At 43.9% G+C, this 72,089-nt stretch overlaps 2 protein-coding genes across 2 annotated transcripts; both read left to right on the top strand.

The window, feature by feature from the left end:
* Window positions 1-48,491: 48,491 nt before the first annotated feature.
* Window positions 48,492-54,473, top strand: LOC124701782 (peroxisomal nicotinamide adenine dinucleotide carrier-like). The gene is made up of 12 exons (XM_047233878.1): window positions 48,492-48,537; window positions 48,624-48,712; window positions 48,793-48,876; window positions 48,965-49,039; window positions 49,197-49,327; window positions 50,078-50,132; window positions 50,652-50,807; window positions 52,209-52,277; window positions 52,363-52,467; window positions 53,121-53,189; window positions 53,935-53,989; window positions 54,149-54,473. Exons 2-12 carry the CDS (start codon window positions 48,632-48,634, stop codon window positions 54,343-54,345), a joined length of 1,077 nt encoding a protein of 358 aa, XP_047089834.1. The 5' UTR covers window positions 48,492-48,537; window positions 48,624-48,631; the 3' UTR covers window positions 54,346-54,473.
* Window positions 54,474-69,342: 14,869 nt separating this feature from the next.
* Window positions 69,343-71,082, top strand: LOC124696772 (allene oxide synthase 2-like). The gene has a single exon (XM_047229449.1). The coding sequence runs from the start codon at window positions 69,443-69,445 to the stop codon at window positions 70,892-70,894; it is 1,452 nt and encodes a 483-aa protein (XP_047085405.1). The 5' UTR covers window positions 69,343-69,442; the 3' UTR covers window positions 70,895-71,082.
* Window positions 71,083-72,089: the final 1,007 nt, after the last annotated feature.

The raw sequence follows: 72,089 nt of genomic DNA on the forward strand, positions 1-72,089 counted from the left end.
GTCATCATTTTGCGGCACATGATGAGGACGTTATATGCTCCCTCCCGCTGTCCCGCAGATTCCACCAGAAAGTACAGTCCAACTAAATATTCGAGGAGATGCGAAAGGAAGTACTCCCTCCGACCCGAATTAGTGGACGTGATGTCCTTTTTATAAAACACACCTTCCAATTTTCCCGACAAACAACCGAGGTCGTCTCTATCCTAACACTCGTCTGGTCGCCCCCCTTTCCTGCCTGGGGGCGGCAGCGACGAGGATACTCCGGCGACGTTGGAAGCGCTGCGGTTCTCCGGAGGCTCGTCCTTCACCGGCGCGGCCGTCGCGTCCTTGCGGCCTTGCTACCCCGTTCCGGCGCCCTCCACCGGCGAGCTGCTCAAGGCCTTGCTCCAGCCTTCCGTCCGCTGGGAGAGTGGGATCTCTCCGCGCAGGGAAAGGGGAAGCGTCCTGGGCAGGGAAAGGGGAAGCGTCCGGCCGCGGGAAAGGGCGGAGCCACGACCAGCAGCGGCGCGGACTCCCTCTCGCCGGGGAGCAGCAGCGCGCGCGGTCACCGGGAGGACGAGCCGCCGGAGATGGGCGGACGCGAGGAACACGATGGGAGGACCTGATTGCAAAAGTTTTTAAAATTCTAAGGGGTTTTCTGTAAAATTGAATTAAAATGCCCGCCCGCCCAGTTTTTTGGGTCGGAGGGAGTAGATCAATCTAGCTGATTTTCCCATCCTGTTTCGAAATGTAGGGTGAGCACAAGGAGTAAGGGGAGGAAAAAGAACCCGAGGTAGGGAGGGGGCGATTGTTTCTTGTGGACTACGGAGGCTGAGCTCTACACTTGGCTATCCAAAAAAAACCTACACTCCACTGGACGGGAAAACGTTGTGCTGCTCTGTTCAGCAGCCAATGGTTCTGTTTTGGGAATTGGGTAGTCTCCAAGACTGCAACTTCCAGGCCGACACATCACGAGCTCAGAATATCAACTGCACCTCTCGTGAACGTGATTTACTACATATCTGGTCAAACGAAAATTGAAAAAGTCGTAGGCAAAAAACACTGCGGGAAACACAAAAGGAGTTACCCAGGAACACAAAAAATGGAGCAAGATCAAGGTGTACCGCAACCGGATTATTCGTGTCAATCCAGGGATCCACACATCTAATGACATGTACAATGGTGATATCTTAGCAGTCATAACGTAGGATAAATGCTGAGGTGGAAGAAAGAGAAAGATGAAAAAAATAATTTGCCTTCTCTTGGTTAAGAGATGATCTATTAGCACAATCTCTCTCACCATATATTTAGAATACCTCATTACTAAAGATAAGACTACAAAATAATCTATTGTACATTGAATTTTATTGTTCTATCTAGATTATGTAGCAGGATTAAGATAAGATGGTCTTATCAACTGTTGCACATGCCCTAAACTTGGCCGGTAAATCTGTGCAAATGTTTGTCCTGTCACCATCTTTCGTCTTGCGATTCAGAGTCACTTTTGCAAGTCTTTTGAGGACTTGACCGTGGGAAACAGATTGATCCGCGTGGTGTAATTTTCAGGTGCGATAAAGGTCCAACCAGCTACCAGTAGTTCTTGACTTGTTCCCGTAGAACGCTACCGTGGCATCGTCTAGAGACGGGAGTGGTGACGCCTTCCATGATTACACCTCTGATTAATTTAACCTCAGATTATTTATTTAGCGTAGATTGGCATCGATCCTGTGGGACCCATTCGAGTATCTGACGGGTTGTAAAGCGGGACACCCCGAGCATGTCGCGCGCCGTGAGAAGACACGGCCGCAGCGAGCGGCGCAATTCAATCAATCGGTGTTTCCGGGGTTACGTGTCCCCGACCCCGATCATATCATGGCCGGAGCAACTTTTATGTTCAGGGCTTTTTTGCGTTCAGGAGGAATCTGAACCTGTGAACCCACCCGTTACCTGTTAGCATAAAACTAGCCCTTTTCTAACTAATTCACCGAATGATATCAATTTAGTTTTTTGGGACAGAAAACTATCATATTTTTCTAAAGTTTTTAGCTAAAGACGCTCGAATTGAACATGATTTGCCAGCGATTATGTCCAGGGACCCACTTGCCAAGGCCAATTGGTTCTTATTTCAGGGTCCAATTTGTAAGCCCCTATTTAATAATTCAAATTCTCCAAAAGGATAAAAAAATTGAGATCAACAAAAGGCAGAAGCATTCACTAGTGGCAGAAAATCATAATATTTGACTGGATCTCAACATATGACTAAAAACAAGACGTAATAAAAAGGGGATCAACATGGAATGTTTCAATTGGAATAGGATCTAAACAAGCCGGCATAATATTTTAGAAAAAGGGAGCAAAAAATGGTTATTTCAAAGGGAGAATTAAAAAAGCAACGTTTTTTGCTAGAAGCTGTAAAGAAATTTCAATTTCTCTAATAAGAACCTCTTAACTGGGTGAGTGGGGAGGGGGGGGGTGCGAAAAAGTCAAGGGCCTGAAGCTCCGTTTTTTTTCCATTTAGATTGAGAGATGTGTTTTTGCATGCCTAATTTTAGCGTCGGTTCATGACAACTATGAGGAGTGTTCGGTCTTAAAGGGAAGCAACCATGAAAGCGGGTGTCGACGGAGCGGGTTCCTGCCGGCACAACTCTCAGCCGAGCTCGCTGGAGTTGACGCTTCTCCATGTGTCGCTCACGGCCATTCATTCGCATCCACACCTATCGCCGTGAATCCCTACCCCACGCAGCGACTGCATCGGGACTGGATCCGACGCTTGACCGTGCTACACATGACACACTTCACACATGCACACACTTTAACCTCACACATACACACACACTCCTACGTCCCCGCGTGACATAACCGCTCAAGGGAGTCGTTGTGCTAGCGAGGTTCGCGGGTACTTTGATGGCCGGGCTTGAATTTCTGCTTGCCTGCAAGCAGGGTGCTGCGGCGAATATGGAGATGTTGGGCGCCGTGGCCTCACCATGGTGGCGGCCTGCGCCGAAGGGTCGGGTGAGGTTGATCGGCCGGCGGAGGCGTGCATTGGAGGGATGGCGGTTGTGGCCTTCCTCGCCGGAGTACGTCGGGAGTGAGTTTTGGCCGGGGGGGGGGGGGGGGGTAAAGATGGGGGACAATCCTCTCAGTTTCTATTTTTAAAATTTTACTTTTTTTCCTTCAAATATTATATTTTTCTTAATTTGCCTAATAAGTGAGATCCTGTACACATCAGCAAATTGGCTCTCACAAATGTATCTTACCTGTTAGTTTTCGTGTTATTGTAAGATCAATTTACGATTAGTATTATTATTTTCGAAAACTTCAGGAAATGTTGTATTTTCTGCCTCAAAAAGCTAAAGAAATATTCCATTTGGTAAATTTAGCTAGAAAAATGGTGTTCACGTTGAGTAAGACTGGTTGCTCGAGCAATTGTTTACCCACGCCGCTAACGTCGTTGTCTGCGAGATCAAAAACCAAAATCTATCCCTCGGAGGTGCTTATAGGGGTAGGATGTGCGTGCGTGCGTTCATGTGAGTGCTTGTACGTGCGTGTTTGTGAGCGTCTGCGTTGTACTGTGTTCTAAAAAAAAAATTAATCCGTGGTAAAAAAACAAAACAAAAAAACAAATGCAACTCCCTGTTTATGGCATGAAGGTCCTTTTGCCCTTCGCGATTCATCTTCAGCTACCCAAAAAAAAAGCCTGCAATGGTTTTGTATGCTGTCACTTGTTCGAAGCTGGCGTTGATCCCACGCAGCTCCGATGCTCTCTCTGTTTAGCTAGCTAGCTTAACCCTGAAGTTTGAGATATCCAGCACGACACTTGACCTCTGGAGTACTGCACTACCGCTTGGTTGGCTCACCTTTACAGCTCGAACCTTCCTAGGAGCATATATGATCACTGACGAGGCGGCCCGGCCGGTATTAAGTAGCGAAGGTTGTTTAATTAAGAAATGTTGGACGGCCGGGTGGCAGATTAACTTCCCTCGCTATAGTCCACCTTGTAATTAGCAACACAACACATAATTAGCTCGACCTTGTACGATTAGTCTGTTATTGACACGTTGCGCTGAGGTGGTGGAGTGCTGTGTGATCTTTCTTGCAGAAGCAGGCGACTCACGGTGAAGTGAAAGTGGCACAACTTTCCTGTAGTAGTGTAAGGGTGGCGGTTAACACGGACAGAAACGTTCGTAACGAAAACGTGTATAGGTTCGTTGGATGCCTACACCTAACCAATGGAAACTTGTCTTAATCAGGCCACATCAAATTCATGACCGACAGGGAGAGAAAACGAAAACTAGCTATAAATACAACTCACAAGTGTACAACTAGCGTATAGAAAACACTACACTAGTAGTCACTACCAGTGCAGTGAGTCAGTGATCTTCTCGATGACTCGATCTCTATCGCTAGCAATTACAGTAGCAGCTTAACGCATGCAGATCATCAGACAAGAAAACACATTGTGTACAAGAAAAAAAAAGGCAAGAAAACACAGAAACGTCAAATAAGCCGGCTGTGGGCCAGTCCACTCCACACGTAGCGACCCTGCAGGTGGGGCCTGGGCAGCCCCCTAAAGTCTTGCAATAAACATACACATAGCCATAGCCACACATGAAACCCTGCACGCTACCATTCATGCACGGTGTGGTGTAGCCGTGTCGGGGTCGCTTTTGATGGCGAGATAAAAAGCTATGGGAGTAGTCTTCTCGAAGTCTTCTCGAAAACAAAGCAGGTGCCAGGGTACAGGGAGGGCCAGTAGTGGTGTTCTCCGAAGAAAAGCTAGTGACAGTGGCCTGAGCCGTAGGGACTCCTGCGATTCTTCATAAACTGGTCTGCTGCGCCGAGAAACAATTCGCCGAGCGTGCTAGCTGCCCATGAACGCTCTCCTCCACTGCTGTGCTCTGACGCTGACCCTTGTCGACCCTGCCTCCATCCGAGCCGGCTGAAACGGCGGGTGCTGATGATCGGATAAGTTTGAATCCTTTTTTCCTTATCCGCGCCCTTGGTGCAGGAATCGTCCCGGATGCCGTCGCCGATGGATTTTGGGCGATGCACGACTCTACGCGGCTCTACATGGGGTCTCCTTTTTTAATCGACGAGGTCGATCGCACTCGCTCCAGCTACCTGTTGCTCAGCCGATCAATCACACAGGAAAAGAATACAGTATACGTTCTGGAATACGGCATGCAGGCTATTAGAACGTTAGGGTTTTGGGAATTACCTCGCTACCAAACGTGGTGCGGCTGTTATCATGTATGTATATAAATATATGGACATACTATACAAACACAAATACATGTAGAAGCATGTATAGCAGCAACTATACATATGCCCTTAAGCACTAAGCAGGTAAAGATTGTGCAGACAGCCGTCAAACTAAGGAAGTGGCAACGACTAGGCGAAGATGTTAGCAAGTTGATTCTTAGAAGAGATAAACTTGATTTGAACTAGCTTCCATGCAACATTATTTTTCACAAAATGATATAAATTTGTTGTGTTTCGCTCGAATATGAAATACTGGATTAGACGAGAGAGATATGTAGCACCGATATTATCATACCAAAAAATAGACGCATAATGAAAGATCTCCAACTCCCAAAAAAAACTGCACCTATATATGAGCTTACTTGCGGCTTTGGCAACTACTCCTCCGTTCACTAATAATATGTTTTAGCTTTTTATAGATTCATCTATTTTAGCATATATATACATATTTTTAATATGTAAATTCACTTTTTATAGTGTGTATCTAAATTGATTTAAAATAGTAAAACATCACATTTGTGAACAGCTGAGGAAGTACCTGTACGGTGGAAAGACTGCAACCTGACGGGAAAAGCATTGTGATGCTCTGCTCTGTAGCCAATGCTTCTATTTTTGGAATTGGGTAGTCCTCCAAGATTGCAAGTTCCATGCCGGCACAGCACAAGCTCGGAATAACTGCACCTCCTCTCCGTGAACGTGCCCGGTCAAACGAAAACCGAAAATGTAGGAGGCAAAAAAGCACTGCGGGAAACACGAAAAGAGTTACCCGGGAACCCAAATTCGAGCAAGATCGTGCTCACAAGTTACTGCAACCGATTATTCGTGTCAGTCCACACGCACACACACCTAACTTGGCCACCATGCCTGTACATATGTCCTGACAGCATCTTTCGTGCTGTGTTTCTTCAGAGTTTACTTTTGCAATTGTATGAATGACTTGACTTTGTAGAACAGACTAATCTTCCTGCCGTAATTTCCAGGTGCGACCAGCTAGTAGTATACTTGACTTGCTACCGTGACAACATTACACCTTGATTAATTAATTAATTAATCCTAGTTTGTTTAGCGATAGTACTACTAGATTGGCATCGATCATGTGGGCCTCATCGGAGTATCAGACGGAGTGTAAAGCGGGACACTCCCAGCATGCATGTCGCGCACCGTGAGCCTGTGAGCAAGACACGGAGCGAGCGGCGCATTTTGGTCCATCGGAGTAAACGTGTGCCCGATCATATCATGGTCATGGAGCAACAACTTTTTCCCTTTTTTCTCCTTTGCCTTTGTCCAGGGGATTTCGCGTTCCGGAAGAACCTAATCAACCTCGACAGGGAGCAAGACAGACGGGTTCACGGTTCATCTTCAGCTACCAAATTGATTTTTTCGGCTTCTCGCAAAGGTTTTCTATGCTTCGAGAGGACTATTTGGCTTCTCTCACTCATTTCTTTTTTTTTATAGGGAAGCCACCACAGCGACTTTGGCTGGATTGACCGGTTTAAGCTAGTTCAATTTTTTGCACTACTTCCAAAAATGAGATTGAAAATGTGAAAGAAATTGAACTAAGGGCTAACCGCCGGTTTCCACGGTTTGAGCCGCTTTCACTTTTTGCAAACCCTTAGCTATCTTATGGATTTCAGATAACAATTACATCACCCAAAACATTACACAAAATTTGTAACAATAGATAACAACTATGCCTCCAAACTTGGTGCCTATTTTCTTCTATAAATTTGTATGTAACAATGGCTAACAATTATTCCTCGAAACTGTTGACTCTCTACCTATGCATACATACATGCTACATGTCTCAATGAGTTACTAATCTTCCGACCACGCCCAAAACACTGAGACATATTGTAGAACATTACTCGGCCAAAGGTATACTTAAATGATTTTATCAGGTTTAATTTTTTATTTAAAACCACCTCGTTAATCGTAAAAGATTGAATAAGTGAACTTGAACATTATTTATGATGGAATATGTCTTGGCACATAAGTTTTGTATCCAAGCATCTCTAAAAACTATACAAATATACAATAATGCATTTATCTAACCCATTAAGGCCACAAACCCTCTCTGATCTTTGTAGCTTAGTAAATATGTGCTTACTTGAATTTTCTTTCATTTTAATCCGCAGTGTGATGAAAGATTCTAGGAATAAACGGGAACTTATCTCTTGAGACTTGGTAAATCTATTGCATATGAGGGATTCTACGGATCTCAAGGATGGAGACAGAAACCAACCAACAATTTTACTTGCACGAATATATGCACACTGAGTCACCATGCCACAAAAATATGCTTCACCAATTACTATGTTACGTCCTTTATAGATTATATTTTAAAATATCATTTTCAGATGTACATATCTTGTATTCATTGGATCATGTTCTGTGTAAAGTTACATAGTTGATTTAATAAATGAGGTGTTTCTGTTTACTATATTTTCTGATGTGCACTATCTGCATTGAACAAACGATCATTGCTGGAAATATATAAACTACCATTAATTTTTCAATCTATCTAATACTCCATCCGTCCTAGTTTGTAAGTCACAATTTTTGAATATCTTGGCCCAAGGTACTAGCTGATTGGGTCTCATTTTCTCTCTCTCATTGGTGCATGCAGCCCCTTTCTCTCCCTCATTGGTGCATGCAACCCATTTCTCTCCCTCACTAAATAAAATTATGCCTTAGAGGTGGGGGTTAGAGCATCTCCAACAGAGGCTCTAAAAAAGCGCTGCGCTAAAATAACCGTCAATATACAGCGTCAGATGCATTTTTCGTCCTCCAGGAGACGCTGTAAAATCGGCCGCCCTGCGAGCTCCACCGGCCGCCGTGCTGCGAGCTCCGTCGGCCGCCGTGCTGCGAGATTCGTCGGCCGCCGCCCTGCGAGCTCCGTCGATCGCCGTGCTGCGAGCTCCGTCGGCCCCCCTGCGAGCTCCGCCGGCCACCGCTACGAGCTCTGTTGGCCGCCGCGCTGCGAGCTCCGCCGGCCGCGCACGCAGGCACGGGCTCGATTTCGATTGTTGTGGCTAGCTAGACTCGATTCGGCCGCGCGCGGACTCGATTGTTGTGGCCGCGCACGCACGCACGAACTGATTTCGGCCGGCCGCACATGGGATTCGATTGCTAGGTTGCTAGCTAGATCAATTTTTAGCTACATGGATAATGCACAGTAATTTAGTTGATTTTTTCAGATTTATTTGTGGATGTTTGATCTTGTTTGTTGTATGTATGTTAAAAAAATTTGTTTGTGGAGCTCTATTTTGGTGAAGGATTATTTTTAGCTTCTTGATTGCGCTGTAAAATAGAGCCTCTGATAAAGCTTGCGTCGGTACTGCGCGCTGTATCCAGCTCAAGCGCGCTGCAAACAACTTTTATAGCGCCAAATTTTAGAGCCTCTGTTGGAGATGCTCTTATGAGAAATAGTTTTTGGGAATATGCCTTACACTCTAGGACGGAGGAAGTAGTTCTTTAAGCTTTTGCAATTATCATAACACATTTATAACCACCAAGGCATCAGCGCATATAAATTGCTGTTAGGCTCTAACCATTGCTATCTTACCGACGCATGTATATGTATTGTTATAGACCCGTGCAACGCCACCTACGGCAGCACATACTAAATCCGTTGGTGTATTCATTACCGACGCATATTTGAACATTCGACAACGCATTGATGTACTGCTGAAGGGAGTTTCCTGTTGTAGTGATGTTTCATGGGACCGTGGGAGTAGTTTCCTTTGCGAACTTGAAATGTTTAAAATATATGAGTGTGTCGCAGTGTTGTAAGGAACAATGCATATTTTGGTTTCGTTAATGAAATCAGGAAAACCCCTTTGTCGGGAAAGCCCTGCTCTTTTTTACGCTAAACGTCGCTGTCTGCGAGATCCAAAACCAAAACCTACTCCGTGTTTGTGGTAAGAAGGGCATCTTGCCATTTCGCTATCCATATTCAGCTACCAAAAAGGGAGCTCGCAGAGGTTGTGTATGCTCACAGTGGAGTGGAGCAATTGGTTGCTGTCACTTGTTCCAAACTGTCGTTCATCCCACGCAGCTGCGATGCTCTGCTTAGCTAGCTTAACCACTAAGTTTGAGATATCCAGCAGGACACTAGAGTTATGGAGTACTGCTTTGCGCTGGTCCCGCTTTACAGCTAGAACCTTCTTAGGAGTAGTGATTACTGACAGGTCGATCGGGCATATACTTGTGTTTTTGTACCGTATAGAAAATTAACTAGCGTAACTGAGAGATGTCGATGTGTGGTAGGCAAAGCAAAGCAAAGCATCGTGACCCATGCATGCGTATCAATGTCGGTCGTTAATTAGTCCACCTTGTTTAGCAATCCGACACATCATTAGCTATTGACACGTTGCGCCGTCTTCTACGACGTGGTGTACGATTTGGTTGCTATTGACACGTTGCGCCGAGGTTGTAGAGTGTTTGTGTGCTCTTTCTTGTATACAATCATCCTCCACTTGGGTTCTGGAACCGGTCCTCCACGTGAGCCACGTCAGCTACGGAAGCTATCATAGGATCATTTCGAATAAGAAAAAGGCAAGGTGATCATGCATGCATGAAAGGCGACTCAAGGTGAAGTGAAAGTGGCACGTCTTTCCGGTAGGTTTTATTAGGCATGTGTAATGTAAGAGTGGCGGTTAACACTTAACACAGACAGAAACGTTTTTTTTTCTCTTAATCACATCACATCAGATCCACGACCAAGGGAAAAAACCACCACTAATACAAGTGCACAACTAGCCGTATATTACTCCACTACTGCAGGTCTACAATAATACCAGTCAGTGATCTTCTGGACCTCCATCACTAGCAAAGTACTACTAGAGTATAGCAATTAGCAGCCAAACGCATTCAAATCACACAAGCGTCAAAGAAGCCGGCCGTGGGTCGCTACGCGTGAGTCGCTTTAGCTAGCTACCTGTTATTGAGCCGATCAATCAGACAGACAGGAAAAGAACACAGTATATATATACCAACGGTAATACGGCGTGCAGACAACTAAGAGCATCTCCAGTCGCCGTCCCCCAAACCGTCCCCCAAAGGGATTTGGGGCGCGCCGGACAGAAAATGCGTTCCAGCCGCGTCCCCCAATGCCCTTTTTTGTCCGGCGCGCCCCGATACGGTGTCCGGCGCCCCGAGCCCGTCCCCGTCCTACGGGGGACGCACCGGGGACGCCGGACCAACGCAAGCGAGGCGAACCGACGCGGGCCCGACCCGTCGGCGGCACGGGGAAAATTCGTCTCACACTCCCGCCAAATCCCGCCGCTCCCGCCAAATCGCGCCTATACCGCCGCGCATTTCGGGCCTCCCAAAACATATCCCGCCGCCGATTCATTTCTCCTATCCCGCCGATTTGTTTCTCCCTCCCGCCGTCCACCCGCCGTCCACCCGCCGGCGCTACCCTCTCCACATGGCGCCGCCGACAGCCCCCAAAAAGATGGCGAAGAAAGCGGCCAAGAAGCCGCCGGGCAATGGGACGAAAGGGGCGACGAGCGCCGTTCGCGAGGCCGCGGAAGGCGCCGGCTTTGAACAAGAAGCCCGAAGGATGGACCGACGATCAATGGCGGCAAGATTGCCTGCGCCGGAAGCTATCGACGGCGGAGCGGAAAGGACGGAGGGCGGCGGAGGCCGGAGAAGAAGGCTCCGGCGGCGCGCCGCCACCGGCACATAATGGCCGGGTGTATCGCCGCCACCAACGCGAGCCCATATAGTACGAACGTGCCGGTGTACGTTCCGGGAGTCTTCTCTCCGTCGTCATCTCGCCTTCTACAACGACGGCCCCTCGCGGCACTCCCGGGTGCGTGACGCCTAACTTGTCGCCGCACTACCGGGATGCGGCTGCCGCACGGCGGCTTCAGCCCCAACAACCTCTACTCGACTACTCCCCGGCATACGAGCAGCGCGAGCGGGACCCGGTCCGGACGGCGGCCCTTTCACCGGCCGCGGGGGTCCGCTCGAATACGACGGCGCCGGTCGTCGAGGAGGACGACGGGGTTGAGGAGGAGGACGACGAGGAAGAGGACGGGGTGGAGGACGACGAGGAGGACGACGATGAGGACGAAGAGGGCGGCGAGGAAGAGGACGACGAGGGTGCCGGTGACGATGATCTCGTGGAGGTAGACGCGGACGGCGTGAGGACGAAGAAGAAGAAGAAGAAGAAGAAGAAGGCGCCGAGCACACGAGGCCCGAAGTGGACGCCTCTGGAAGATCAATGTCTGTGCGAGTCGTGGGCGACGGTGAGCCATGACTCCATCATCGGCGCCAACCAAAAAAGCGGGAAGTATTGGGCGAGGATCAAGGCCGAGTTCGATGAGCGCAAGCTGATCAACAGCGACTACCAGAAAGTGCCAATGAAGAGGAGCCAGAAGGCAATGTCGACGCGAAGGGCCATCATCCAGGCGTCGGTGACGAGGGAATACCAAAGAAGGATGAATCCATTGACCCGAAGAATCCAGTAATAACCATAGAAGGTGAGTCCCTTGATATTATAGAGGATGAATCCATTGACCCGAAGAATCCAGTAATAACCATAGAAGGTGAGTCCCTTGATATTATAGAGGATGAATCCATTGACCCGAAGAAAATAAATCCAGTAATACCGTAGAAGGTGAGTCCCTTGATATTATAGAGGATGAATCCATTGACCCGAAGAAAATAAATCCAGTAATACCGTAGAAGATGAATCCGCTGACCCGAAGAATCCAGTAATAACCATAGAAGATGAATCCGCTGATATCATAGAAGATGAATCCATTGATCCGAAGAAAATAGTTTCAGTAATAATTATAGAAGATTAATCCATTGAACCAAAGAATCCAGTAATATAGAAGATGAATCCGCCGAAGAAAATAATTCCAGTAATAATCCTCGTTGATAAATCCAGTGACCCGAAACGCCTCGGGTAATGTTGTATAAGAGTAAGCCAGTAATATTCATATAGATGAATCTTATAAGATGAATTCGATGAAAAAAAAATCCAATAAGCCGAAGAAGATGACTCCACTGATCCGAAGAAGGTAATTTCACTAAGCCAAAAATAAATCCACGGAGCCGAAGGAGATATATCCAGAGGCGATGAAAAGAAATTCACCAAGTAATCAAGTGTATTTGTGGTAACAAAGTAATGGCACGGCTCCCAGTGTTGGGTGTATTTGCTGTAATATTGTAATGGTGCAGTCCCCGAGCATTCGGGTGTGGCGAAAGTAAATAATTGAATCTTGAAAAAAGAGGAAAACTTAGCTTTTTCTCGGGTGCGGTGAAGCCGATGTGGATGCAAGTTATGCCTCGAACGCAGTCAGTAGTCGCGCGGCACCTGACCGGAAGTAGTAGATGTGGCCAATATAATCGATGAAGAAGACGCAGTCGATCCGGCGGATCCGCGAACACCTTAGTGTGTTAAGTCCGCGATAGGCGACTATGCGCGCTAAGTAGTACAAACTTGTTCCGATCTGCAATTAAATTATGACGCAAAAAACTGTGCGCAAATAATAGTACGATCCGAAAAATATTTGGCGAGATAAATTTTGCGTAATTAGAAATATAGCACCTGATTATCGATGAACTGAAGTGTCGGGCACCGCAGCCACGTAGATAATGTTGGTATTTGTTCCGAACGGTTCGCGCGAAGCCTGATAGCGCTGGAGACTTTTTGATTGGTTTTTGTTTCCTTCCTTTACGTGAAGCACTAGCTATTGATTGATCTTCCTTTTTTCTTTTTTCCGATCTGCACACGTCTTTGCTTTCGCGCGATGGTGCTCCATGTCGCCGAACGATATTTTTTATTGACAACCTGTAGATCGTCTTGAGACTTGATTTCTGACCGGTGCAAGCTGCTAGCTAGTTTGCTTTCTCTGGATGATCCTGATGATTGAATAGGCCACAACGAAATCTTATATTCCTTAAAACCCACGCCAAGTACGGAACAGCAACTTTTCACGAGAAGGATTTTGCCAATTCAATTCCCAAACTTTCCGTCTAGTAGAATCGATCTGCGTTTCTTTTATTCTTTCTTCCTTTTCTTGATGCTTGAACCTTGGAACTTGGTCTAGGATGAACGCTTGCCACCTGGTTTGTTTCGTAGATATAGTCTTGATCGTTCTTTGCTGATTCGCTGCGCCTTGCCGCCAGGGGAGCTGTTCCTAACACGAGCAGATGCAACTTGTCGGCTGCGCCGATTTGGCCTCACTGTTTGACGTTGACGGCTTCGACAGATACGATCTGGATGAGTTTGTTGAAGAAAAAAGATCTCGCCCGGATGACGAAATCCAGCGTCGCGATTCCCACAGACGGCGCCAATTGACGAGGGAATACCTCGGCAATGCCTACGTATTGTAGACTAGGGTTTCGGAAAGAGCGACGATGGAGATTCCGGGGACGAGATTAGGCACACGACGTACCCGAGCCGGGTCCCCTCGGTGGAGGATCCCTACGTGCTTGCTAGCAATCCAGGTATATGATCATAGATGTGTTTACGGGGTGCCGCCGTAGGCGGAGCTATGTTGTCTATATTTTGTCTATCCGTCGTCCTCCTTATTTCGGGTGCCCCGGCTAGCTTTATATATGCAACCAGCCTAGGGTTTTACAAGAGTCCTAGTCGACTACTTCTTCGGGTTGCCTTGTTGGGCCTTCTCCATATTGGGTCTTCTCCATATTGGGCCGAGCCGGGTATAGTAATAATGGGTACCCGAAGGGTATGCCCATGTCAGTCGGTGAACTCCTTCCATGGGTACCATCAGGACTTAGAGACCAGAGGCGACAGCGGCGCCGACGTCGCCCAACTGGTACGACTCTTTCTTCCATAATCCGTAGCGCCTACATTGTGTTCGATGAAATAACTCTGCTTCCTTTGGTTAGTTTGATAGGGCCATGGATATGTACTCGAGGAACTCGGATGGCATAAGTCGTTCGCGCTGATGCATTGCTATAGCAAGCTCAAAGGGAATGAGAAATGGCGGTTGACTCGCCTGTCGCTGTCCAAGGGGAAGGACGCCATTGATCTGGACGCGCCACTGGCAACTTCGACAGGGCGTCCTACTGGCAACAAGGCTGCCAAGGCCGCCTTGGCCGACGGCTGCGTCGTACGAGAAGACGCGAGGCGTCGATCACGAAATGCCTCGCCGACGTCTCCTCGACCTTTATCTCCCGCGACAAGAAGGCCGACCAAAGGTGGGCCGAGCTGCTCAAGAGGCAAGAGGAGAAGGCTGGAGCTCAAGAAACGCGAGGACGACATGTCCCTGCCGAGAAGCGTCGACGGAGGGAATGTCTCCCCGGACGCGAGCGGCGCACAACTTCTTCAAAGGCCGGATCCTCGATGACATCGAAACCAAAATGGCGGCGGCGGACGCGGCGGCCCCGGCGGCGGCATCGGCGGCGGCGGCAGTGCGGCAAGAGCGGGCGACGCGTCTTCTACTGCTACACACTCGCATCGGCCTCTGCGTCGGCGACGGAGCGGACGAACCATGCACGGCAACGGGCGAGATCGCGACGAGGTCATCGTGCTCGACGGGCTCGCGTCGACTCGGGATACGACGCCGTCGCCCAACCCCTTTCCCTTCTTCTAATTTGCATGCACCACCGGTGCGTAATATGATCGCGCACCCAGTACTTTGATCGATCGCCGCTACTCTGATCGCGACAAATCGGCGGGAACGATCTCTTTTGAATGCATCTATTTGAATTTCTGATTGGGGGCGGCGTTTGGGGGACGCGACTGGGAAGCGACGTCCCCCAAACGCGGCACGAACAAAACACGTCCCCCAAACGCTCGATCCGGCGTGTTTGGGGGACGGTTTGGGGGACGCGACTGGAGATGCTCTAATACTACTACGTTACCGGTATAGGTAACCAGCTGCCGTACGTAGTAGAGTAGCTACCAGGTATGGGTTGAGAACTTGAGATCGTATCTTCGAACCTGGACACCAACCAGGAAACGTCTTACATCGGCAGCTCCCCTTGCGCGCGTGCGTAGTACCGCCGTGGCTGGACCATGCGTGGTTAATAACCAGCAAAATCCCTTTTGCTAATTGTACGGATGTAGTGTACGTCCATTCCAACGGATGTTCTAGTGGCTAGTGCAGTGCATGCCTCGGAGTAGCTGATTTGCAACTTGTATAGCAAGAAAATCCACCTGCAGCCATTTATTTATTTCACAAGTTCCTGGTCTTTAGTTGCTTTTAGAGCATCTCCAGTCGCGTTCCCCAAACCGTCCCCCAAAGCGATTTGGGGCGTGCCGGACAAAAAAGCGTTCAGCCCGCGTCCCCAAAGCCCTTTTTGTCCGGCGCGGCCCGATACGGTGTCCGGCGCCCGAGCCCGTCCCCGTCCCACGGGGACGCTCCGGGGACGCCGGACACAACGAAAGCGAGGCGGGGAGTGGCGGGGCCGACGCGTCGGCGGCACGCGTTAATTTTAACCTAACCGTCGCCTACCTCGCGACGGAAGTTATTCGCGCGCGGTGACACACGGCGGCATCTTTGCCTTAATGGCGACGGAGGGGCGGGCGAGACGTCTCGTCGGTCGCTGCGCGGCCTCCACGCGTCGCCGGCGTTCGCACGCCACCGCCCGTTCCCGCGCGATCTTCCCGCCTCTTCTCGTCCGTTCCCGCGCTTTCTTCCCGACGCCGGCGTCTATAAAAGGTCTCCCGGCTCATCAATGGTAGCCGCCACACCCCGCCGGCAACAAACACAGCCCTCGTCGCTCCACGGCCGTCTCCTCCATCACCGGTGGCAATGGCGAACCGCCCGGCGATGGCCACTTCCCTCCACCGCCGTCTCCTCCATTGACGAGCCGGCTGCGGCGTGCGGCACTCGAGGAGGCACTCGAGGAGGAGGCCCGCCGGCGGCGTGAGGCGCAGCAGGCGGCGGATCTTGCGGCGTTCTCCGCCCCCGCCTCCGCCGGCCGAGGAGGCCGCGGCGGCAGCGGCGTGGCGAGAGCGACGGTGCGACACCGTTGCGGCGTTCGACGCCTCGACGGGACAAGAGGCGCGACGGCGCCGTGCACGGGAGGAGATGGAGCAGCGATGGGGCGACGAGCGCCGGCGCCGGCGCGATGAGCGGCGGCGCTGTTCCGTGAACGGCGTGACTCGATCGAGCGCCGGCGGCGTGAGTCGATCGAGCTCCGAGCGGCGAGCGACGGCGGAGGAGCGTCGCCGACGGCGGGAGTCGGCGCTACGGCGCTATGGGGGAGGCGGGCGGAGCGGTTGGCGGCGGCCGACGCGTATGCGGCGGCGATGATGGAGGCGCCAACGGATGTGGAGGAGGAGGCGCCAATGGAGGAGGAGGCCGAGGCGGAGGAGACCGAGGTGGAGGACGGCGACGACGACGACGACGAGTTCGGCCGGTCCGACGACGACGCCCGCACCCGGACGAGACGGCCGATCGACGCACGCGCCCTCGTCGAGTCCTTCGAGTCGGAGAAGAAGCTCCGGGACGACGCCCGTGCCCGCGAAGAGGCGGAGATTCGTCGCGCCATCGAGCTCTCCCTCCCCGCCGGCCCAGCGAGGGAGGGCGAGAGGAGGACTATCGGCGGGAGCGGCACCGTCCGGCCACCGCCGAACGCAAGGAGAGGAGGCGCGCGCGAGGAGGAGCTGCGGCGTAGGGGAGGCGACGACGGGGCGGGACCGTCGAACGCGCCGCCGGGCGGTCAGTAGCCTAGGTTTAGATGAAATCTAGCCGTTTTCATTCAAACTTTGTAATATATAATCAAAATTGAATGAAACCTTTATTTTCCTGCACAAATATTCATTTGGGGGCGGCGTTTGGGGGACGCGGCTGGGGAGCGACGTCCCCCAAACGCGGCACGAGCAAAACACGTCCCCCAAACGCTCAATCCGGCGCGGTTTGGGGGACGCGACTGGAGATGCTCTTAACCCAGAGATAAAGTTGATGCAGATTGCAGAGTCAACTTACCATATGCAACAAGAAACACGTCTCTCCCAGAATATATATCCGTACGTGTACGTGCGCCACGCAACGCAACGCACGTGCTGTGCAATCAGTGATGCAAGCACTCGGCAATTTACTCGGAGAGGTTGTTGCCAAAAGTGACGAGCTCGGCTTGGCTGAATCTTCTCGTGAATTATACCGACCTACCTCATTTTGTTTTTCCTCCACCGTTCCGTCTTTTTGGGTAAACCTTGAACGGATTGGGTCTTTGGAAATTTGGGGATATGCTTGTCCATTTGGTTTTGCCCCCGTCGATCCAAGAATCTTATGTGATTGTGTAAAGCTCCAAACAACCCCAAAGCCTCAATCATGCATGGTCCCGTAGTATGGAGAACCACCAAATGATGCTATAGTAGATATTCATATTTCCCAGAATTTCGGTAATCTAGTACCTGGTCTTTACTTTGATTTTAACCCAGATAAAGTTTTCTTACAAAGTTCAAAACTTGGAATCTTATCTACCGAGTTAAAAAAAATCGTTCTCTAGCTTCCATCCATGCCCCAGTATGAGTTGCACAAAAGTGATGTTGGAACCGGAAACCATAGGTGTAGACTAAGCTACATGTAGCTCGGTTAAAAAAAATTCAAAATCGGCAGTTCGAAGTTTTAGAAAAATCTGAAAATAATCTAGATGTCAACAATGTTGTGTTCTACCATCGTGTAAAATTTCAACTCGAAATACCTTATATTGCGGGATTCAAAAAAATGACAAAATCTGACATTTGTAGTAGTGAACAATGCAAGATTTTAAAACCTCAAAATCTGTCAGGTTTTATCATTTTTGTACAGCCCACAACATAAGGTATTTTGAGTTGCAATTTTGCACATACGTAGAGCACAACATTGTTTACATCAAGATTTTCTTTCAGATTGTTTGAAACCCTAAAATATCATTTTTAAATTTCAAAAAAACGAGCTATGTGTAGCTCAAGCTACAAAAACCCACACTCATGTTGGAACCAGCTATTTATATCATTGCATGAGATAACGTTATCCAATTAAATTGCATTTTTACAACATAACATGTGTATGGTTATTGTGAAATTTATGTTTTGCTGATGAGCAAACAATCAAACTCTTAACATCTAAGTTAGGAGCTGATGTGGGGACACATATGCATTTATTTTTGTCCTCTTTAATATTTGCGAATGACACGTGCTAGCACCATCAATATGCTTGTAAAAAATGACAATAAGTGGGAAATATAACAAATTTAGCTCATTGCTAAGCCTTTTTTTACATGGCCATATACTTATCACATTCACTCAGGGAAAGTGATGGTTAGTTTCTTTCACGTTTTGATGATATATATGCTACTTCCTCCCATCCATAAGAAGTGCCATTGTTCTGGTTTAAATTTGAACATAAACCAAAACACTTATTATGAATTGGAAGTTGTATATTTTTAAGCGTGAAAGTAACATGAATGGTCATTTTCTCTATACAAGTGAGAAAAACACACACCCACAAAGTATGATGAGAAAATGGAGATCACATTGGTGGGGATATAGGCCAATACGTCTCCAGGTGTTTCAATCATGGGTAACACAGCCGAGCTACCTGCACCCGTCTGGTCCGGTCGTCTAGCGGCTCTTTCTAAGAGATGGAAATGCAAATAGGAAACATCCCCTAGGAAATCATCATGGCCTGGTGATCGACGTAACAATAATGAGATTTGTCCTTCTTATTCTCAAAGAAATATTTCTTCCTATTATAAGATGTGATTTGATCCGCATAAGTTTGGTAAAAGAACAATGTTCTCCTTTAATTATATCATAAATAGAAAGTATTTAACTAAAACATGAAAACGTTTGAACGGGTTCATTGGTAAAGTTTAGTTAGAACCAGCGATCCGGGAGCTCTTCTTTGTGGCGGATAGGCTGGAGGATGTAGCCCTACTCGAGGGTGTAGAGGATAGCTTCAGATGGGGATGGGAGAAAGACTTTTCCTACTACGCGTGATCGGGATACCGCGCGATGTTTGGAGCTAGGGTGGATATGCAGGGGCGCTTCAGATATGGCGCTCGAGGGCCCCACCAAACTGCAGAGTCTTCCTTTGGCTGGCTGTCAGGAACATGTGTTGGACAATGGACAGGCTGAGCAAGCGGGTCTTCCGCATCCGGCTGCATGCGCTTTCTGCGATCGGAGCGAGGAAAATTTAGACCACCTGCTCAGGGGCTGTGTTGACTCGAGAGATTTGGGTGACTTGTCTGTGCTGGTGGGGGAAGCTGCACTGGATGCCGCAGGTAGATACAAGCTTCGTCGGATGGCTGCATGATAAGCGTGGAGGGCCTGGGGGAGACCGCGATCTCGGACATGTGTGACTCTCGTTTGTCGGTATCTCTGGCGACACCGAAACGACATTGTGTTTGAAAGGGTCGCACCTTCCAAGTCCGCAGTGCTGTGGTGACCCAGCATACCACTGCATGGTGTAGTATGCAAGTCTGATATAACACCAATGAAACACTGTTTCACTCGTATTATATCGCTCAGAGTGGTACAACAGAAACATATGCGGGTCCAAGGCATGTCTATAGAATTACAACACATACTCGTTACAAAAGATCCACACAGCCTCCTACTTTACAATGAGGTAAAACTGCAAATAAACTCCAGAAGAACGACTCGTAGTCTAATCCTAACATGAACTCTATTTGTAGAGTATTTCACTAGCTACTGAGGCTATGTGAAAGATCGAGATGTCGCCTAGAGGGGGGGGGGTGAATAGGCAATTACAAACTCTTGCGGATTTGTCTTGTAAGAATGCGGAATTAAACTATCGTTTAGTTCACAAGCACAAACCCTAAATATGCTAAGCTCAACTAAGTGTAACAATAGCAACTAGAGCTAGGCAAGATAGGCACAAGATATATGTAGCACAAGTGATAGCAAGATATATATATACTTCAAGCACGATGGCTATCACAAGGAAAGAGAGCTCGGGTATAGAAATAACCGAGGCACGCGGAGACGAGGATGTACTCCCGTGTTCCCTTGCTTTGCAACAAGGTACGTCACGTTTGGAGGAGTGGAGGTCCCACGAAGGATTCCCCGCGCCACGAAGGCTCACCCTATTCTCCGAACCACACCCACGAAGGATAATGGCCCTTTCCTTACGGTTAGCTTTTCCTCCGCTTCGGAGATGGCAAGCTCCACAACCACTTCACAAGCTCCACGAAGGAGAAGCCCGGGTCTCTTCACAATCTTCTTGAAGAGATCACCGGAGCACCAATCACCAAGCCAACTAGGAGGTCACCCTCCAAGAGTAACAAGCTCACGGTCTCTCACTCGAACAAATCGTGGTGGAGAGCTCAACACTATGCAATGATGCAAAGCAAGAACACCGGAGGTGTTCAAGTCCTTCACACTCAAATCCCACCAAAGCAACGAATGCTAGGATGAGATTGGAGATGAAGAACAAGGGGAAAGTCAACCAAAGACTCCAAGATCTAGATCCCAAGAGATTCCCTCACTTAGAGAAGAAATGGTTTGGTGGAAGTGTAGATCTAGATCTCCTCTCTCAAATCCTCAAATATGAGCAAGAATGGTTGGAGGAATCAAGGGGGAGAGCAAGTTCTTCAAATAGCAACAATGGAGGTGAGAGAATGGGAAGAACACCTTGCTCAAGGTGGAAGAAGAGCTATTTATAGTCTAGGAAGAAAAATAACCGTTGGGGAGAAAACCGGGTGAAAATCGGATAAAAAAACGAGTTAAAAAAGTGCCCAGGCCGGCCAGCAGGCCGGCCGACCGGAGCCTGGGTCGGAGAGGCCGGTGGCCTGTCCGGTCGGACCGGCCCACCGACCGGGCGGGGCAGAGCGCGCGCATGGGCGGCGAGGAGCAAGGGGGCGCGCGGGGAGGTGGGCCGTGCGGGGGCGCCTAAGGCCCAGCCGGCGCCGAGCCCGGTCGGGCTGGGGAAGCTGCCGGGTGGCCCGGTAGCAGGCCGGCGCCTGGGCCGGACAGAGTGGCGGCCCGGTTAAGGTCCGGTTGGACCGGAGGTGGAGCTGGGCTGCCCGGCGCGTGGGCCGGTGGCCGCCCGGTCGACCGGGTGGTCCGGCATGCGGTCCGGCAGGCCGGGCGGCAACCGGCCGCCTCCCCCCTTTTTTCTTTTTCTTTTTCTTTTTCTTCTTTTACCTTTTCTTTAATAACTATTGCTCCCGAACTCCGATTGACATGAAAAAAATTCCGTCGGAAAGATAATAACAAATGCCATCCAATAGAAAGTGCAAACTCAAGAAATTGTAGGAGGGGATTTTATCATGAATATAAAAGGGTAGAACCTTATACCATGAATAACCGGTAAAATCACCCAACCTCGAAAACGCAATAGAAGATGCATGCGAACTCCGTTTTCGATGAACTTGGGCTTGTTGTAAAGCTAGCAACAAGCTCAAGAACCTCACATAGAGAAATACCAAGAAGAAATAAGGATATGAAAAGTATGCAAAGAGTTGAGCTCCCTAAGACGATGTGATCAAGTTACTCAACCGAAAGCCCCTCTTAATAGTGCGGCTATCTATCCTATAATCCGGTCTCCCAACATCCACCTTGAGACCGGTAAAAGGAAAACCTAGCAAGGCCATACCTTTGCCTTGCGCATCCCGCTTGATCTTGATGATAAACCTTCAAGCTTCACTCAAGCCGGAATACCTCACTTGACCAATGTTGCTTCGTGAAGACTCACAAATGCTCCCCCATACACTATGATGGGAAAGCTCCATTGATACACATCTTCACTAGTCCATTATCATCAAATGGACGGCAAGCTTCAAGTATGTGATTCACTTGAGACGCTCATCTTGAACTTGCCCAACTCAACCTTGTATCTTCACATACTCACATAAGATAGAGCATGGCGATGATCTTGATGCCAATACACAAGATATACCTTTATCTTCATGGCATCCATACTTGAATCCAACACATGGAGAGCAAGTAGTACCTATGGAATATTCCTTCATATAAACTCAATGAAAACATTAGTCCATAGGGGTTGTCATTAATTACGAAAACCACACATAGGGGCAATGTACCCTTACAATCTCCCCCATTTTGGTAATTGATGACAACCACAATAAGAGGGTTTATATAATGAATATTAGTGACAAGTACGCAACTTATCCGAGAATAAGTTGTACACAAGAGGTTGTATTTGATATGGTCAAGTAACACAAAGCTACTAGCCCATATCAAAACCGACTCTACTCACACAACTACAACAAATGCACGGGATGTGAGTAGAACCAATATATATAGAGAAAACTCCCCCACAATGTATGCACGTGTGATGAACATGAATTCATTGCATATATTGTCAAGATTAACCTTCGGGACAATTTCCACTATATATAAACAACCATGCAAGACATATAAATATGGAATGCATGAGAGGCAAAACACTTAAGCACAAACCAAACTTAAGTATAAAACCGTTCCCTTAAACCCTCTAAACTTCTCCCCCATTGGCATCGATTGTCAAAATGGGTGAAAAATTTAGAAAGCCAATATAATGTGAGTTCCTCCCCAAAGTGTGCACTTCTCATAATTTGAGTGGAATCAAATGCACAAATCCAATGATGAATACTAGAAGGAAGTCAAACTATATTGAGGATCAAAGATTGCATAAAGATAACATGGTGAAGTGAGATTCAACAAATAAGGCAAGCAATCAAGGATCCAATTGGACACACAAAGATATCATGATAAGAGAGATATAGTGCTCTAAATAAAATAAGAAAGCTCCCCAAGGTTCGTGCACAATTTATAATGTTTGCAATTGAATACAATATGCATAAACATGGAATCCTCACTCCCTCTATATCATTTAGAACACAACCAAGATAAAGATAATATGCTTATCAAGAATAACTTGAGTCCAACAATTACGAGATATGAGTGCATGAAGAAAAAACAAGTAGACAAAGCACTCATAAATCTTCTTTACCAACACCACTAAAAACAAAAGAGTAAAAGATGGTTGGCAAAGAACAAGGATATCAAGATGATGAATTAACGCTCTCATGTATATAAGTTTCTAAAGTGGACATAGTGATCCATAAAGAAACATGCACACACAAGAGGTTAACAAAATAAATAAGACAAGATATCCAAGATGAAGTCATAAAATATACCAAAGGATATTTGCTTAAAAAGAATATATAGCCTATGGCTCCAATTTTCACTAGTGGTATATGAATGAGCTTCAACTAAGAAAATCTCAGAAACGTCACAACCAACAATAAGGGAAGTAGAGCTAGTTGGAATGTTTTGAGAAAGGCAACAAGTATCATAAATATGGATTTATTTCACAAATTCATCAATATTGCACACAAGAGCTCTTTGAGGAATTGATATGCAATAAATTGCTAGAGGGCATATTTGTGATAGGTGAATCATAAAATATGATATATATATAACCTATCATATGCATCTTCTCAAATTACTCAAATGTTAAATAAGAAGTTTTATTTTAAAAGGGTTTTTCAAGAACCGCAATATTTTCGAAATAAATAATTTCATGCCAAGATACAACCTACAAGAGGTTGGATGCTATATGAGAATGCATGAATAAGATACTTGTTACCGAGATAGCAATGGCTTGATGTAGTAGATAAGAGTTCATCGATCATCCTAGCTTGACTCCAAATCTCATATGGTGACAACACCTTCCTTATAGATGAGACAAGCCTCCATTGCATCTCCAATATACCTAAAACATCATTCAAGTACATCATGGTCCCCAAACTTATTGGGTCCAACATGGTTAGACTAACCACAATATATAGGACACACTCCATATAAACATGTGCATATTTAGATGAAGTTTGAATTTCATGCACATCTTAGCCATTTAGGATTTGACGGAGTATATCCTACATAATGGATCGAAAGAAAGCAAGCATGCTACAAGTATAAACATATTACATATAAGCATGCACCAAAACTTTTAAAGATCCAAGAAAGATATACTTTGGACAAAACACCAAAGGAATTAAATAAGGCATAGAGGTGTCACACAACAAATTTGTTGTCCAAATTATATCTAAGAAGCAAATCACAAAAGATTTGTTCAACAAAGTTCAACAAATGAACTAAGAAGAGACCATTGAGCATAAAGGATGAAATAAAGCAAACACGCTCAAAGATCTTATCTCATTCAACATATAAAGCATAGAAGAAGGAATGAGATAGCAAAACTCCCAAAGGAGCAAGGTTCGAACAAATAAACCAAACCCACTACACTTTTCACAATGGCACAATGTACCGTAAGGAAAAGGTATGTATTCCAAAACAAATACTTGATATGAATCAAGGGGATTTATCAAAAGATTTTTCAAAGGGACAAGGAAGACATATGGGAGTTATAAAGATTTCTTTGAATAAAATAAGGAAGTAAGAAACAATCCAAGGTGAAGATGATCCAAAAATTCAACCACATACAAGGTTATCAATTGTCAAAGACAATGAGTATATTGGAAATAATTTCCGGTGGAGTATTGACAATGATAGTAAGGATCAACTTCACAATAAAAGGCATAGGATAAGTATATAGAATTATGCACTATGCACGGATGAAGATTCTTGATAACTTCAACTAGTCACACAATCACGCACGGCAATGATTAGAATAACTTGAAGCAAACGGTGTCCCAAATAAGATATAGAGATATGTATTTGAGGAAAAACCGCACCAAGAATTTCATATTCAAACAAGATCCCACAAGATGAGTAATAAAATATTTTTATTAGGAATGGAGCTTGTTTGAGCAAACATGCCACCTAGGAGCAAGATAATTAAGAGCATCAACTCTAAGTGGCATAACCTCATATGTTCACATTTTCTAGGCTTGTGATATGTACAAAACATATTACTCCCCCATAATGTGATAAAACATTTCTTCTAAATAAGAGGCAACTAAAATTCAACTAGAGATGATTAATGGATATTTAGAATTTGAATTTCTCATGAGTATGGCACACCACATAGTGACTAGATAATCTTGCAATATCAATACTAAGTGGTGGTACCCATGTACACACATTTTAAAGGAAGAGAGATGCACAAAGCATATCACTCCCCCAAAATGGGATGTTCCATTAATCACTTCAAAGAGAGCCAAATAAGATATCATCAAGATGCATTAGGCTCAAAACAATACACAAGTATATGATGAGTCAAACAAACATACTTGAATACACAAGATCAGCAAGTAAGACACAACACATACATACACATATTTGGTACAAAATCAAACATGCAAAGGGGCAAGTAACTTACAATAAACATGAAGAGTTGAAGTATAAGTTACCGCAAAGAGGAACATTGGATATAAGATATAGATGATAATCCATACGACTTGGCTTGGTAAAAATATAATATATGAAGATCCCTTAATTCTTCATGAAGTAGCCAAGTCTCCAATGACCTCCACTTGTACCTATTGATCAAGTTTGAGATTGTTGGTCCCCAACCAAGTTGGGTCCTAAGAGATTAGTCACAATAGGCTTGGCAACCCAAATGGTTCTTTTCTTGAAACCACTTTGAGTTCCAACAAACTTGGCAAACACATTGCCATCCTTATCCTTCCCTAGATAATAATCATCATCAACAATTATAGGGTTAGATAAGGTACCACCTAAGCAAGAAGAAGCAAAGTGCCCCTTCTCACGGCATAAGTAGCAAGTGTTCCCCTTTCTCTTCTTTATTGATTTCCTCTCTTGGGGAACATTATCTTGATTCTTCTTGGGAAGTGGCCTATCTTCAACTTGAGGTCGAGCATGAGCTTGACCTTGACCTTGTGGCCGTTTCCCTTGTTGTTTCTCACTCAAGTGCTTCTTCTTCAATGGGCATGATCTAACATGATGCCCTTCAACCTTGCACTTGAAGCAAACCAACTTGGCCGGATCCTTGACTTTGTCTTGGCCCTTCTTCTTGTTGCTCTTGCTCTTGGACTTGTTCTTGTTATTGGAGTTGAATCCAAGTCCACTCTTGTCATTGGGGGATTGTTGCACACTTAGCATCTTGTCAAGTGCGGATTTCCCTTCATGACGCTTTTCCAAGTCTTTCTTCAAAGAAAGGACTTGGGCCTCGAGCTCTTTGATTTCCTCTACATGGTTAGTAGAAATACAAGTACTAGAGGAAGTAGAAGCTTCATTGTTAGAGCAACAAGGCAAAGTGAGTAATCCAACACAAGGTGTATCACTAGTTTGACTAGATGGATTACAAGAACTAGCACATGCCAATATAGCACTTGTAGTAGAGATTGTGCTAATGTCCACATGAGGCTCACAAGATGTTACCTTAGTGATACTAGCCTCATGAGCTAACTTTAGCCCATCATAGGAAATTAGAAGATCATCATGAGAGATTGAGAGCTTTTTATGACTTTCTTCCAATTCCCTATAATTGCTAGTTAGCAACTCAAGTTGAGCCCTCAACTCAACATTCTCCTTTAAGGTAGATGCTTCACAAGAATTAGAGTTAGTAGCACAAGCATCAACAATAGTTTTCTCATTTTCATGCATATAGGATTCAATTTTTTGTGTAATCATAAAATTAGTGTGCTTCTCATCTTTTAGCTCATGCTTGAGGAGAGTGAATCTCATTTCCTCATTTTCAACATGGGACTCCAACTCCACTATGGTTTCCCTATATTTATTCAAGGTATCCATAGAGTGTTCGAGATTAGCACGAGCTTCTTTATTACCATGAAGAGAAGCATATACTATTGCCATATTATGCACCAAGGTATTATATTCTTCATCATTATCATCATCATCATTCTCATCATTAGAGGATGTGTTAGGAGTCAAAGTAGGAGATACCTTTGATCCATTTGCCATAAGGCACATGTGCATACCGGAGGATGAAGATGAAGATATTCTTGAATCCTCATTTGAAAACGTGTCTTGATCCATAGAGTGTTTGGTTTCCTCTACATTGTTAGTCAACAAACAACTAGAGGAAATATAAGTATTTTGATTATGGGAGCAAGACAAGGTAAGCATATCATCATGAGATCTATGTAAGCAATTTACACATGATATGCAAGGACTATCAACACAAGCATGTAGGTTATTTTCAATGCTAGATGTGTTTAAGTCCAAAGAAGAAGCATTACAATGGGATAGAGATGAAGGATCATCACTATTGAGCACAATATCAACATTGCAATTTTCCTCACCACTCACCATATCATTACCTCGTGTCTTGTTACACGTTGGTGAAGTGGAAGAAGATGATAACTCATCACGACCGGAGGTGGAAGCAACTTGGAGCTCTTCATGATGTGAAAGGGAAGAGAGCTCCTCGGAGTCACCACCGACCAATTGAGAAGCGAGATCCACCAAACATTTCCTTAAGCTTGATCCACATCTCATGAGACGATTTTCGCTTTATATATATCAAGAACCTACGAAAATCGGGTCTCAAGGAGAATAAAAGCTCATTAGATACTTGAGCTTCAAGATGTAAGTTTTTCTCATCCTCTAAAGATAGATTTTGAGAATCCATCGGAGGAGAAAAACCGACATCTAGAAATTGCTCTATATGTGGACACAAGGTCCGAAGATTACAAAGCAAGCAATTTCTCCACAAAAGATAATTTGTGCCATTAAAGATAATTGTTTCATTGTGCACTATACTAGACGACATCTTTACTCTCAAGGCGGTGAAGCCTTAAACAAGGAGAGACCTTGCTCTGATACCAATTGAAAGATCGAGATGTCGCCTAGATGGGGGGGGGGTGAATAGGCAATTACAAACTCTTGCGGATTTGTCTTGTAAGAATGCGGAATTAAACTATCGTTTAGTTCACAAGCACAAACCCTAAATATGCTAAGCTCAACTAAGTGTAACAATAGCAACTAGAGCTAGGCAAGATAGGCACAAGATATATGTAGCACAAGTGATAGCAAGATATATATATACTTCAAGCACGATGGCTATCACAAGGAAAGAGAGCTCGGGTATAGAAATAACCGAGGCACGCGGAGACGAGGATGTATTCCCGTGTTCCCTTACTTTGCAACAAGGTACGTCACGTTTGGAGGAGTGGAGGTCCCACGAAGGATTCCCCGCGCCACGAAGGCTCACCCTATTCTCCGAACCACACCCACGAAGGATAATGGCCCTTTCCTTATGGTTAGCTTTTCCTCCGCTCCGGAGATGGCAAGCTCCACAACCACTTCACAAGCTCCACGAAGGAGAAGCCCGGGCCTCTTCACAATCTTCTTGAAGAGATCACCGGAGCACCAATCACCAAGCCAACTAGGAGGTCACCCTCCAAGAGTAACAAGCTCACGGTCTCTCACTCGAACAAATCGTGGTGGAGAGCTCAACACTATGCAATGATGCAAAGCAAGAACACCGGAGGTGTTCAAGTCCTTCACACTCAAATCCCACCAAAGCAACGAATGCTAGGATGAGATTGGAGATGAAGAACAAGGGGAAAGTCAACCAAAGACTCCAAGATCTAGATCCCAAGAGATTCCCTCACTTAGAGAAGAAATGGTTTGGTGGAAGTGTAGATCTAGATCTCCTCTCTCAAATCCTCAAATATGAGCAAGAATGGTTGGAGGAATCAAGGGGAGAGCAAGTTCTTCAAATAGCAACAATGGAGGTGAGAGAATGGGAAGAACACCTTGCTCAAGGTGGAAGAAGAGCTATTTATAGTCTAGGAAGAAAAATAACCGTTGGGGAGAAAACCGGGTGAAAATCGGATAAAAAAACGAGTTAAAAAAGTGCCCAGGCCGGCCAGCAGGCCGGCCGACCGGAGCCTGGGCCGGAGAGGCCGGTGGCCTGTCCGGTCGGACCGGCCCACCGGCCAGGGCGGGGCAGAGCGCGCGCATGGGCGGCCGAGGAGCAAGGGGCGCGCGGGGAGGTGGGCCGTGCGGGGCGCCTAAGGCCCGGCCGGCGCCGAGCCCGGTCGGGCCGAGGAAGGCTGCCGGGTGGCCGGTAGCGAGGCCGGCGCTGGGCCGGACAGAGTGGCGGCCCGGTTAAGGTCCGGTTGGACCGGAGGTGGAGCTGGGCTGCCCGGCGCGTGGGCCGGTGGCCGCCCGGTCGGCCGGGTGGTCCGGCATGCGGTCCGGCAGGCCGGGCGGCAACCGGCCGCCTCCCCCCTTTTTTCTTTTTCTTTTTCTTTTTCTTCTTTTACCTTTTCTTTAATAACTATTGCTCCCGAACTCCGATTGACATGAAACAAATTCCGTCGGAAAGATAATAACAAATGCCATCCAATAGAAAGTGCAAACTCAAGAAATTGTAGGAGGGGATTTTATCATGAATATAAAGGGTAGAACCTTATACCATGAATAGCACGGTAAAATCACCCAACCTCGAAAACGCAATAGAAGATGCATGCGAACTCCGTTTTCGATGAACTTGGGCTTGTTGTAAAGCTAGCAACAAGCTCAAGAACCTCACATAGAGAAATACCAAGAAGCAATAAGGATATGCAAAGTATGCAAAGAGTTGAGCTCCCTAAGACGATGTGATCAAGTTACTCAACCGAAAGCCCCTCTTAATAGTGCGGCTATCTATCCTATAATCCGGTCTCCCAACATCCACCTTGAGACCGGTAAAAGGAAAACCTAGCAAGGCCATACCTTTGCCTTGCGCATCCCGCTTGATCTTGATGATAAACCTTCAAGCTTCACTCAAGCCGGAATACCTCACTTGACCAATGTTGCTTCGTGAAGACTCACAAATGCTCCCCCATACACTATGATGGGAAAGCTCCATTGATACACATCTTCACTAGTCCATTATCATCAAATGGACGGCAAGCTTCAAGTATGTGATTCACTTGAGACGCTTGATACGTCTCCGACGTATCGATAATTTCTTATGTTCTATGCCATATTATTGATGATACCTACATGTTTTATGCACACTTTATGTCATATTCGTGCATTTTCTGGAACTAACCTATTAACAAGATGCCGAAGTGCCGGTTCATGTTTTACGCTGTTTTTGGTTTCAGAAATCCTAGTAACGAAATATTCTCGGAATTGGACGAAACGAAGACCCGGGGCCTATTTTGCCACGAACCTTCCGGAAGACCGAAGAGCATACGAAGTGGGGCCACGAGGTGGCGACACCACATGGCGGCGCGGCCAAGGGGGCCCGCGCCGCCTGTGGTGTGGGCCCTCGTTAGCCCCCGACTCTGCCCTTCCGCCTACTTAAAGCCTCCGTCGCGAAACCCACGAGGCGAAAAACCACGATACGGAAAACCTTGCGAGACGCCGCCGCCGCCGATCCCATCTCGGGGGATTACTGGAGATCTCCTCCGGCACCCTGCCGGAGAGGGGATTCATCTCCCGGAGGACTCTACACCGCCATGGTCGCCTCCGGAGTGATGAGTGAGTAGTTCACCCCTGGACTATGGGTCCATAGCGAGTAGCTAGATGGTTGTCTTCTCCTCATTGTGCTTCATTGTTGGATCTTGTGAGCTGCCTAACATGATCAAGATCATCTATACGTAATACTCTATGTTGTGTTTGTCGGGATCCGATGGATAGAGAATACCATGTCATGTTAATTATCAAGTTATTACATATGTGTTGTTTATGATCTTGCATGCTCTCAGTTACTAGTAGAGGCTCGGCCAAGTTTTTGCTTTTAACTCCAAGAGGGAGTATTTATGCTCGATAGTGGGTTCATGCTGCATTGACACCAGGACGGTGACGGAAAGTTCTAAGGTTGTGTTGTGTTGTTGCCACTAGGGATAAAACATTGGCGCTATGTCCGAGGATGTAGTTGTTGATTACATTACGCACCATACTTAATGCAATTGTCTGTTGCTTTGCAACTTAATATTTGGAAGGGGTTCGGACGATAACCTGAAGGTGGACTTTTTAGGCATAGATGCGGTTGGATGGCGGTCTATGTACTTTGTCGTAATGCCCAATTAAATCTCACTATACTTATCATGTCATGTATGTGCATTGTTATGCCCTCTCTATTTGTCAATTGCCCGACTATAATTTGTTCACCCAACATGCTTTTATCTTATGGGAGAGACACCTCTAGTGAGCTGTGGACCCCGGTCCATTCTTTAATCTTGAAATACAAATCTGCTGCAATACTTGTTTTACTGTTTTCTCTGCAAACAATCATCTTCCACACAATACGGTTAATCCTTTGTTACGGCAAGCCGGTGAGATTGACAACCTCACTTGTTTCGTTGGGGCAAAGTACTTTGGTTGTGTTGTGCGGGTTCCACGTTGGCGCTGAATCTACGGTGTTGCGTTGCACTACATCCCGCCGCCATCAACCTTCAACGTGCTTCTTGACTCCTACTGGTTCGATTAAACCTTGGTTTCTTACTGAGGGAAACTTGCCGCTGTGCGCATCACACCTTCCTCTTGGGGTTCCCAACGGACGTGTCAACTACACGCATCAACGCTCATCTTGAACTTGCCCAACTCAACCTTGTATCTTCACATACTCACATAAGATAGAGCATGGCGATGATCTTGATGCCAATACACAAGATATACCTTTATCTTCATGGCATCCATACTTGAATCCAACACATGGAGAGCAAGTAGTACCTATGGAATATTCCTTCATATAAACTCAATGAAAACATTAGTCCATAGGGGTTGTCATTAATTACGAAAACCACACATAGGGGCAATGTACCCTTACACTATGAATAGATTCTAGCTAAATAGGAGCTAGGTTTAGGAAGCTAGTTCCCTTCTACTGCTTAATCTAGGTTTTCTCCATGGTGGATGTGGTATATGACTCTTCCGGCGGGTTTATGTCCCTTGAAGTAGTTGTTGACTCCTCGGTCTTCGAGTTGTACTTGGAGATCCTCCTTCATGGCCTCCATATCTAAGCGAGGGATTTAAGAGTGGGATGAGTACGAGCGTACTCAACAAGTTCATTATAGGAAAGAGGTGTTTAATGCACTAGCTACAGCATTAGACCGGAAAGTCTAATACCAATGCAAGTTTTCATAACCATTTCTTCAAAAGGTTGCTTTTATTCGGAAGAACTATGTCCGTCGGCCTTCACCGGTTTACTAGAACTTCATGGAGCTCCTTTCCGGCCGCGTTCGCAGTTCCATATCCCGGAACAGGGAGTGACGAGTCACGGTTCTTTACACTCGCAGAGGTGTGTTGCTTTACCCATAAGAGATCTTATCCTTGGTGCCAACCGGGCATATTCCCCGTCCACACTTCCTATGGTGTGAGGCCCGGTATAAGGTCTAGCCAATCATGTTCCTCCGCTACCTCGAACACCCACCCGTTGTTGCATGCCCCGACCCTGGGTCCACGCCGGTCCCATTATTCCTGTAGATTTCAAGGTGGACCCCGACCACGACGACAGTGCTGGGCTCTACCATACACTCCTACGCCGGTAGCTGCAACCCATCATAGACCGCAATACCGTGGGGACTTAGGACTCCCCAGCCTCACCGCTTGCTCCTTCGGGCGACAAGTGTACTACGGACTATGCCATGGGGACTTAGGACTCCCCAGCCTCACCGCTTGCCCCCTTGGATTACAAGTGTACTACGGTAAAGCGCATCCGTTGATGAACGAGAGGTGGAAACACTTTTGACTACTCCGTCCCACTCCGGATCTTATGGTTAACACGGGTATTACGGCACAAGAATCACTGGCGACATTTGTTGTTTAATCCTAGATGGATATAATGTAGGATAACGTTGCATAGAAAACAAAAAATTCCTACCGCGAACACGCAATCCAAGCCAAGATGCAATCTAGAAGACGGTAGCAACGAGGGGGTATCGAGTCTCACCCTTGAAGAGATTCCAAAGCCTACAAGATGAGGCTCTTGTTGCTGCGGTAGACGTTCACTTGCCGCTTGCAAAAGCGCGTAGAAGATCTTGATCACGATCGGTTCCGGCGCCACGAACGGGCAGCACCTCCGTACTCGGTCACACGTTCGGTTGTTGATGAAGACGACGTCCACCTCCCCGTTCCGGCGGGCAGCGGAAGTAGTAGCTCCTCTTGAATCCGACAGCACGACGGCGTGGTGTCGGTGGTGATGGAGAAATCCGGCGGAGCTTCGCTTAAGCGTGCGGGATGTGGTGGAGGAGAGAGACCGCTAGGGTTTGGGGAGAGGGGCGCCGGCTAGGGCACCCTTGAGGGGTGCGGCCATGGTGGTGGCTTGAGTGGCCGGCCAGCCCCTCTCTCCCCTCTTTATATAGGTGGAGGCCCCAAGGTTTAGGTCAAAAGAGTCCGAATAAGACCCCAACAAAACCTTCCAAGTGTCCAAACCTAGGGGGAGTGGGACTCCCCCCTTTCCTTGGTGGGGTGGCCGGCCACCATGGTGGGGAGTCCACTTTGGACTCCTCCTCCCTTAGGTTGGCCGACCAAGGTGGGTGGAGTCCCTCTGGGACTCCACCTTCCATCCTTATTTCTTCCGGACTTTTCTAGAACCTTCTAGAACCTTCCGTAGAACCTTCCGGATCATTTTAATTCACATAAAATGACATCCTATATATGAATCTTATTCTCCGGACCATTCCGGAACTCCTCGTGATGTCCGGGATCTTATCCGGGACTCCGAACAAATATTCGAACTCCATTCCATATTCAAGTTCTACCATTTCAACATCCAACTTTAAGTGTGTCACCCTACGGTTCGTGAACTATGCGGACATGGTTGAGTACTTACTCCGACCAATAACCAATAGCGGGATATGGAGATCCATAATGGCTCCCACATATTCAACGATGACTTTAGTGATCGAATGAACCATTCACATACGCTACCAATTCCCTTTGTCACACGATATTTTACTTGTCCGAGGTTTGATCTTCGGTATCACTCTATACCTTGTTCAACCTCGTCTCCTGACAAGTACTCTTTACTCGTACCGTGGTATGTGGTCTCTTATGAACTTATTCATATGCTTGCAAGAAATTAGACGACATTCCACCGAGAGGGCCCAGAGTATATCTATCCGTCATCGGGATGGACAAATCCCACTTGTTGATCCATATGCCTCAACTCATACTTTCCGGATACTTAATCCCACCTTTATAACCACCCATTTACGCGAGTGGCGTTTGATGTAATCAAAGTACCTTTCCGGTATAAGTGATTTACATGATCTCATGGTCATAAGGACTAGGTAACTATGTATCGAAAGCTTATAGCAAATAACTTAATGATGAGATCTTATGCTACGCTTAATTGGGTGTGTCCATTACATCATTCATATAATGATATAACCTTGTTATTAATAACATCCAATGTTCATGATTATGAAACTAATCATCCATTAATCAACAAGCTAGTTTAAGAGGCATACTAGGGACTTCTTTGTTGTCTATATATCACACATGTACTAATGTTTCGGTTAATACAATTATAGCATGATATATAAACATTTATCATAAACATAAAGATATAAATAATAACCACTTTATTATTGCCTCTAGGGCATATCTCCTTCGAGTCTCCCACTTGCACTAGAGTCAATAATCTAGTTTACATTTGTAAAGATATAACACCTTGGCCTTCCGGTGCTTTATCATGTTTCGCTCACGAGAGAGGTTTTAGTCAACGGATGCGACATGCTCGGAACCGTATGTATTTTGTAATTCATTTGCGTCTCAACGCATCACTCATTTCCAAATGAGTCGGCCTTAAATATGTTTGGTCTTCTGGTGGAACCTTAATTCCGCGGTCTGAAATATGTCACTAATATTGTCACACACAATATAGCTTCAAAGTTCTGACTCTATCGGAAATACACCAAGTTCTCAAAGAACCTCTTGACTTAACATCCTTTGTCATTGTCAAAACAATGACATACTCTGCCTTCTTTTGTAGATTCCGTCACAATATTTAGAACTCTTCTAAATCTAGCATAGACAACTTCTAGCTCATTGTGCTACCTTTTAAACAACACTTAGTCTAATTTGAGATTGAAATTATATTTTATATGTGACAAAACCAATATCGGTGTAACACCTTACAGCGATTTGTTTGTCATTTCTTCATACAAATATATATATATATATATATATATCCTTAGTTCTTCTAAAGTACTCAAGGATATTCTTACTGTTGTCCAATGATCATCATATGAATCATTCTGGTATATGCTCATAACACTTTATAGCACATGATATCTGATTGTGTACATATTATTCGTGATCTATAATCACTCATGTGTTTTTACTCATTGAGTGTCAGATACACTCAAGTCTTGTTAAACCTTCACATGACAAGAACATTTTCTTAATTTTTCTATATTGAACTACTTCAATATCCATCATATGTACTTTGACTTAAACTTATTTATGTGTTTCAATCTATCTTCATAGATCTTGACACTAAATTTGTTTCGGTCCATATCCTTTCATTGAAGTTAATTCTCAATGAAACCTTTTTAATCAAGTATATAATTACATCATTTATAACCAACTATATGTCACCTACATAAAGTATTATAAATGTGTCTTAGCGCTCCCACTTAATTTCTTGCAAATGCAAGCCTCTTCATCGTCTTTGATGAAATCAAAAACTCTTTGACTATTTCATCTGGTGAAGATTCCAACTCCGTAATACTTACTTCATCCAATTGAAGTTCGTATACCTATCTAGTATTCCACGGACCAGCAAAACTCTTGGTTGTATCTTGTATACACCTTTAATACATACTTCGATAAGTAATGTATTTTGCCATCCTACTAGCATATCTTATAAAAGAAATATGTAGTGATTACTAGAATAATCCACATAGACTATAAGCATTGCTACGGAAGATCTAATCTTATCGTATTCAACTCTTTGAACTTTGTCGTAAACAATTTTTCGATAAGTCAAGCTTTCTTCAAGGATATTTCATCCAAGTCTATCAATTTCATAGATCCATTTACTTTCATAAAGTATTCATCTATCTTGGATTTCATGGCGCATGGCCATTTTAACGGAGTCAGGGCCCATCATAACTTCTTTGTTTTGTAGTTGGTTTATCATTGTTCAAAATCAATCCTTTGTCCACAAATCATTTATTTGATCACAAAGTAAACCATACCTACAAAGGTTCAATATGTACTTCGATCTCCATGGCTAAAACACTTTGTAGTCATGAGAGCCATGATACGTCGTGGCCGTTTCGAAACCAATTCCGATGCTTTGCGCTACTCGATCATTATGCTCGGGTTCATAAACCTTATCAAATTATATTGTCCTCCCACTCAAAAACTTCACTCGAAACAATTTCTCGGAAATAAGAAACATTGACAAACACTTTTGTCTTTGTCTCGTGGGAAGAATTCCCAATTAAATCTCTGGGATAACCAACAAAGACATTCATCCGATTTTGGTTGACTATTAGGGTTTATACCCATGCCATAACTTGTATGGTGTCATTTCAACGGATCATTATGATGCTCTATTCGGTGTAAAGCGGTAGTCTCTAAAGCATAATCCACAAAAATATAATGGCATTAATATTTTATCTCATCATTGACCCAACTAGGTTTGGATACATCTCTCGGATACTTCATCATCACTATGATACTCCAAGAAATGTGAGTTGTAGAACAATTTCATAACTCTCTTAGATGTTCGCTAAAATTCGTAATTCAAATATTTCCTCCATGATCCAATCATAGATATTTGACTTTTCTATTACGATGATTTCCACTTCATGCTGAAATTTATTTGAATCCTATTCAAATGTTTCAAACTTTTCCTTATTGAATATATCCACATATATACTCAATTCATTGTTTGAAAGTTTTCATGAAGTAGAAGAATCTTCCGCACACAACTATGCCTAGTGAACCACATATATCATTATGCATGTTTTCACTAAGTTAGTTGCCCGTTAAATTCTTCGACCTATGAACGGTATTTCGAGTCATTACCTTTTAGAAAAGATTTTGCAAGTGCCAAACGATTCAACAAATCGAATGACTCCAAAAATCCATTTGCATGGAGTTCCTTCATGCGATCCTTTCTAACATGACCTAAATGGCGGTTCCACAAATAAGTGGAATTCAAATCATTTGCCTTATGGCATTTTAGCGTCGATGTTATGTATGTGTGTTTCACCATTAAGATTTATAATAACTTATCCATCGTATATGGAGTAATGTCATAATTTGAACAACTCATTGTTTTCATTTGACCAGAGCAAAATAACAATTATTAAGTTCTTTATTATAAATTTTAAGGGCTAGATAGAATGCCAACGACGAACATAATAATACTTTATTTTGTTCCAGACGTACATTTCTATCATATTCCTTGTCAGTCACTTAGGCCATTGTATTCTTGTATTGCGTTGTTTTGTATGACACTTCATACCAACCAATATAGTAATAATATCCAAGAATTTCATAGTGTGACCTAACTAGGAATACAACCATAACATGTATATTATTTATATACACCTGAGCTAGACTTTCTAGTCTTTTCTTTCTTTCTGCCAAAATATCTTTTGCAGTTTTTCTTTTAGCTTTCCTCATTATTCAGAAAAACACTTCAACATTAATAACTTCTAGGTTTGTTGGTCTAATACCAATAACCTTGAGGTTCTTATTTTGAAGTTGATCATCATATGACAAGTGTTCTAGATTTCACTTATTAGTAACTATGATGAACAATTTCACTCATAATTTTATCCATCAATTCATGACAACTTTTTGAGACCATGTCTGTACATGCTAGGCTCATAAAGTTTAACCTTAGTATTCGCATGTGCAAATCTGGCTTGCACCCGTTGTAAGCACACGTAGAATCTATAACACCCGATCATCACGTGATGCTTCGATACGACGAGTCTTAGCAATGGTGCATACTAAGGATGATAACTTCATGGATATGAGAATATCGTTAGTGCTCCAATAGTTGGAGGATTGTGACGCCTAGCGTCTTCAACCTTCATACATTCCCATAAAACTTATGAGTTTATGTAGTCTCACCAAATTATATTCTATCATCTTGCAATAAGGTCTTAGATATCACATATATCTCATACCTTGATTATTTCTGAAAACTAAATTTTCAGCTCCTTACTTTTCAAACAAATTTGAACTTCAAGTTTGACGGAGACAAGATAACTTTAGGTACTAATTGAAACCATAGATCTTTGAATCAACAATGTGAGTTTTACTAAAAGTTTGCAATAGGACTTAATCAATTCTTGATTCTTTAACAATACGGTACCAATCCGTAAAGTTTCTTGTCAGATTTTAACGAGTATTTCTATCTCAATAACAAGACTAGCGCATAGTAGAAAACGGATGCCAATACTACAAAATTAATTCAAAAATACTACTCAGACTATGTTTATGATAATTAGTTCATGTTTTAATCTAATTACTAATGAACTCCCACTTAATACAACATCCCTCATAGTTGTTAAGTGGTACACGATCCAAATTCACTACACCAAAAACCGATCATCACGTGAGATGATGTAGCTTCAATGGTGAACATCAACATGTTGATCATATCATCCATATGACTCGTGTTCAACCTTTCGGTTTCCGTTGTCCCGAGGCCATGTCTGTACATGCTAGGCTCGTCAAGCAAACCCAAGTATTCCGCGTGTGCAACATGGCTTACACCCGTTGTATGTGAATCGTTGAATCTATCACATCCGATCATCACGAGATGCTTTGAAACGATGAACTGTTACAACGGTGCATACGAGGGGAGAACACTTTATTATCTTGATATTAATGTGAGGGATCATCTTATAATGCTACCGTCGCGTTCTAAGCAAAATAAGATGCATAAAAGGATTAACATCACATGCGGTTCATATGTGATATGATATGGCCCTTTTGTCTTTGCGCCTTCGATCTTCATCTCTAAAGCACGGACATGATCTCCATCATCAGCGGGCATGATCTCCATCATCGTTGGCGTAGCGTCAAGGTTCATGACGCCGTCTTCATGGTTGTTCACCTCATGTAGCAACTATTACAACTACTTTTAAATACTAATCAACATGAAAATTAAAGACAACCATAAGGCTCCTGCCGGTTGCCACAATACAATAATGATCATCTCATACATATTCATCATCACATTATGGCCATATCACATCACCAAACCACTGCAAAAACAAGTTAGACGTCTCTAATTTGGTTTGCATATTTTACGTGGTTTAGGGTTTTCGAGTAAGATCTAATCTACCTACGAACATGAACCACAACGGTGATACTAGTGTTGTCAATAGAAGAGTAAATTGAATCTTCACTATAGTAGGAGAGACGAGACACCCGCAAAGCCTCTTATGCAATACAAGTTGCATGTCGAACGAGGAACAAGTCTCATGAACGCGGTCATGTAAAGTTAGTCCGGGCCGCTTCATCCCACTATGCCACAAAGATGCAAAGTACTCAAACTAAAGATAACAAGAGCATCAACGCCCACAAACCATTGTGTTCTACTCGTGCAACCATCTATGCATAGACACGGCTACGATACCACTTGTAGGATAACGTTGCATAGAAAACAAAAATTTTCCTACCGCGAACACGCAATCCAAGCCAAGATGCAATCTAGAAGACGGTAGCAACGAGGGGGTATCGAGTCTCACCCTTGAAGAGATTCCAAAGCCTACAAGATGAGGCTCTTGTTGCTGCGGTAGACGTTCACTTGCCGCTTGCAAAAGCGCGTAGAAGATCTTGATCACGATCGGTTCCGGCGCCACGAACGGGCAGCACCTCCGTACTCGGTCACACGTTCGGTTGTTGATGAAGACGACGTCCACCTCCCCGTTCCAGCGGGCAGCGGAAGTAGTAGCTCCTCTTGAATCCGACAGCACGACGGCGTGGTGTCGGTGGTGATGGAGAAATCCGGCGGAGCTTCGCTTAAGCGTGCGGGATGTGGTGGAGGAGAGAGACCGCTAGGGTTTGGGGAGAGGGGCGCCGGCTAGGGCACCCTTGAGGGGTGCGGCCATGGTGGTGGCTTGAATGGCCGGCCAGCCCCTCTCTCCCCCTCTTTATATAGGTGGAGGCCCCAAGGTTTAGGTAAAAAGAGTCCGAATAAGACCCCAACAAAACCTTCCAAGTGTCCAAACCTAGGGGGAGTGGGACTCCCCCCTTTCCTTGGTGGGGTGGCCGGCCACCATGGTGGGGAGTCCACTTTGGACTCCTTCTCCCTTAGGTTGGCCGGCCAAGGTGGGTGGAGTCCCTTCCATCCTTATTTCTTCCGGACTTTTCTAGAACCTTCTAGAACCTTCCATAGAACCTTCCGGATCATTTTAATTCACATAAAATGACATCCTATATATGAATCTTATTCTCCGGACCATTCCGGAACTCCTCGTGATGTCCGGGATCTTATCCGGGACTCCGAACAAATATTCGAACTCCATTCCATATTCAAGTTCTACCATTTCAACATCCAACTTTAAGTGTGTCACCCTACGGTTCGTGAACTATGCGGACATGGTTGAGTACTCACTCCGACCAATAACCAATAGCGGGATCTGGAGATCCATAATGGCTCCCACATATTCAACGATGACTTTAGTGATCGAATGAACCATTCACATACGATACCAATTCCCTTTGTCACGCGATATTTTACTTGTCCGAGGTTTGATCTTCGGTATCACTCTATACCTTGTTCAACCTCGTCTCCGACAAGTACTCTTTACTCGTACCGTGGTATGTGGTCTCTTATGAACTTATTCATATGCTTGCAAGACATTAGACGACATTCCACCGAGAGGGCCCGGAGTATATCTATCCGTCATCGGGATGGACAAATCCCACTGTTGATCCATATGCCTCAACTCATACTTTCCGGATACTTAATCCCACCTTTATAACCACCCATTTACGCAGTGGCGTTTGATGTAATCAAAGTACCTTTCCGGTATAAGTGATTTACATGATCTCATGGTCATAAGGACTAGGTAACTATGTATCGAAAGCTTATAGCAAATAACTTAATGACGAGATCTTATGCTACGCTTAATTGGGTGTGTCCATTACATCATTCATATAATGATATAACCTTGTTATTAATAACATCCAATGTTCATGATTATGAAACTAATCATCCATTAATCAACAAGCTAGTTTAAGAGGCATACTAGGGACTTCTTTGTTGTCTATATATCACACATGTACTAATGTTTCGGTTAATACAATTATAGCATGATATATAAACATTTATCATAAACATAAAGATATAAATAATAACCACTTTATTATTGCCTCTAGGGCATATCTCCTTCATATAAACCCGTGCAATGGAACCTCCACCATATCAACACAATCCATGGTTCCATTGCCCACCACATAGTCATATTCATAGTTATGAAAGTAGTGGTTTTGGTTTTTGATGCAATAGTGATAACCATAATACTTTGCAAGTAATTTGATAGACATACTCAAATGACATGAGCAAGTGATGAACTTGCCTGAACACTGCAAAGTTTTGCAGTTGGATGGTGTGGACTGACCCTTGTCCTCTGGTCTACGAAAAATGGCATCATTGTCCGATAAGGGCAATGGTTAAAGAAGCAATTATGCATGATTCCGAGTTTTAGGGTTTGTTCCCCCCTTCGATGTCGTTGTAATTTCATGTGAGAGGTTAAATACTAAGAACATCTTGGAGATACTTGATTTAGGGTAAATACAACCTTGAAATATTGTCAAAGTGTTTTTAAAGTCCAAATGCATTAATGGACTTATTTTCATTTTAGAAAATAATATGTGTAATTTAAATTCTTATTTAAATCATCAAAGTAGGATTTATTCTTAATTGTCTTCAAAAATTCTGTTTGGTATTTTATTCAAATAGAGAATTTTATGCTTGATCCATTTTCATATTTTTAATTTATTTTTTTGAGCTTCTAAGCATTTCTTATTAAATTTCAAAGTTTCAGCATATATATGAATTATGAAATACCTAAAATACCCTTGGGCCCCACCTGTCAGGTGGCCCAAAGGGTTGAGTCAAACCCGAGCCGCTCCAACCGGCTCGGTCGGACTCAGACGCGCTCCCCTCTCCTCGCACGCGAAACCCTAATCTCTCTCTCTCTCGCTCTGGCGACCAGAGTCGCCTCCGCCGTCGCCGATTTATCCCCGCCGCCCCAGGCCGTCGCCGGCGACGAGGTGCTGCGGATCTGGGTCGCCGTTCGACGGCGAACCGGATGGTCCGCGCCGATCTGTCGCGGGCGTCGCCGTTCGCTCGCCATCGTCGCTCCAGTGCGCCAGGCCGTTGGCGTCCGTCGCCGCGCGTTGGAGAGGCCGTGGCCCTTCATCCAGGCGCCTCCCCTGCGCGTGGTGCAGCGCTAGGTGCGGTGGTGGTCGCCAGGCCTGGTGCCGCCGTGCTCCGGCGGGCGCCGCCTTGGCCGCCATGACCACGTCGGCCACCTCCTCTCTGGTGAGTTCTTCTCCTTCCCTTCTTCTTCTTCTTCCTCACCTCTTCTTCGTCTAGTTTGACCATGGCCTGCTTGTCCTCGTAGAGGTTCTGGCCATGCTAGTTGCTTGTCTTTGTTTGTGTTGCTGTCTGCTTGTCGCTTGCTACGCCATGAATTCTTGCTATGGTGCTTGCTCTATTCCGCCCATTAGCTATGCTTAATTCTTGCTATCTTGGTTGTGCACATTTACGTGCATGTTCCGAGCCACATGCTTGTTTAATCTTGCATTTTTGGCTCGAATTCATTCATGTGCCTCTGTTCTAGTTACTGTTCTTGCTAGACATTCCTGTGTATTCAATTTGGCTGCCCTGGCTTGATTACCATGTGTATTCCTTGCAATTTGCAAGTTCCAGGGTAATGGTATGCTGTCTCTTGTGCTCAATTTCATGTGTCTACTTGATTGAGCATTACTGCTGGTTTATCTGTATGATTCAGTGATGAGCACCACGTGCTTTACTTATTTATCTTGATCCAGTGGTTCATCCAGCCTTGGATGTGCTTCTGGATACAATCATTTGGTTAGCCATTTGGTTATCTGTGAAACACTTGTTGATTATCTGTGGCCAATTCAATATCTGGTCCATGCTCTGTTGCTTAGTGGTGCTCTAGCATGCCCTAACATGCTATGGCAAGCTCTGATGATCATGCGATCATTAGCAGCTGGTAATTGGCTTGCTTACTGTGCATGTGCATTCTTCGTTACCCATCTATGTGTATGTGTGTGACACGGATCGGTGCTAGTGCTTGCTCAAGCATCGGCTAACACTGCGATCGATCCTCCGGATCATTAGCATGTGTCTATTTCATGATTTACTTGTTAATATCAATTATCTATGTTGCTTTAATTGATGGAGTGGATAATTGATGTGAATTGTATCGGTGATGATCATCACAATTGGTTGGATTAGGCTAGATGGATGCCCACAGTGGTTGGGAACCCTAGCCCTTCTTTGAACCCAATCAGGGTGATGATATTTGTATTTGACTTGTTGGTTTGGCTGATCTAGGGTTTGAGGTGTCCCTAGCAGTATTCATATGCTGCCCTAGGGTAGCTCCCCTATTTGGTGGCTTTCTGTGATGGATAGATGCTTACTGGCTAGTCACTTAGTGCATTTCCAGTAGCCTAGATGTTGATAAACAGGATAGGCACATGTTGCATGTCCATCTGATGGTTTAGCTAGGCTAATAGGTGCTTTGTAAATATGGATGGCTACAAGGAGTAAATCCATGCTGGATTTCTCTGGTTTTGACATCTTGTGTTGTCACAACCGGTGTTCCACAGTTTAGTTTCCTTCTAGCCTTGTTTATTCTTGCTGGCACCAATTGGTTTAGTAACCAAATGATGATACATCTAGGGTTTTCCTACCCTTCAGTGCTCCTGTGATGCAAGCATGCTTAAGTATGAGCAAGATATGATCTTGCTCAGGCTCTTGTGTGGTATACCTCACTCCAGCTCCTAGAATGTGTTGTTGGTGTAGAGGTTTGCCTCTGTGTTGATCTTATGGTTGCTTTGCTTGCCCTGCTCCTCCTGGTGACTTGATGAACTTGATTTAATTCAGTGGTGTGCTGGAATAGATTGAACAGTGAGGCTGTTCTATCTGTTCTAGCTGTTCTTGGTGTTCTTGGTGTTCTTACCAGTTCAGTTCTGCCGATGGATGATTCAAGTGACTAGGGTTTGGCTGGAAAAAGCTTTTATATGATGCTGGCTTGCTCTTGTTGGTCGACAGCACCACCTGCAGCTTGTGGTGACTCACCCTGGTGTGTGTGTGTTGCACATGCACATAGCCTGGTGAGCTGCCTGGTTGTGTGTGTGTGCAAGTGCTGTGCACTTGGGCTTGATTCTATCTGTGGCATGGACCTGCTCGGCAGAAACTTGAGCATATCCATCTCATTCCATTGTTTGCTAACCTGCCAAGTGGCTATGCCACTTGGCATAACACTTGTTTTTATTTGCTTTGTGTTTGTGTGCGGGGAAACAACCTGATGCTCCAAGGAGCATGGAGATCATCAAGTACAAGGCTAAATGAAGACTAGCTTATAGTGTTAGGATAGAACATTAATTTGTACTTTTCTTTTCTTTTCATTTTCCATTTTGTCCAATTCTTGTAATATGTTGTAATATTCATTTGTTCCAATTTTGAATATTGTAAGTGACAATGTATCTTGTGTGATTATTAATAAAGCTCAAGTTTTCCTCAATGAGCTTTACTTTATTGTTGTGTGATTTATAATTCTTGATTAAGGCTAATTGTTTATTAAATCATCTCAAGTTTGAATAATGTGATATTCATTTGATGTTTGAATTTGAAATTCAAATTCAAACTTGGATTGAATTCAATCATACAACTTAATTTGGAATTCAATCATGCAACTTAAATTTGTGATGCAAACTCTCCCCTCTCTTCTCAAAACCCTAGTTTAGTTGAATAAGGAACAGGTTTGTCGCACTCTCGAAACCCTAACCCTGTAAGGTGTCGAGAGAGAAACTTGTCCCCCTTCAATGCAGTTTTTGTTTAAAAGCATGAAATTTCCCCAGAATTTGCAATGCAATGCACATCCCTTTCTAAAATCTACCCCTCGATCGTCTCTAAACCTGGGACATTACAAAACTGTCAAAATATTTAGGGCATTCATGCATGAGCTGAATTGACACTTGGCTCTCCTGAAGCCATCAAGCTCTTGATTGCAATTTGCTTCGTCTTCTTTGAGAGGAATCACCTTCGTCTTCTCCATGGACTGTTCCTCTCCTCCGACTCCACGCCGCTTATTCACTTCGCATCCTCCATTGATTACCCATCTGCTTCATCTCCTTTGGTTTAAAAGCATGGAACATATGAGAATGCATCGATTAATTTCATCCTTCATGTCCATCTTCTCCAAGCAAGAGTAACAAACGTAGGTTATATAGCATCTGCTCTTGCCTCTCACAATTGAGCAGTCCAGTTGCATCCTTTCCATCTTCTCCACCACATCCACATGTCAAAATCCAAGCAAGAGTACTGGGTATCCGAGCTCCTCATCTCTTCAAAATCCGAGCTACCGAGAGTGAATTGTCTTCCTCTTCCCCACATTCTATATGACTTCTCCATGTGCCATGAACTCAGTTTTTGATCTGTTAGGTTTTGCCATCAGAAAGTCAACATGTTGGACATGATATTGTATCCCCAGTCATCCAGTCATCGCCATGAACAGGATGGATGTCTGAATCTGGAGCCTTCGCCGCGTCCCGTTTCAGTGCCCTCACCATGAACATGATGGATGTATGAATCCTAATTCCTATGTACTGTATTGCTGCTTTACAAGCACAATATCCTGCAGTTGGCTCTTTGATTATTGTTGCCGGGTATGCCATATTGTCATCAGTACATATCTCATGTACCTCTGTGATTCATTTTTATGGATACTCACATGCATATATGCAAACTAAGTTTAAGTTTAGGTTGCAGAAAAAATCTTAGGTGCACATTCAGTATTCACGTTACCAAAAGGCATGGCAGTACAACATGGGATCTGATAGAGTCGCACAAGAGCACTTCAATAATATTTTTTTTTGGAGACAAGTTCATCTTGGTTTTCTCTGCAGCAATGTTTAGTTCTTTGTGCCAGACAAGAAAATAAAAACATACATAGATCTTTATCAGCCATCTAACATTGTGAATTTATCTGATGTATTATTGTTTGTCCTATAATTCAGCACGATTTGACATTACTGATTCTCGAGTCACCAGGCAAGAGTTTGCGGCGCTATTATGTTTTCTACTTTCATGTATATTAATGTTTTAGTTGAGGGGAACAAAGCTTCCCGCTTTTTAATTGGTTTTGAGATGCATATGCACCAGTCGTGTTCTTTTCCATGATCGCACAATTCTTATCCGAAAACTATTAAGTTACATATATATACTAATTATGTGTTGGAGGAGGCTAAGTCTCTTCTTTTTGGAAATCTGCACATGGTAAAGAGATAAAATATTATGATTATGATGCATGATGCGGCAATACAAATGTGTTGGTGCTCAGATTCAAAAAATTCTCTTGGATTCTCAATTTGTATTTTTCATATTATTCTCGCAATCAGTAGATCATATCAACCATGTTAGTACAGCCTGGTATATTTATTCAAGGTACCAAATCATCTTATATATTCATTCATGTCTGGGATAAATTTCTATTTCTATATGAGGTGATGCAAGGCATGAAAACAAATTGGACAAAAGGTGCATATGTTCATCCCTTTGAGAAAAAATTCAACATAGGTAGAATACATATTTTCCTCATCCTAATTCATGGCATCTAATGTTTAACACTTATTCAACAGATTAGTGTCAAGTCATACTATGATACTATTTTGCTTCATGTACTGCTTCTCTAGATGGTAGACATATTTGTAGTCTCCAAGGCACGCATACTCTAAAAAGGAAAAAAACTCACCACAAATTCCCGCAGCAACGCGCGGGGAGTCCTCTAGTCTTATGTATGGACAAGGCACATTTTTTTGTATTCATATAGACTTTATATGGATTTAGCCATCTCATAGAAATTCATAAGATTCTTGGTACTTTCTGTTCATGTGAAAATCCTTAATCTGAAGTGAGCCTAAGTTTTAGGTGACTCTCATTTCTCTGCAAAATATAGTCTATGCTCTCTTCTTCCTACAATATAAGGTGTGTACCACTGTTGTAAGTCAAGTTTTGTAAGTTTGACTACATATATTGAGAGAAATATAACAATTAATAATAATGTATGCAAAATATGTTGATACATCTAATAATATCACGCTTGTTGACTTTTTTTGTAAATTATGACAAACATACAATAATATCAGAATGATATCATGGTTGTTGATTTTTTTTTTGTAAATTTTCGCCAACATACAAAAGTGTGATATAGAACAAAAATCATATGTCTTACATATTATAAAACTATAAAATGATGGCACCGTGTATTTTCTTAACATATATTCTGTTTGACCAATGTACATAGAAGATGATGACCAAGTGTATCACCAACAATTGATTCAATATCAAATGTCCCTTGTAATTCTAAAGTTTTTTTTCGTTTCTATTCATATATCCTCTACAACAAGAGAAGTAATCTATCGGGCTTTGTAAATTGCTTTGTAAATTGTTGTGGGTGATAGATCAATATGCCACGGTAAGTTTGATGCAAAAAAATGAAGACATAGACAAGACGGTTGCAACAGGTGACAAACAACATGAAGAGATATTTTTTGATGGAAAGTGGATGATCAACTCCGTGAAAGAAAAAATGCCTCCTTAATTCAAAGGATCCCCGTAGGAAATTTTAAGGATTGAAGTTCTTAGCAATTTTTACTATGTTGGTTTTATGCGAGGAATTATGAGTTCTTTCCCAGGATTGTTTGGCACCATATTTATAGGCAATTATGTATCCAATCAACCTCTTAGAAATAATCGACCAAACATAGATTATGTCGGATTCGAATGGACATTTCATTATAATCCTACATTTTTTTTCTATTTCAACCGTTTCAAAATCATGTAAATCAAAGAGGCCACAATTTATTTTCAACCATTATTCCATACGCTGGTTCAGCATTTAGAAGATGCAATAGATGCATAGGTTCCACAATAATAAGTTGGGAGGTGCCATGTGAAAGACTGAAAGTAGACTTTGAATGTCAGGGCAAGGGCGAGAGGATAGCCCAACTGCACCAAATCGAGCTTTACACCCTGATTTTCCTCCTCTAATCCCGCGAAGGAAAGCGAAATGTGAAAAATCGCGGAACACACCCTCCTTCCGTCCTCCGCCAGTGGCAACCAATTCGACCTCCTCTTCCCCCAGTCCGCATCCGGGTTCAGCACAACGCGCGCCGGCAGCCCACATCGCGCAGCCGCGGCAGCTGGGCGCAGCGGTGGACGTCTCCGGCGGCTGGCTCCACCGAACAAGCAGCAGCGGACTAGCAAGGTGATTTTTTTTCGGTTTCGGACACTATCCTGATTAGCTCAGAGCAATCTGCTGTATTGCGTGCTGATTCCGCCCTGATTATTTAGATTGGAGCATGTCGAGTGCGGTGGTGAGCGGCCTGGCCGGCGCCGGCGGCGGCATCATCGCCCAGATCATCACCTACCCCCTCCAGACCGTACGGACCTCTCCCCTCCCATATGACCAATTCCCCACTACCCCCTCCACCCGCTCACTCCCTTCGCTGCCCGATTACAGGTGAACACCCGGCAGCAGACTGAGAGGACAGCGAAGAAGAAGAAGGCCGGCAGTGACGCCTCCACCCTCTTCCAGATGCTCCAGGTGATTCCTCGTCGGCTTCTGCTTCGTTCCTAGTTGCAGGCAGCTGCTAATGCCCTGATGGTTAATTGCGGAACCAAAGTAACTGCAGCTGGTCCAGACGGAAGGCTGGGGTGGGTTGTACAGCGGCCTCAAACCCTCGCTTATTGGCACCGCTGCCTCGCAGGTAAAAGCTCCACTACTCTTTGCTTGCTGTTTCTCTAACTGCGGGACGATTATTCGCTAAGAATCATGGACCTGTGATGATATTGTTTGTCACAGTACGTTGGCCCTTGGGCAATTCAATCTAGATAGCCCGGTTTAATGTTTTTTTTGGTTTGCAGGGGATCTATTACTACTTCTACCAGCTTCTCAAGAACAGGGTGGAAAATGTGGCAGCTGCTCGGGGAAAGAAGGGCCTAGGGGATGGCACTGTTGGGATGTTTTCTTGGCTTGTTATTGCAGCTATTGCTGGGTAAGTCGTCTACTTGCACGGTAATTCAACCCATCTATCACTTACTTTCTCTGAAATGAGAACAAACAAGTGATGTTGAATGGGTTGCCCAGTTATCCATTGTTGTTAGTCTGAGTGGGCGTTCCGGCAACTGTGAATATAATGCAACAAAGAATCGTGCAGTTGTGCTTGTGGAAGCTACAATTGATTATAATGTATGGGCATCTGTGACTGACTGAAGCAATGATTCACATTGAGTTGTCAGCTTGTGGTCTTTCCAGCCAAGCTGTTTCCGTTCTGGTGGATCATAATTCACCAAACTCAATTATCTCTGCACTTCTAGCTCCTTCGTAGCTGTTTAATGGATTATATCCCATCCATAGTGAATTCGTGAAAGATGCAACTTCTCAATGAAGTTTTTATTTAGTGTATTAGTTGCAGGGGGGAATATTATGGAAAGTTATACCTAACAACGTAAACATGTAAGCTACTAAATAATAGGAATAGTCCATATGGATAACAGGGTTCTGTCCCCCCAACTATTGCAATCATCTAGTTCCATTACCAGCACGGCAGTCCTTTCGTCCATGCCATATCTGTTTGGATTATCCACCTTTAAATTAATCATAAATGTTGGTGCATCTTGTTTCAGTTCTTGGCAGCTATCTTTAGTTTTGGTCAAACTGAAGCATTCCTGTCAATAAAAAAAATACTAAATTGCATGAGATATTGTTCTTCAGGCATGCTCATAGAAACCATTATTTGTTTCAGGTCGATCAATGTTCTTCTTACAATTCCAATATGGGTTCTTGTGACACGTATGCAGGTATTCTCTGTTAAATGATCTCCCTTGATAAATATCACGATTAAGAAACATCAGCATGGGAACGTTGCAATTTCATTGAAGAAAAATGTTACAGAAAGAGCACTAAGTTAGAAACAGGATTAGTGAGACTTTATAGAGGAGGGCTAGCATTAGTTCGCGTTACATCCTAGTGAAGTCAGGCAGTGTTGCGGTTGCCTTCGCTCTCAGTATGTGTACAGCATACTGCCTCTGTCTTTGATGATGACAATAATCCTTGAGGCTGGGTCTCTTAAGCACAATTGTTGTCATCCTTTTGTGAAATTACTTGGAAGTGCATAAGGTCTGTCATTACCAGGCTTGTACCAGCAATGCAACCAGTAATAACATGAAAAAATGTGCAAAGGTTTCTCAAAAAAAATATTGTGCATAGTATTTCCAAATTCCAATACGCTTATATGCTACTCTATATAAAAAGCTATTTTATATCTGATGAATTTACTGCAGAAAATCAGTAGATAACTTTATCCCCCTACTTTCCAGACACATACGCAGGCAGAAAGGAAGATGATAGAGTCCAAGAGGGAGCTTTTGCTGAAGGAAGTATCTAGGGCTAATTCAGTGGATGTTTCAGTTCTTAAGGATAGGTTAGCTAAACTTGATTCTGAAAAACCTCACCCATATGGCACAATTCAAGCGGTGAGCACTCCTTTCCTCTAGTTTTGAATCTGATTCCTGTAATGCTGAACATAGATAATAAAAATGTCATTTGTGAGTGTCACAGCTCACATATATTTTTTTAAAGAGAATATATTCATGATATTTTTGCTGGAGTTGTCGCCTTTAAACTCCAAGTCGCATACAATTTATCTACCGAGCCTAGAAGCACCAGATAGGTCGAGCATGCATCTTGATTCACTCCACCAAATATTAGGCTCAAATATATTCTTCGACCACTTTACATTTGCATGTTTAGTTACTGCGCATTATATTATAAGTATCATCTGCGGAAACTTGCATGCATATGTTCGAACATTAATGAATAATGATGACACATCTGAACGCTGCAGTTTCCGCTGTCTACTGTCCAGTATTTCTAATTAATTAGCTTTCTATTTGAGCAGTTTTACGGTACCCTGGTACTCCATGAAGAGTGCTGGGAGTACCAATAAAATCTTGCCCTTCATTTGTGAGGGTATTATAGACTTTTCATCCAGCACCCTGTGGCTTATGTCCGGGGGTTCTGATCTGAGTGCACGAGTCTGTTCGTCATGATCATTCGTGCCTCGCTGCTGCCTCCTCTGTGGTTGACGGCAGGAGAAAATTTAGTTGCTGAACTGATGCACGTAATACTCTGATCCCTGATACAATACGAAACAATGAGAAGCTGAGCAAGCTTCTGGCCACAGCCATGATCCCCAACATCCGAGCACCTGGAGTCCCCGATGATGGTCAACGCCGTACTACTAGTGCTACACATAAATTGTTAGAATTGTTCCCTGATTAACAATCAAATCAGTTGTTCGTTATGATCTGCTACTTTTTCACAAGAAGGATGCTAGCTTTCATGTCCATGGCATGAGAGAATGTGGGTGAATTTAGTTTGTTTTTGAAGCTGACCGGCCGCGGGATCTCCATTTCACCGTTGTGCATCTCCGGCTGACCACGTTCTTGTCTGATCGCTTCTCGCAAGTCGCCATGGTCGTTGGGGCTGCCGCCGCTGCTCCTTAATCACGATGGCTTTTTATGGGAGAACCTAACAGAGCGTGATCTGCCCATGGGATGTCTCGACGGCCGCCGGCAGGGCAATGTGCCTGTCCCAAATAACGTTCTCTTTTCATGGGAGAACGGATAGCCAATTTCTCAAAAAAAACGTGGTAATTATTTTATGATTACTATTTTACCCCTAAGTCAAGGTACTCCGGAGTTTTCAGAGATGGTACTCCTTTTTGTCTTCGTTAGAGTACCGGCCTGTGTTATCTGTTGGATTGAAACAAATTAATGGCTCATATTAATTTTAGGGTACCGTAAAAGTTCTCTTCTATTTCTCAAATGAAGTTACCAGACATGATCGTACTTACTACTATCAGTGTTAAGCAGGTTCGGGAGGTCTATCGTGAATCAGGCATACGTGGATTCTGGAAAGGACTTGTTCCAACCCTAATCATGGTTAGTTATCTGTTTCAAGAACATCAGAACTACTAGGTAGTGCATATATATGTAAGTCCAAATGTTGAACCATGTAAACTGTCAGGTATGCAATCCGTCGATTCAGTTTATGATATTTGAAACGCTCTCAAAGCATCTTCGATCAAAGCGGTCAAAGCAACTACCCAAGAAGAACATCACTGCTATGGAGGTAAGGAATGTTTGTATATAGCTCATGTCTCTGTATTTGCAAACATTTGCCAAAAGACTATCTTCATAGAAGCTATGTTTTTGTGTTTTCAAAATGTGCATGTGTATGTCTTCCTAGAAACTCTTTAGACCTTGTATCCATAACAAGTGCAGGTTTATATTTCTCTTATCAATATTCTAGAGCAGATGCTTCATGTATTAAATATTCTTCATTGGTTATTACTTGAATTACCTCTGATCATGTATCTGCAATTGTAGCATATTCCATTACATGATTGTATTTCAACACACTTGTTGTGATTATTTGAGAAAGCAAGACCATTTAGTCACATTACCGTGTAAGAAAACAAAGGGCTAGGACATGTTAGATACTCTTGTTAGTTATATGCTGCATGTTGTAAAATTTAGCATGTGCGGTGACATTCAGGGAGGGATGATTCTTATTATTTGAATACTTTTTGGTCTGTTTTGGGTACAGATACATTTGTGTATCTGTTATACAGTTAGACAATTAATTATTTCACTCAGTCTTGTTCCATATCCCAGATTTTGTTTGTTTATATTTTTAGATCCAACGCTAAATAACAGTATAGCTCTTGGATTTTCCTAAATATATTTCTATGTTCCACATTCTCAGTATTTTCTCTCGAGCAGGTATTCTTATTAGGCGCAATGGCAAAACTGGGAGCTACTGTTGTGACATACCCATTGCTAGTGGTTAAGGTAAATTTGATTTTACAGACTACTTTTGAGTTTTAATTACCTTATCACCTGCAAAGTTTTAGCACTAAAGCGTGTGCCCGACACATACTCTGCACATACTTATCTGAAACCCTTTTGGATAAAACTGAATTGTGGTAGAAAATCGTGCTGACCTTGAAGTCTAGGAAAATCTGAAATATATGGTATTTGTGAACTTATCCAGAAGAGACAATTAGATTATAGTAGTAGCTTGCTAAGTGACTGATGCAAGTTGTTACTCTTCCTCGTCCACTTCTGTACTCTGTTTCACCCACCGATGTCATAAGATATATCTTCCACCAAAGAAACTACTCCATCTGTGCTGAATTATAAGACGTTCTAGCACACGTATAGCTCACTTTTCTAGTAACGCAGAGAAAATCAGAATGTCTTATAATTTGGTACAGAGGGAGTAGTACCTTTTCTCCTGCAGTGTTGCACAAATAGCCCCATCAGTAGGTTCACTATCTGGTTTCTCTCTGATGCATAGCATCATAAGTGGCTGGTTCTATCATTTATGTGACCGCACAACATCATCAAACTTCGACCTAAGAATAATTCTGGATCTGCTGTGGAATGTGGATGCAACTAGTTGCACCAATGCACACCTAAAGACAATCAGGCATGCATGCAGCTACACAGACCAATCTGGGTGGTGTGCAAAAAGGGTTTACTTTAACAGCAATTTTGTTCAGTCTTTTCTGATCATGTATCTTATCCCTTGCAGTCTAGGTTGCAAGCAAAACAAGAAATAGGAAGGAATGCCACGTCAAGATACACAGGTATATCTTAACTTTTCTAACCAAAACATGTTACATTTTTTAATGATTTTCTGAACAGGTTTGCTCTAGTGCATGATCACCTGCCTTTCATGTCATATGCATCTAATCGTCTCATTTAAGTTGGAGAGTAACGTAAGACTGGCTGTCTGTATTTAACAGGTACAATAGATGCGATACTGAAGATGATTCGGTACGAGGGATTGCATGGATTTTACAAAGGAATGGGTACAAAGATTGTACAGAGTGTTTTTGCCGCCTCAGTCCTTTTTATGGTGAAGGAGGAGCTGGTTAAGTTTGTAATTCTCTTAGTTGCCAGAAGTAGAACTCTGCTTCTTACTAGGTCTAAAAAAGTATAGGTCTTCTTTCATGATCAGATTACTTATTGCATGTACATGTAGAAAAAGTTCGCGAAGGTATATATATGTAGAAAATTTAACGTTGACTCCAATTTTATTTCCATATATGTAGCAAATCCAAAAGATCATATGTTGTGGAAGTATGTTCAAACAAATTCAAACATGATTTACAACTACCCAATATAAATATTTGTGAAGAACTTTGTAGTCAAAGTTTCAAAAGTTCGGCTCTAACATTGAACCAGACAATAGTAACATTTGCCAGATTGACTGGAGACCTCGAGATAGTACCATATAAGAAAATATTTGTCTGCAACACCCAAGAAAATAGCAGCATAATTCGTCATCCATTCGAGATAAATGAAAGCAAATACATGCATTCGAGATGAATGAAAGCAAATAACAGTCCTAAACAGAAATACTTTTATACTTGTGCGAATGGGTGTGGGTTTTCCTAAAATTGCTATATGTGTTCTGTTGTGTGATTTTGATGACACTAAGTAGACAAGGTAATCTTAATATTTAACAGCACCTGCAGAACAAACCTAGAAACGTAGTAAAATATTTCAATGCAATCACCGTCCACCATATAACAAAAAAAAAGGCAAGTAAAACCATGTTCTCATGAATTCAGCCGATGGCTCCACGGTGCTGCCTATGTTTGCGATCAGCTTCCGTCTCCGAGAAATCACCCTGTGATATGTCTGCATTCTCCTGAAAACAGAGAGGAAATCTGTATGAGTATTTACTATGAAAGATCGCATCAAGCAGAACATGGTTGCTCTCTTTGTTAACTTATAAGACAGTTTAGATAGGGTATAACTTAGTTGCACATTAGTTGAAGATAACTCGAATGATGAGAATTGAAGTTAAGAGAGTAACCTTGCAGGCAAGCGGGTAAGCTTATCGTGGAGCCACACAAAACAATTCGTGCAGCGAGGCGCCCCCTGACTAGGCCTAAATCGTGGAGCCCTTCTCACGGGCCTCAGGTACATTCCCTTCTGGTTGTTGATGATGTATGTGAAAGATGCGACATCTCCAGATTTGTGAATATAGATAAGTGTGATGACTGTTCAAAAAAATAATAAGTGTGATGACTAGCAGTTGGGTTAATACTACATTTCTAACGAACATTTAATAAATTTTTTTATCAAAACATGGCATTGAACTAAATGTAAAAACAAAAGAAAAAGAAAATCTGACAGGTAATTAACTGGGCCATCCGGACATTCTTAGTGTGTTATGAGGCATGCATGTTACATGTCATGTGCGTCCTTTAAGAAATGAAATTTGTTCCAAATGTGGATTTCATAAGCTTTTCTCAACTCGGATAGGACGGTGAAATGGATTAGCAACCATCAACCCATTCTGGCATTCAGATAATTGTTTAAAAGGTATATTTCTTAGAAAAGTATTATCATAGTATTTATATGATTTCAACCCTTAGGTATTTTGGCTAACGATCATGTTTACTGACCTATTGACTCACATACTTCGTATTTATGCCCGTATGTTGTGTAATCAACCAACTTTTTGGTGGTAATTATTGTCGTATCCTATTTTTAAATGATCAAATTTCTCCCTTTTATGATTTTACCACTATATCCTGTTGGATCCCTGGAATTGGAAAACATAGTAATAGAAAAAACACGAGATTGATCTAAGTACACTATATCTTGAACACTATATCTAGCTAAACTCGAACAAAGAAATTGATTGTTCTAGTAGTTTATTGATACTATTCACAATGAGGCTTCTTTTTGTGGGAAACAATGGGGTTTGTCTCTTCATCTATGGTAGTGAACCCATCCCCCCTCTGTTTCACATAAAAACTAATCTGATGTGACACATTTTAGTACTTCCTCCATCAAGTATGTGAGGTCTATTCGTAATTGAAGTCTAATTTAACATACTTTTATTAACTGAATACGAGTGATATGCCATAAAGAATATGTCATTTGGAACTTCGTTCAAATACATACACAATGCTATATAAATCATACTATTTTATTAGTAAATTCAGGGTCAAAGTTAGACTAAATTTTTGAGGAGCCTTACATATTAGTTTGGAAGGAGAGAGTATTCCCTCCATCCACAAATAGTTGTACTTCTAGGTTTTTTTCCTTAGTTCAATTTTTTTATGTTTGACCAACTTCATAGAATAAAATAGAAATATTTACAACACCAAATTAATATCACAAGATGCACGTTGGAGTGTAGTGTCATAATATAATAATATTATATTATATATTGCTATAATTTCACCTAGAAGTACACTTATTTGTGGATGGAGAAAGTTGGTTTGTTAGAGATGCTTAACAAATTTGGGTTCTAAAAGATAGAGACATATATGGGGTTTTATCTAGCAGATTAAAAATCCTAGTTGTTGGTTCAGCTAAAACTACTACAAGGTGAGTATTAACGTCACAATGCATGCAATATTAGCATGGTAACTATGACTATGAAGTTTCCAAAGAAAAAGTCATGGTCATATCTGTATCATGTGCACGTCAACATCGAGGTCTAGGTCATGCATGTCCCTGATGAGGATGATGGATCGGTAGGCGTAGTGGCGGACCTTGTGGAGGCAGTGGCCGGGCTTGTTGTGGGTGCAGTGAGGGCAGACCACCTCAGAGAAGTAGACGTAGATCAGACTCATTTCCCCGCAATGTTCCTTGCAGGGCCACCAGAACTTGATCTGCAGCAGCACGGACAACCATTTTGTGGTATCGTCCTTGTCAATGGTGCTCACATGGACCATATCCTCCACCACGGTCTCCTCCCCCTTCAAGTACACAATAAATATGAGCACACGATTTCTAGGTTACCTTGCAATCCGTCTAAATATTTTCTTTAAAATATTGTTTAAGATGGAGTAAATAAAATGATCAAATGTAGTATACTAAGATCATCAATTCATTTTTAGTTCATCTATAGATGTAATTTATTTGCTATATAATTGGTCAAAATTTATTAAACTTGACTTTCACCAAAACGAAAACACAAAGTAAACAATAAGATACATGGAGTAAGTAAAAAAAAGCATAGCACTATAGGAGGAGAAGGTGTACCAGGCCCAAGCTAGGACATGCTACCAGTTTTAGCCATGAGGCTAGGGCCAAAAGCCTTAAAGCCCCACACGCAATAAGTATATGACTTCTTCTCGTCCAAAGATTGAATGTCAAGCGGTTTCTAAGAACTTGCCTATATGGGGATGGTAACGAGTTTGCTGCCCATCAGGTAGTGCCTTCAATTCCCATCCCCATTTAATATTCGAGGAGACTTTTCCTCATCCCCATCCTCATAGGGTTCAGGCAGTGATCGGGCTCCCCATTAAGAAGTTAAATTCAAATATCTTCTTACAATTTTAGGATCTTACATATTTTTCACATAAAAGTAATAAACTTTATAATAAGTACCTGGTGAAATGACAACAAATTAGTATCATATGCTAAATATTATTAAAATATACTGCACTAGACACAATTTTAGAACATATTTCATATAAAGTATACCAATTTATATGTATATACAAGTATAACGGGGGTAGTGGGGAATGGAGATGGGGAGACCTTTTTAATCCCCATCCCCATTTTAGATAGCGGGGATCAAAGTTCTCCATACCCGTCCCCTAATAGATGAATTCTCCATGGGTTTGCAGGAAACATGCCCATTTGAATCCCTATGCCTATACATACCAACATGCCTAATTCATAGATCATGTAAACTTTTCTTGCTCTCCCTCAAAACCCACAATGTACTAGAATCAAGAAGTATCGGACCCTTGTCCCAGGTCTGGTGCCTTTGCATTCTTAGTACTGACAAACATGTAGGATTTGGATAATTGATAAAACATATGACTATAGTACAAGCCTTTTAATCAAAAGCATCGATCAAGTATGACCTACTATTATCGAACCAGGAAGACAATATAAGCATATCTCAACAACCAAGTTTTTAGCGGGTACACATAATGCGCAAAAATCTCCAGACTATTATTTCAACCAAAAAACCCATCGAATTAATATCAATCGCTCTAAAGTAATTTTTTATGAAAACCGCGAAGTATGCCCAAATACCAGATCTTGGAAACCAATCTAATTTTGTGTTGAACCAATTAAGTTGGTCTTCCCTATTTGTCCGCCTCCCTCCCGACCCTCTAATCTCTTTCCCCTTCCTCACCCCCTCTCTAGCATGGTTACATGAGAGTTGGGTGCCTTCTAAGGACACAATATTGGGAGCATGGGAAAGCATATTGCACAACTTGGGTTCAATCTCTGGACAAGAACCATGACAAGGAGTCTAGGCATTGCTTGATTCAAAATATTGCTAACAGAATTATGCATGAACTCAAAAGTGCATAACATACAGTAAAAGAAATTAATGCCATAGAAATAAGACATCGATTATAAAGGTATCAAAGTACTACGAGTGAACAATGAACTAAAAAGTAACATGCGCTCTACGTACCATGTTGCTAGGACCAGAGGAGGAGCCGGTGGTAACCATGATGATGGAGATCTTTGCGGGAGCTTAACATCTACACTTTTGAAAGCTTGGAGAAATAGCACACAGAGAAGCCAACGAATTATAAAAGAGGAGAGATGACCAAATTAACATGGAAACATAACATGATATGGGTTTTTAATTGTAGTAATAGTTTTTGTTGGTATAGTTTTCTCTATGGTATGACATCTGGATTCACATGAGCCAAACTTTGCTTGTAAAAATGAGCCATACGTGCAACAAATAAAATATTTTTCACATGCATATTAACCATTTTAGGAAAGCATCACAAATTATATGTCATTTTAGAATCATTCCAAATGAAGCCATTTTTTATGACATTTAATTTGAAATTTTGCGTTATAGTCATGTGGAAAACCTTAATTAAATTTATTGCCATATCACACAACATCATTAGGGCTAAAACGACAAGCTAAGGGAAAATTCATATTTTCAACAAGCACTTGACAGTCAACTGCCGGTAGTGGCTAATCTAGACCCGATGCAATATTTTGGTGACATATTTGAAATGAGGAAATTTTGGATTGTTTTTAGCATATGTCTAGGTATATACAAAATTTTGTCTCATAATTATAAGGACACCTAAGCAAAATCTAAATATATATTCGAGTTGTCAGCCTTCCAACACTAGGTCTGATCTTAGTTGATGTTGGAACCAGATTCACTAGAATACCAGTTCATTGGGACTCCAAGCGCAAAGTGATGTAGCAAGAGTGTTTCCCCCAAGGGTGGCTCGAGGGTTTATATCGAACTCTTGTGCAAACCATATAATTGCACTTCTTTTCCTTCCTTGCAGTGACCCATTATACCACTGCATGTTGTAGTACACAAATCATTGACATAACACCAACGAAACACAGTTCCACTAGTATTACATCCATCGAAGTGGTACAACAGAAACATTGCCGGTCCAATGTATATCTATAGAATTACAACTCAGAATCTTTACAAAAGATCTTCATACCCTCCTAATTACAATGAGGTAAAACTGCAAATAAAACTTCGAAAGAACAACTCGTAGACTAAATTTATCCCTAGCTCTACCTGTAGAGTTGCTTGGTTTGCTACATAATCTATAACTAAACTATAGCTATTTAGGTTCTAGGATTAGGGAATTGGTTTCCTCCTACTCCTAGTCTAAGTTTCCACCATGGTGTATATAGAAGTTGACGTCATCGACTCCGCTGACCGAGTCTTGCCTCTTGTAATAGTTGTCTCCTCCATCTTTGAGGTCCATGGAAGATTCTCCTTCAGTGACTTCCAAACTAAGCAGGGGTTTTAAGAGGGAACAAGTGAGTATGAGCGTACTCAACAAGTTCAATATAATAGGAACATGTGTTTCCTACACTAACTACAATCATGAACCAGAAAGTCGTAGGCCAATGCAGGTTTTTGTAATCATTTCTTCAAAAGGTTTATTTTATTCTAAAAAGCTATGTTTGTCAGTCTTCACGGGTTGACCAAAACTTCATAGAGTTGCTTTCTTTCCGCATTCGTAGTTCCTTCCCAGTACAGAGAGTGACAAACCACAATTTAATATACTCTGCACATGTGCGTTACTTTTCTCATAAGAAATTCTTATCCTTGTTACACAACTATGCACATTATTCCCGTCCATACTTCCTTGGTATGGAGTATAGTATAAGATCCAAGCCAATCATTGTCCTTCTCTGTGACCCCGCATACCCACCCTTTTGTAAACCACTGGCTACCGACTGATTCTCTAATCAAGCCCTGATCCAGCACGTTACAATCCATCATAGACATTAAAGACCAATCGTCCAAACGCCACGACGAAGGCGTGTGATAGGGCTAGGCGGGGCAGCTGATGGAGTCTTCTCAGGACTTGTCCTAGCATACGTGGGCGAGGGCGATGTAGGATGCCCATGAGGAGGAGGCGAGGGCGGCCGGCCCATCAGGCGGTGCGGCGCTAACGTGGGGTATCCACGACAATGCCAATTGATGATGGACTTGGATTTAGGGAAAGAAGCACGCTGGTGGATTCGTTGGCTAACAAACAAAGAAGGCAAGATTTACCAAGGTTCAAGACCCTGGAAGGTAATACCCTGCTTCATGCTTGTATCATCTTGATTATTGATAAAAAATACAATGTCGCGGTGATGGATGTGGTGGTGTAGAGTTTAGAGTTCAGGAATCTAGAGCCCGACGGCTCCTCCTACCCTTTTTATAATAGGCTAGATCTGAGGTACCGTGATCAGGTTAGTTACATGGTAGAGGTGAACCCTAGGGTTTCCTATCTTTGAGCTTGTCCCTGTTCTATACGAATCTGAGCCTTTAAAGCTTTGCAGCTAGGCTTTGTGGTCTTTAGTAGATCGTGAGGTGGGCCTCTAGTTATACCGCACCAAGTATACTATTGTGGATACCTGATATATAGGTCATCCCCTTGTCGGTAACTCCAAGTATCTTGTTGAGTCGTAAACTCAAGTAGAAACTCCAAGTCATATGTGATAGATCATGCAGTCGTAGTCAACAATCACGCGAGGAGAAACCACTACTCGATCAGAAGTGCATCCGTGTCTTGCGTGTTTTTAGATGTTCAGTAGTGTTAGACTTATAGGGATGCACCGAACTGAAACACAAGGGCCGTGCGCCACCACAATGCTCCTCCCTGTCATCGGTCGTAGCTAGCGATTAGTTATACAATTAGAAACGTACGGAGTACGTACGATTTCTCTGTCTATTCTTGCTCTGCTCTTCATACTCTTCTTCATTGGTTCCAGAGATTCTGTAAACGAGACTTGGTCTGCTCATACGTCAGTTGACGTGCTAATCAAATCTCATCCGAAGGCGGATCGAGATGGTTAATCTATTGACCAATTCTTCCTCGAACAATACTAGAGACCCGATGAACTCGGGCTTCCGGTAAATTGATGCTTTTGGACGCTTGCATTGCAGTACTTTTCGTGGCAAAATTCGATCGACGGGGTCAACTTCTTTCTGGAAGACGGTAAAGCATTGGCCGGCGACGCGTACACACTGATATTTCCGCACAGATACCACCGTGCCTACGCTCGTCGTCTCGTACGTATTCACCACCAGCATTGCGGTACAAGTCTACGACCCATGTACTCCACAGAAAAGAAAGTCAGAAATGTATATCCACAGAATTGTTTTCCTGGCGCGCCCATGCACGCTAGCTGTCCCGTGGAACGGAACAAACTTACGGTCCCGCGAAGATCGTACGCACTGACGTAGTGATGCAGCATAATTATGCAGGCACAGCTAGCCAGCTAGGCAGAGCATGGGTTTTGCATGTGAGTGCATCTTGTCATCCTTCTCTCTCATTTTGGACGGACGTAATAATGAAATAGTTTGCTAAAACAGTTTATACATGTAGAAGCAGACGTGTAGTGCTATAATTCAAAACGCTACATATGCACGCAGTATATCACGCCAAAAGAGGACATATAATTGGCCACGTGAGGCTGTTTTAAGAAGAGGACAAATATGATATGACCCTGATATTTTCTATGCTATCCTCCCGATTTGTACTAAACGTACTAAATTTAAAATAAGCGTCTAGATTTTTTGCAAAGTTAATTTTAGATTCATAACGTGTTGTTTATCAGAGGTGCGATGTCGGTTTGGGCAGAAAGGTTTTTCCGACGCGGTAAAAAGAGACGGGAAGAAACTGCAAATCTGTGCCAGGTTTCCGCTAGGGGACAGCCAGCAAAGATCCACTTCTGCCACGGCGCATGTATTTAAGGCATCCTTTGATTCATAGGGTAGAGAAAATATAGAAATAGGAAAATCATAGAATTAGAATGTCATGCCTAGTGGAGTCTATAGGAAGATAAGTTATATTTCATTGTGCCAAAGAAATTTTCCATGAGGTGTGAACCTCATGTTTTTTCTATAGGATTTGTACAACAAAATTTCTATAGGATTATTTCTTATAGTGTATGTTCCTATGAATCAAACAACTAGTGTAGGAAAAAATTCATAGAACCAAAATCCTACATAATTTCTACACAAATCATGTGAATCAAAGGAGCCCTAAGTTTGGCCAAGTAGGTGGTTTGCGTGTTTCCAGCTCCCGTGTCGCCTCCTCCTCCTCCTCCTCCTCCCGTAACTCCTCCTCCCGTGTCGCCTCCGCTCGAGCAGCACCGGGGGCGCAACCCTAGCAGTCGCCGGGGTCGGCCCCGCCCTCTCTCTCCCCTCCGCCTCCGTCGCAGGACGTGGCCGAGCAAATCTTGCGCCGCCGACAACGGGGGCGGGGCTTCTCCTGTGCCATCGGCCTGGCGGCGGTCGTGCGGGGCAGTGGCCTGGGCAGCGGCGGCGGTTTCCAACAGCGCGGCGAGGTTTGCTGGTGCGGGCGGACGGCAGGTGGGCACGGCTGCATCGCCGTCGTGTTCCCGATGGTTGTAGCCGCCCATGGCAGCAGGGCCCGATCTGGGCCTATGCGGGCCTGTGCGGGTCGCGACTTCGGGGCACGTTGGCGGCGCGTGGAGCTTCGGCTTCGGTGCGCTGCGTGGATGCGGCAGCCGTGGTGGTCGGTCGGCGTGGGGGGCCAGCGTGAGCGGTGTCTTCGGACTACGTGCTGCACTTGGTGGCTTCGGCGGCGACCTTGGCCAGCCTGGGATGGTCGGCGGCGTGGGGGCCAGACCTGAATAAAGGCGGCGGTCCTAGGGTCTCTCTTGGGCAAAGATGAAGACTTGCCAGAGGCTTGCCCTGCACGATTTGGCCGGAGTGTTCAGTTCCAGAAGGCGCCGCCGGCGAATGTAACAGTGCTTCTATTGCCTGGAGTTTGCTAGATCGGTGGTATTCGGTTGTGCGCACCCATGCTTTTATTCCGACCGTTTGGTTCTAGAGGGAGCGGCGCGAAGCTCCTTTCTGTGTTGACACCAAGTGACAGCAGATCCACGGTGAAGTCAGAAGAAGAGAATATCATGAAAGCCGGATTGGAGGATTAGCTAATGGAGGTTCAAGTCTTTGCAATGTTGAGGGGCTTGCTTGGTGTTTCGGACTTCGCAGCAGTGGTATGAAAGTGGGGGGGCGACAGCACATGTGAAGTTCGGAGTCTTACCTTTCAGGGTAAAAACTCAAGGTCTGGCCTTAACTGGTTGTGCCTGGCAATGATCTTGTTGGAGGCATTGTTTTGAGAGTGGGGACTATCTCCAGGGTGAAAACTTAAGACCTTTGATCGGGCGGCGACGACGCTCGTGCACTATTTTTTTCTTGGAGGCGTCGCTTTTTGAGAGTCTGTATTTCAGGTGTTGTCACGGTGGTGGTTGTATTGCTGTTGCTAGGTCTGGAAAGCTGTAGCGGGACTTTTATTTCTTAGTTTTCTTTACTCTTTTTTTGCTGTGTGCATCCGTTCTGCCACTAGGGTGGGACGTTGTTGCAGAGGCTAGGTGTAATTGATATCTTTTGATACTAATATATTCTCTTTATCGAAAAAAGGTGGTTTGCAAGTTATTTTTACACTCAAAGACATTTGTTACGGAGTGTTTGTTTGCCCATTTGCCGAGTACCGAGTGTCTTTCTTCGATAGTGGGCAAAAACATGTGTTTGCGGAGTGTCAAATTAATACAGATCAAAAACGTTTTCGGCCAGTGCATACATACAGTACATCACTCCAAAAAAGAGGACAGATATAATTGGCCTCGCACGCAGCGGCCGGTGCCGGATGTGTTTCCACGCGCGCGCCTGCATTTTCCTCGTGGTGGCATGCACACGATCCATGAAACGCGGTACGTTCCGCCGCGCTGGCCGATGAGCTATATCGATGCGGGCAAGAATGGTTGGTTTCAGTCGTGGTCTCGTGGATCAGGCACGAAAGCGACCCACCCGCCGAGTAGAATCACAAGATCGTGCACGTTTTCGTTTTCTTCATTTTCCGATCTGTCGTGCAAGTTTCATCTGCCAGCAAGAAAAGGTCGAAACAACAAAGTCAAAACATAAAGGTGTGGGTACTTGGTGTAAAGGTAAAAGCACAGCCTCTAGAGTTTAGGTTATGATGCATTGCGGACGCTAAATCTGGATAGCAATGATCAATTGATCATGGAACACGACTCCACGTCAAAGCCGTGCGTTTTTTTTAATAAGAAGATTGAGGATGACTTCTTCTAATGGTTGAGAAAAAGCTGTAAGCCGAAAGCCAAATGCCAATCATAATATATAGACACCCAGTTATATACCCTGGAAAAAAGTAATCCCTATGGCCAGGGGCGGAGGCAAGAAATTTTGTTTGGGTGTAAAGAGATAGGGGATTAGAGTTTTACTAACTAATTATGAGATGAACTTATGGTTGTGAGCTATGTTTTAGTACAAAATTATATGAAACTTGCACATACTTTATCTTCTCCAAAAAAATAATGGGTGTACATTTGTACACCTATGTCCTTAGCTGGCTCCGCCTATGCCTATGGCTGTGTTGGTAGCAAAGTATTTCTGAAGTATTTCAAGAATATCATAGTTTGAAAATCACCACATTTCAAAGTACTTAATTTTTTTTGTTATGCCAAAAGAGGTCTTGAAAAGATGTGATTTCTTTCGGACACGTATGCTTCGTTAAGAAACACAAATTGTGAAAAAAATACCATTTAGTCAAGTGGTTAGATGTTTACCAACCAAAAGATTAAGAAGGCCTTGATCGAGGTGAGAAATATGCACCTCGGGAATGTTAGTCTCCTATGTAAATGGATCCGAAAGTTGGAAAACTAAGACATCCTTTGGCAAGCATTGGTTAGAGTTAAGTACCTGAAGAGAGGTGTGCACATGCTCATTTTTGGTCTGGTTTAGTTCCGATCAATGATACCTTTTATAGTTGTTGCAAGAGGGTAAGATGGTTGAAAAACTTTATTTGGAAAGATAGCTGGATTGGCCATCAATAGCTCTGTCAAAGTTTTCCACATCTTTACTACTTATGTTGCAGTCATCATGTCACAGTTCATAGTGTTTTTACTAGAGGTTTTTATCTCGTGAAATTTAGGAGATTTCCGAGAGAGGAGACTAGTAATATTTGGCTAAAACTGTTGGATGTTTGCACCGACTGGATATAGTGTCGTGGTTATTGACTAACTCTTTTCAGTCAAATCAATGAATTCCTTTTTGGTAGGGAAAATGGTTAACTTTCCTTACAAAGTAAAGTGGACCCTCAAACTTCATGTGAGGATCAAAGTCTTTTGTTAGTTAGTGATAATAAATATGATTCTAACTAAGGATAATCCTAACAAAAATGGGTGCAAGTAAGTGGAACTATGTGAGCTTTGTGATGATAACAAGACTCTAGAACATATGTTCTTTTTGTGCCCATTGGAGAAATATATTTGGAGTTTCGTTAGTGTGTATCTTTTTGGGTGTAATTGGTATCTTTTGATATTAATATATTCCCTTTATCGGAAAAAGTATGTATCTTTAGGAATTAATAGTTTACTTGAGTGCTTTACTAATTTGTATAGGGATTGGTTTAATGCCCAGTCAAGAAGAAATAGGAATGCTATTATCATGGGATATGTGGCTGTTTGAAAAGAAAAAAAGAAATAAATCATGTTTTTAAAGTATTTCTCCTGGGGATCCTACAAATGCAATTCTTTTTGCCTTTCATTTCATTAACCTATGGAAAAAATTGCAGACAAAATGGGCCGCAAAACCTTCTACAACAAGGAGCTAAAAGAATGGCGAAGGTGGCACAGAAAGTGTTTGGGTAGAAACACAACTGGAATATTGTGAGGAGGAGGATAGCTACATAGCCAATCTCCTGGTGTCCTTAAAAAAAGACAACCTCCTGGTGGTGACATGTATACATTCTTACTTAGCATTTCCTTCTAGTAGATCGTAGCTTCGCTATAACTTTTTTTGGTCTGTACTGTGGTGGTCGTTGGTACATTGTTGCTAGTTTTCCTATTTTGTTGGATAGTTTGTAGGGTTTATCTTGTTATCTATTGAAGTTGTATTGGTACTTGTAAAACTTGTGAGATTTTCAGTTCATTAATGAAAGTGGGGATCCTTGTGGCATTACTTTTCTTGAAAAAAAAATCATGCATTTGGATACGACTAAGAAATGTGGTATTTGTATTTTAGTATCCCAAAACGATGGTATTATTCATAATATAAAAAAGTACTTGGACCCTCATTTTCCGAAATGGTGAACACGAGAAAAATGAACCACCTTGCTCGCTACCCTTCAGCGGCCACCGCCCTTTTTTAGTGAATATTTATGGCATGCAGATTGTTCCTTGCAGTCTCCAGCTCTCTAAGTAAATCAACAGATCCAAAATTATCATTGGGCATACCAATGATCATCCTAGAAGTTATATGCATTATTTCATTATTGGAAAGAGCATCAAAGGAGTTAGAAGATACATGAGAAGAATTGTTACCTTACAAATTTTCTTTTCAGGATGTAGCTTACTTGGGGTGCTATTCATATGCTAAAGGTACACATCATGAATCCACTGTTAGAGGTACTCTGTGGTTTGTGCTAGGTTAAACAAGTCATATTTGACTTGTTTTATATCAATATCGCATATCATTGATATTAGAAGAAACCCCAATGGAACCTTATAGATACGAACTGAGATTAACCATAATTTGATTGAAAATAATTAAAACAATCCAAATATATGTTGGATCTATGGAGAATGTTACACAAATAACATTTTTTTGTTACAATTTCTTTTGAACTAAATATATTTTAGAAAATGTCATATCGGTATGAAACAAATTAAATATGGTTACGGGACATAGCATGAATCGTGAAGTACCAACAATGTTGGAGTCCTGAGGCTGACCCGTAGCTAGCGGATCCGATAAAATGCATTTTCGGTCTGTGTTTCCGGCTTTCCGCATTATTTTGCAGAGGGTTGAAAGAGATCGACTACACAAAGTACCCAGGGGATGAATTTTGTTTTGACTGAGGCTGGCCCGTAACTTTCCTTCCGGATGCTTACGTACTTATGCCTGCATCTTTACTAGGAAGGTAATCTGTAGTACCAGTCAATGAATCGGACAAGGACGTTGCAAAAGCTGATAGGCGCGTGGCGTTTCTACATGTTAAACAACCCATTGCTCATAGCAGCCCTCCTATTTTGTTTTCACGGAAGAAAAATAGTGGGCAGATTTTTACCTCTTCATCTTTTTGGTGAGAGTGGTTTTTCAAGGGTGCACGCCTGCACGGTATCGAGCGGCGGAGCCAGAGAAAGGCGGCCAAAGGGCCAGATGGTGCCACATCAGATATAAATCCTTATTTCAGGTGTGTACAAACGGTGACATTCTATTGATATACAAAAGTTATATTTTTCCCGTATCCATTAATGCACTCCTTGGCACCATGTGGATCTATCCGCCACTGACGGTATTACCGTGCACGAAATCACTATGTTTCGTCCAATTCTAATCCAATTTGCAACCATATCTAAAACATGATGATACATAATGATTTTTGGCAGCATGAATAGCGAGGCTTGCACGATAGAATTTCATTTCTCGATGGTTGGTGCTAAACTGCACTAGTTCGGCTCCATCTTTTTGGCGCCGAATTTAGAGGTGAGATTCCGAAGCCTAGGTTAGATGACACATTAATTTCATCAAATGATTAAATTTTCAAAACAAAAACAAAAAAGACTTATTCCGAGGCAAGCCGTAGGCGCAAATGCGGATAAGGCTGGCCATAGTGGTAAGTATAATGTAGTAGTTTCATGCATATGATACTACTACATGATACTATCTCTATAATGGGTAGTATCATGTAGTAGTATCATAGTCATGCTATATTTATTGTTTTCTAGAATCTCAATGCAAATTTGTGTATAAGATTTGTTTAGCATTAATTTTTCTCGTTGCTTGCGCTATGATACGGTATCTACCTATGTTACTCTAATCTCCTCTCTCCTCCTTAATTAACTGCCATATCAACATTTTTGTGGGACCAATGTGCATGATACTAGCTATGGTACTAGCACTATGGCCAGCCTAAGACTAGTCACAATGTGAAGTATCATACACTAGTATCATGCACATGATACTAGTTTATGATAGTACCCTCACAATGCATAGTATCATAAGATAGTATCATAGTATCATTATATTTAATGTTTTGTAGAATCTCAATGCAAATGTGTGCACATGATGTGTTTTCCATTAAGTTTTCTAGTTTTACGTGCTATGATACTGTATCATATCATTATACCACTATCATCTCTCACCTCATTAATTGGTGTGACACATCAGATTTTTGCCAACATGGCATGCATGATACTACTTATGATACTCCCATTGTAGCTAGTCTAATAGAAACCTCCTTGTTGGTGGGTGAACGGTGCAGCAGCCAATCTCGCTCTCGCCAAGTCCAGGACTCGTATCTTGGCCGGATCTCCACGGCACGCGCACCACGGCGCGCGCGGTCCTCCCTCCGTGTCACCAGTCCACCAGCCATGCATACTAGTAGCTGCTCTCCCCGCGGGCTATATGTACACCCCTAACGAGTAGACGCAGCTGCATATTTCCAACACAAACGCACAAAGTCTCATAGCTCCCTCCAATCTTCTCGGCAGCCTCCAGACCAGCCTAGATCCGAGAGCTTGTGATCGATCGAACCCTTGCAAGCATGGCTTCCCCTTCCCGGGTGCCGAAGGAGGTGCCGGGCAGCTACGGCTTCCCGTACGTCTCGGCCATCCGCGACCGCCTGGACTTCTACTACAACCAGGGCCAGGACAAGTACTTCGAGTCGCGCGTCGAGAAGTACGGCTCCACCGTCGTCCGCATCAACGTGCCGCCGGGCCCCTTCATGGCGCGCGACCCGCGCGTGGTGGCCGTCCTCGACGCCAAGAGCTTCCCCGTCCTCTTCGACGTCACCAAGGTCGAGAAGAAGGACCTCTTCACCGGCACCTACATGCCCTCCACCTCCCTCACCGGCGGCTACCGCGTCTGCTCCTACCTCGACCCCTCCGAGCCCACCCACGCCAAGGTCAAGCAGATGCTCTTCTCCCTCCTCGCCTCCCGCAAGGACGCCTTCATCCCGGCCTTCCGCACCCACTTCTCCTCCCTCCTCGCCACCGTCGAGTCCCAGCTCGTGCTCTCCGGCAAGTCCGACTTCAACGCGCTCAACGACGCCACCTCCTTCGAGTTCATCGGCGACGCCTACTTCGGGGTGCTCCCTTCGGCCTCGGAGCTGGGCACCACCGGCCCGACCAAGGCCGCCAAGTGGCTCATCTGGCAGCTCCACCCGCTCGTCACGCTCGGCCTCCCCAGGATCCTCGAGGAGCCGCTCCTGCACTCGTTCCACCTCCCCCCATTCCTCGTGAGCGGCGACTACAAAGCGCTCTACAAGTACTTCTCCGCCGCAGCAGCCAAGGCGCTCGACACGGCCGAGACCCTCGGTCTGAATCGCGAGGAGGCGTGCCACAACCTGCTGTTCGCGACGGTCTTCAACAGCTACGGCGGCCTCAAGGTTCTGCTCCCGGGCATCCTGTCCCGCATCGCGGGCGCCGGCGAGAAGTTCCACCAGCGGCTGTCCGCGGAGATACGCGCCGCCGTGGAGGACGCCGGCGGGAAGGTCACGATGGCGGCGCTGGAGAAGATGGAGCTCACCAAGTCGGCGGTGTGGGAGGCGCTGCGGCTGGACCCGCCCGTCAAGTTCCAGTACGGCCGCGCCAAGACCGACCTCGAAATCGAGAGCCACGACGCGGTGTTCGCCGTCAAGAAGGGGGAGATGCTCTTCGGCTACCAGCCGTGCGCCACAAAGGACCCCCGCGTGTTCGGCGCCACGGCGGCGGAGTTCGTCGGGGACAGGTTCGTCGGGGAAGAAGGGAGCAAGCTGCTGCAGTACGTGTACTGGTCCAACGGGAGGGAGACCGAGAGCCCCAGCGTGGGCAACAAGCAGTGCCCGGGGAAGAACCTCGTCGTGCTCGTCGGCAGGCTCCTCGTCGTCGAGCTCTTCCTCCGGTACGACACCTTCACCGCCGACGTCGGCACCGACCTGCTCGGCACCAAGGTTGAGTTTTCCGCAGTCACCAAGGCCACTTCTGGTCCTGAGGCTGTATCAAACCAGCAGCACTAGTCGGGATCAAGATCAACGGCAGCAAGACGTACTTTCCCCAGTCATTGATCGATCCTCACCGTCATACATATCAGTGTTGCATGCATGCATGATGCATCTTAATTCCTTTCGGTTGCTTCCCAGCATGTTTATTCTTGTAATAAGGACTTTTCGGTAATAATAAGATTCTCCCTCAGGGTTGGAGGATATACGACTATTGACTTGCGGTTGATACAAAGTGAGTCAAACGTAAGTTATCTCTTTCACCAACATTATTTTAGACAGAAGCTTCGAAATGAGCCCAGCTTTGACGCAAGGCTGCATTCGCAGCCACGTACTAATTTAACTACGAGTACTACGTACGTGATCCTATCATCAATCGACCTAAAAAGTTGCACAAAAGTGACTGACCAGAAGAATCTAGATCGAAAATAATCCAATTGTTTTAAGACTCCTTTGGGCAACTGGAAGCAGGAAATCATATACAGTACCATATTGCTTAGTACTTTTGGCAAGGAGATAGTGAGAAAAAGAAATATCGATTGACTAAATGGAATGTAGTTTGCCGTCCAAAAGATCAGGGAGGACTTGGGATTCATTATCTTCAGGTTAAGAACAGAGCCCTCCTTGGAAAATGGTTATTTAAGCTTCTTTCAGAAGAAGGTATATGGCTAACAATTCTCAAAAGAAAGTATGTAGGCTCGAAGGCCTTGTCCCAGGTCTTTTGGAAATCTGGTGACTCACACTTCTGGGCTAGATTTATGGCGACGAAGAAATTCTTCTTCCCAGTTAAGTGGTTAGGCAACACTACCCTTCGGAAACAGTATCCAGCCTTATATAGTATTGTATGCCACAAGTCTGATACCATTGCAATGGTGATGCAAAATTCACCATTGGCGATGGCATTCAGACGTGACCTAATAGGTCCAAGACTTGCATGTTGGAATATGTTACTTCAACGACTCGAGAGGGTCCAGTTGTCGCATGGGTCTGATGTGGTTCGATGGAATCTTAAAGAGAATGGTAAATTCTCTGTTGATTCTATGTATAATGCGTTGATTCAATCCGATATGCCAGTTGAAAATAACAAAAAATCTGGTCTATGAAGATTCCTTTAAAGACGAAGATCTTTGCCTGGTATCTTCGTAGAGGGGTCATTCTTACTAAGGATAATCTTGTGAAACGTAGTTGGCAAGGTAGTAAAAAAGTGTGTTTT

The sequence above is a fragment of the Lolium rigidum genome, chromosome 3 (assembly GCF_022539505.1).
Source record: "Lolium rigidum isolate FL_2022 chromosome 3, APGP_CSIRO_Lrig_0.1, whole genome shotgun sequence".
NCBI classification, from domain to species: domain Eukaryota; kingdom Viridiplantae; phylum Streptophyta; class Magnoliopsida; order Poales; family Poaceae; genus Lolium; species Lolium rigidum.

What these genes read in the sequence shown, in the direction of transcription:
- LOC124701782 (XM_047233878.1), top strand. Translation starts at nt 48,632, where the DNA reads ATGTCGAGTGCGGTGGTGAGCGGCCTGGCCGGCGCCGGCGGCGGCATC. An exon ending in TCACCTACCCCCTCCAGACC is followed by an intron (nt 48,713 to 48,792) that starts GTACGGACCTCT and finishes GCCCGATTACAG; the next exon opens with GTGAACACCCGGCAGCAGAC. An exon ending in CATATGGCACAATTCAAGCG is followed by an intron (nt 50,808 to 52,208) that starts GTGAGCACTCCT and finishes AGTGTTAAGCAG; the next exon opens with GTTCGGGAGGTCTATCGTGA.
- LOC124696772 (XM_047229449.1), top strand. Translation starts at nt 69,443, where the DNA reads ATGGCTTCCCCTTCCCGGGTGCCGAAGGAGGTGCCGGGCAGCTACGGC.